The sequence below is a fragment of the Motacilla alba genome, chromosome 1, assembly GCF_015832195.1.
Source record: "Motacilla alba alba isolate MOTALB_02 chromosome 1, Motacilla_alba_V1.0_pri, whole genome shotgun sequence".
In the NCBI taxonomy this organism is placed as follows: domain Eukaryota; kingdom Metazoa; phylum Chordata; class Aves; order Passeriformes; family Motacillidae; genus Motacilla; species Motacilla alba.
The window spans coordinates 100497573-100569661 of record NC_052016.1 but is presented as its reverse complement, the minus strand read 5'-3'; the positions used below and the strand labels follow the sequence as shown (position 1 = coordinate 100569661).

At 41.6% G+C, this 72089-nt stretch overlaps 2 protein-coding genes across 2 annotated transcripts; one reads left to right on the top strand and one right to left on the bottom strand.

The window, feature by feature from the left end:
• Positions 1-48047: 48047 nt before the first annotated feature.
• IRS2 (insulin receptor substrate 2) lies at positions 48048-61693 on the bottom strand. Its single transcript, XM_038137928.1, is given in 4 exon segments — positions 48048-55817; positions 57806-59072; positions 59074-60018; positions 60020-61693. Coding segments are annotated over 4 exon segments (3630 nt in total). The 5' UTR covers positions 61316-61693; the 3' UTR covers positions 48048-55695.
• Positions 61694-63284: 1591 nt separating this feature from the next.
• Positions 63285-71671, top strand: LOC119703694. Its single transcript, XM_038143852.1, has 4 exons — positions 63285-63388; positions 66022-66076; positions 66892-67271; positions 71305-71671. The coding sequence occupies exons 1-4, from the start codon at positions 63285-63287 to the stop codon at positions 71567-71569; spliced, it is 804 nt and encodes a 267-aa protein (XP_037999780.1). The 3' UTR covers positions 71570-71671.
• The last annotated feature ends 418 nt before the right edge of the window (positions 71672-72089 follow it).

Genomic DNA, 72089 nt, shown 5'->3' with positions numbered 1-72089 from the left:
GGGAAAGACAAAACAACATAACTTTTGATGTAATTAAATGGAAAATCAGGAAATTTTGGGAAATCATGTTCTAATATACATATAGGAGAGAAATCCCTTTCCACTTCTTCTGCTTAGTCAAGATTTTTCTTCACGTAAGCGCAACATTTCTTAGCAAAAAAATCTATCAACAGGTCTTTATTGAAACTTATACTTCATCTCATATACTTGGGCACATGCAAAACATTTTTTTGTACTTTAAGTTACAATAACTTTGGGCTAAATCTCATTATTGTCCTGGTTGTGTCTGCATGACTTTTTCTGTGATGACATGGTGCTGCAGTTGCATCAGTAGCATATGGACAAAAGCTACCAGTAACAGTCCTGTATTTACATGGCTTTGAGGCATCCTTGTCCACAGGAAAAAAAAACCAAAAAAAAACCCCCAAAAAACAGCCAACCAACTAAATAAGAAAACCAAAAAGAAACCCCAAAGAAACAACAACAACAACAAAAACCCAGCATAAAAACCAGAATAGCAAACTTTCAAGGAATTTTTTAGTTATTTTTTTTAATCAAAAGAACACTAATATAGTGTTTGCAGTACATAAAGCCTTGCGACAGAAAGATGCATAATTCTAGCTATACACAAAACTGGAAAGCCAGTTCTTATTTCCCATCACAATCAAGTGATCTATTGTCATGGGAGTGGATGAAAATATTTTTGTTGTCTTTCCAGGAATAAAAATGTTATTTACTGTATTTTCATGTTTCTTACTATGAATGTTTTCCTTGATATTTTTTTTGGAATCACATCAATCTTATTTTATAAACTGCTCCATTAGTATGTAGGCCTTAAACTGACAGACTGCTATAACTGACAGAGACACCTCTCTATATGTTGTGATGTGTTTTATGGTAACCACTACAATCTGATCCGTGCAAAATCATTTCTCTCCTCCTCCCTCAAAGGCCCATCTTCTGCCTTTTAGTGGGTGTACCCCCACCTCTCGTCAGAATATGGCCACTGAGTCTGTGCTCAGTCACAGTCCACAAGAGACTGTGATAAATCAGCCAACTGAAAACATAGAAATGGTGCCTCAGTCCAGCCTCAGATCCCTGACACTTTTATCTGTTTTGCATTGCACAGGAGCAGTTTGTCTCAGATAGTGCACATACAGCCTGCAGTGAGTGCTGTTCCCATTCCAGCAAGTTTTAGCCTGTGTTAGACATATGCACAGTGGCAAACACCACACACCACAAGCTGAGGTTACAGGGGAACCTAGCCACAATTCTCCTGGGCATTAAATTTCTAGTTTAGCTTTTCATACTTCAGCAATGATTTGATCATTTCTGTATACGGTCTGTAAAGAAATAGAACAGGTTTTGGTTTTAGCAGAGTTATGTAAGAGCCAAACTGCTTCTGGCTGTAATCAAGCTAAAGACCTTGATTTCCAGCCATAATGTGGCTTTGGTAAATGAAATGTCATTCAGCAAAGGTAACTTAGATCGAATCACTCAAATGTTGCTCTGAGTGAGTGAGCAATCCTGGTGTCCCCCTGACTTACACTCTGTTCCCCACCCTGCAGTAGCCAGGCCTTCAGCCTTTGAACAGCGTGTCAGCCTGGAAAGTGGGAGACCCTGACCACATAATTTTATGCCTGTCCTCTGTCAGCCTCCCTGCGACTCTGCCTGGAGCTGCAGAGGAGCCTGTTTCTCTCGCCAGAGCTCCAGACTCAGCAAGGAGCTGCAGTTCTGCTCTGGCCATGAGCTACTGAGCCAGCTGAAGATTTCCAGAGAGCTCCAGCAAAGATCCATTCTTAAAATACCTCAGCTCTGACAGAAGAATCTGTCTGGACCCCACATGCAAAAACTTTACCTTCTACCCAATATCCACTGACCTTCACCTGCCTGAGAGCATCACACATTTGCTCTTTTTATAGCAATCAACTCTTTTTCCATACATTTCCTTGCTTGCATGATTTTTTTTTATGGATTGCAAGGCAGAGCTGTGCAGAAATTTTGTGTTTTAAACAGCAATCTCAAACAGGAAGCCAAATACATGATTATTTTTTCAAAGCATTTAATTCAGTGTAATCTTCAGGCAACACTAAAAGAAGATCCTTATTTCTCCCAGGCTAGGCAGCTACTTTCTGTTGAAAGATTTGTCTAGCCTGAATTTTGCACTTAAAGCAACATTTAATCAACACTTACAATGCTTAACATTGCACTGTGGATGTCTGATCATTTGACTGACTAATCCAATGTTCTCTTTCCCCGTGCAACACTGAAATGAGGGGTTTCTTATAGAATGGGGGACAGCTTGTCACCCGAAGGGCCAAGTTTAGGAGGAAAGGGCAGACTCTGAACAGACAAGACCAGTGGCCATATAAGTGACTCAGCTGGAGCTCTGCAGGGCAGTGCACGTGAAGAAGGCACAATGTCCCTGTGTCACAAGCAAGCACCTCCAGCAGCAGCACAGATGTGTTGTCTCTGTTCCTTAGCAGCCTACAAGCCTCTGCTGGTGGTTGGCAGGAAAGGAAGCAGGAGAGGTCTGTTACCCCTCTTCATTCATCCTCCAGAGATGCAAGCACACACTGTAGCAAAAGACCCTGTCACGGCTTGCATGACAGCCACATAAGAGAAGCTTCTGCCTTTTCCCTCTGCTCTCTCTACACTGTGACTTCCCTGCTGACCCGCTCTAATCTGCCCGCTTCTGCAGCCGTGTCTCAGCCATGCAGCCACGTGGTGCTTGTCTTTACCTGCTGTCACTGTAAACAGGACACTTCCTGCCCCCACAGAATGTCTGTGATATTCATTTAATGTCCGCAAATCATTTTGAGTTCATGGGGAGCAAGGTATGGCTCAAGCATAACAATACATCTACACAAAACTCTAACACTGCATATCAACTTATTTAGATGCTCCATTTAATGCTAGTGTTCATGTAATTTACAATTAAACTATTCAACTTGCCTGCCTGTAGATTTTTTTTTTTTTTACCCAGGCAATGAATCAGAGGAGGACTATGAAGTGTTTTGAAAAGCTGACAGACTCCCTCAGTCACACCTCTGTACAGGCACACAATTACAGAATCCCAGACGTAGGAAGGGATTTCTGCAGATCATCCAGTCCAAACCTCTGAGCTTTGAATATCTACAAGGGCAGATCACCAGTCACCAGGATCCTCCCCCAATTCCGTGATGTCTCAAAGCTGACAGAGAGGGACCTCACAATGACACCAAAGAGCTCCACAGCGCCCTTGGGTGCTCCCTGTCTGGTCCCATGGATTCATGTATGTCCAACTGGCTTAAAGGCTCTCTGGCTATATCTTGCTTTGTGTTTCACTCCTGCAGACTCTGCAAAGAAAGGAAACAAATGTTTCTTCGTTATTCCTTATGACATAAAATTGGGAGGACAGAGCTGTGAATGGGTTAAAAAAGTAATTAAATAAAGTCATGAAATAAAAATCCATCAGGATGCTGATAAGGACTGACTGATACCAGGCAGTCCTTATTCCAAAGATGGCCAGGCAATCAGATACCAAATACAGGAAACCTCACAATATGGTATCCACATTGCTTTCCTTTTCCTTGGGCATGGTGACTATTCTTGTTGGCTTACCCTGAAAAAAAAGAGATCTGACAGTCTTCCACTCTACTAGACAAGGTCCTGAACTAAATAAATTTTGGATCCACCCAGTAAATTCTTGCCCGGTATGCCTAATGTTTTTTCTCTACAATTTAAAATATGAGTTTTAAAGCTTCCACTCCTGGTGAGAGCAGTATTTTACAAGCACTCTGATGATACAGGTCTCAGTGTGAATGCCTGGTCATTCAAATGAGCAATTCTGTAAAAAAAAAAAAAGAGCTTTCATTGCTGTAGCTGTCCACCAGCACAAGCATCATGCTAACTGGAATACAGCAGCAGAGAGCTGAAAGCACTCTAAAAATAGGGTTTAAACAGCCAACATAAACTGCACTTTCAGCACTGACAAGCACTGAAGCTGTCTGGGGTTAGCTGTAGCCTCTGCTGATAATTTCTTCTACTCCAGCAAGGCTTCTCAAGTAGGTCTTATGAGCCATTTCATGCTAGGTAATTGCAGGGAGATCTTGAGTCTTTAAGGCAATTTGTTGATTCCTGACCTCGGCAAAACTACACAAGATTTAAATGTGTCGCCACTTTAAAATATTGTCATGCCCTCAAGCAACAAGTGGGGGACTCTGCTCATCTCAAAGCTAGTGTTTTCATGAGAATGGCAGAAAGCAAAATATGAGGTTGTGGTTCATACAGATGATTCTATGAAATCATAGTGACTTTTCTGTGCATCCTTAAGGGAAAGCAAAGATGCATAAAGGCATCAAATTTCATTAAATACTAATAGATCCTGTCACAAAGGGTACTGTTACTATTAAATAACTAATTCAGTCCACTTAGTTACTTTTATCTCTAAAATTCTGCCTTAGCAGTAATTTTCATACAAAAAAAAAAGACCTATTACTTCTGATTTTCAGGATTTTTTAATGTGTATGTTTAAAATCTCATTAATATTCTGAGGGCTTCACATGTGGAGGTCAGCAAGGGACTATGCTAGCACTGCCCTCTTTAATATGTATATTAGCTACTGGTGGTTGGGGAGATTGCTAAGTGTGCAGCATAAGCAATTTGCCAAAGCCACAACTCTGCTTCCCTGCCATTGAACATAGATGAAACAGGATTTTTCTTTACTCTGGAAAACAGATTCTCGTCAAGAGTGGAAGTCAATTCAGCTACAGGACAGGTATTAGAAAGATGCAAAGAAAATGAGAGTGAAATAAGTAAAATAAAAAAGAGAATCAATACTGGTGTTAGTTAGCTATATGTTATTTATTCTCTTCAGTATAGGTTTCATTGCAACATTGATGGAATACAAATTGACACAAAATTCATGTAAATTTATGTAAATGCATATATAAAAGAGTTGCAGCCCTCAGGGTCCTGGCAAGTTGCCACAGTGGCTCTGAGCAGAGCAGAGACTTTGCACCACTGTAGTACTCTGAGAGGTGTTATTGTGAATTGGAGTGTGGTTTTCTGAGAAACATTAGTAGTTTTATCAGTTTCAACATGGAGTTTGCCAGAGGCAAAAGAAATACCACTTTGTGAACTTTTGGCTTCCTATCTGAGTTAGTAATAGTACTGAGCCTACAAATAGCTCATGTGTGACCATTACAAACCCTTTCACCTTCTCAGCAGTTTATAGGCACTGTGAGACAGAAACACACAGCTCATGAACATGATAAACTTCACCGGCATTTCTCGGAGATCTGTAATAGCCATGAACTCAGAAATAGCTGGTTCATGACCATTATAAACTCCTTTGGCTTCTCAGTGGGGCCTTTCTAATAGCCATGAGCACAGAAATAGCTGGTTCACAACCATTAAGATCTTTGTCAACATGCCCATTGGGAATATAATGGTTGTAAGCCCAGGAACAGCTAGTTCACAGATTTTGTACTTTTTATTTTTTTACATCACCGTCCTGAAAGACAAGCCATGTAGCCAATATTTTGCCAGAAACAAATAATGCCATCATACAGGCTTACTCAGCTGTTCAGGGATAATGCAACAGAACAAAATATAATACATAAGGGTAAATGGCAGGACTGGATTTAGGTAGGTTTCCAAAGCCTGTGGCTTATAACTGATTAATTGCTATTTATCTGTCATGGTATTTAGCCCCTTAGGATTGGCATTCATAGAATCCAACCACATCTCCATTCACAAGGGCAAAGGACACCACACAGGAGATGTCAGAGAAAATGACCAGGAGCAAGGATGGGGTATCAGCCTGAAAGTGTGATGGGCTGTTCAGGGAAGCAGCTCTTCTTGTTTTCCCACATAAACATCTCAGGATGGATTGGACACCTCTGTGTCCTGTCTAGGTAGGAAGTCTGTCCTTTGCCCAGCTCACCATGAAAAGAACCGAGTGGGGGCAACAACGCATAAAGGTACTAGTGGCACAGGGGGAAGCATTTAAGCATTCATATGTTCTTCTCCCTAATGCTTTGGGGAATTTATTATTTCTTTTAATAAGGAGTGTTTGTGCAAATCAGCCCCTCAGGGACCTTGTAGTTGTAATCTTGGGACCCAGGTCTGTTCCCACTAAAGTCAGCGGCCAAATCTCTATTGACTTCAAATGAAGCAGCCCTAGGCTCTTCGGTGTTTTCTCCATATTTCCCAATAAGAAATTTTTCTCATTAAAGCTCTGACATCACATGATGCAACCCCCTGTAAAAATTGTGCTCTTGGTGTGTACAGATGTTCAGAAATAGAGAAGTGATTTTTCAGTGATAACTATTTCTCTGTGGCACAGCGATTGAGGGAGCTGAACACTGCAGGATAGAAAGCCTCTGGAGAAAGCATGTACTGACACATCAGGCTTCAGAGAAGAGATCATATTCCAGCAATTAAGCATAAGAGAAATCAACAGTTTAAAATAATTTTACCTTCATTTTCACTGTTTAAAATCCCTCAGCTTTGGAGGATTTGGTAAAAGGACAGATGAGGCTTTCAAGAAAGTTAAGGGATGAAATAAAAGATTGAATGGGCAAAGGAGAGGAAAACAATACGAGAAAGAGATGCTGAGGAGTGTTGTTATGGTGGTGCTGGGAAAGGACATTAGTCCCAAGAGAAGAGATGAGACGATCAAGGGCCTGATCCTACAAATCTTTATTTGCTTATGTGAATGATCTCACTGATCTTAGCTGGACTCTGAGCCTGGAAAACTATTTGTGGAATCAGATCACAGCGTGTTAGAAAGCAAATGCCACCTCATTCATTGCCTGCCTAACCTGCAAACATTTAGCTAGAGGGACAGATCAGGGGTTAGAGGGACATGAAAGAACAGGAGGAGCATGGCATGCCGGAGTAAGAAGTGACAGTAACACAGTTTCACTCTGGTGTTAGCAGAGTGATGCCATTGACGCCACCTTTTCACCCCTTGATCTAAAAGGAAGAAGAGATCCAGGTATTTGAAAGCCACATAGATGTGGCACCTGGGGACATGGTTCAGTGGTGGACTTGGCAATGCTGGCTTAATGCTGGCTTAATGCTTGGAGCTGATGATCTTAGGGGTCTTCTTGAGAGTTTACTTAAGAATGTATTTTAAAAATTAAATGCAGTTCCTGGATTGATGTTTACCTCTCCCAAGGCTTAGCCCAACACTTCTAAAAAAGAAGAAATACATGTGTCAAAGTAAAAATTTTGTGTTAAATATTCACTTCTTCCATGTCCTTTGTACCCCTTACAGTGCCTGTACAATCCCACATTTTAAAAATGTCTTTGAATGCCTGATTCCTTCTGCCTTCCTGCAACTAGTAGGAGTAAAGCACTTAAACGTCTGAGAGCCTAAGTCCTAGTTCACTAATATTATAAATGTAACAGTGCTCTACCTGTCTTCTCCTAATTATGTTTCATCTATTTTCTGATTGTTTATTTTGTTTCACAGCAGAGCTAGCACATTAACAATAGGCATTTATTTACAGAAGCGATCAAAAAATGTTTTTCATTAAAAAATATTTTCATTTCCAAAAGCTTTGCACTAAGTAATAAGTTTCACATATATTAGTTAGTGCAAAAAGTTGTATTTACAGCAGTTGTATTTTCCCTAAGACCACAAATCTATATTTGCTATTAGGTGCTAAGGCACTCCTGTCCTTGATGGCATAAAAGGTGACTTTACCAGCCCTCAGAGAAAAGGCAAAACACTAAATGTCTTTTATTCTATTGCATAACCTGCTGCTAATCACAGAGCAGTTTAATTGTCGCAGTGAGAAAGCTCTAACATTATAGACACTGGTGTTTTTCAGAAAAGCTTAAGAAAAGTATTTTAAAATTCTAAAACAAGAATAAAATTATACAGGAAAATTGCTTAATTTGACTATAAGTTCTACTGTGCAAAAATGTGTGAATGGTGAAACAATTGCAATAATTTGCTGACATGCAATCAGAAGAAAGGCAGGAAGAACAAAACTGTCATCAATTAACAATTTTGAGAAATAAAGACTATTTGGTTCTAATCCTTTTTGTGTTGTAGGTGGGTGGGAAGGTAGGAAAAAACCCAACATGAAAACACAAGGTGACATAGAAATTTCTTTTAAGGTTCTGAGCAGCATAGAATAAATACCTACGTTTTTTTCCCCTGCATGTAAGTTTGGTTTCAGAGAGAAATATCTCAATAATGACATCGTGCCAGACCAATCTGTCCTTTCACCACCTGAAGTATAGTTTAATCTGTCTGAGGCTGTAAGAATCAGATCTATTTTTAGTAAACATAATGCTAAAAAGCTTTCTTTGATTTAATTGAGCTCATTGAACTAATCACTAAAGATAGGAGATCAAGGCACAACTCCTTAAGAAGTATCACTGCAATAAATATTGACAATATTGGCAATCTTTTCTAAAATAGAAAAGTATAATATTATTGATTCTGATCTCTCCCTCAATTTGAATGAATATAAATGTAATTCTGTGGCCTCACTAAAGTTTCTCCACATTTACCCCAGGATCACTAAAATCATGAGCAGACTATTTATTCATCATTCTGAAGAAAATATCTAGCTTTTCACAATGGCAGATTTTTTTTTTTTTTTTATAACCAGAGATTTTATGACCAAACTTCTTTCATAAAATATTAAGGGTCATACCAGGAGGTGAAAAGTGAAACCCTAAGACCCACTAAGTGAGGACAACAGTGCTCACTAATATTTCACACCTAAAATCATATAAAAGGATAATATATAAAAATCCTATAATTTCCTCTTATGAATGTGAATAATAATAGGACTTCTTTTCTCTTTAAGGTTTTGACTCAAAATTGAGACTCAAAATTGACTAAATGCATGACGTCTGAAAAAAACCACGCGCCAAATTTTGACACCTTTATCAAAAACTCTTGTCATTACGTGTTTTTATACTCTTAAGGTTTTGTCCACCTCAGCAATGGATTCTCCCTTTACTCTTTTCAGTAGCATAAAGACTTTCCAAAGGGCACTTGCTCATGAGTCCTCCAATTTATCAAAGGGTGCCCACCACATAAAAAGAACAAGACAGACTTGCAAAAGATGCCCTGGGAGTAGTAAGGAGGAGTGGGTACACAGTAAAGGGAGGGTAAGGAATACAGTAGAGCCATGGCAACAGAGCAGCTTGCTGTTACATTTTATGGAGGCCTATCCTGGCATTCCAAGGGAGAGGTGGCTCTGGGAATCCTGGCTGTGGTCAGTATCAGCACCACGTTCAGCAGCACTTGGTGGCACAGAGCCAACCTCCACATTGCTGCCACCAGAAGTGGGCACACCAGAAGCACCCCTTTATTTTCAGGTGCATGAAAGGCAGGACACAAGATGACAAAACCAGCGAGTTATACAAAAGCAGAAGAGTTATACAAAAAGTTATTTAAAAGCAGAAGAGTTGCCCCTTGCCAGTTATATTATAGGAAATGTGAAGCATAAAATTGCAGATTTAGCAAAAAAAAACAATTAGGAACATTACATTTTAATGGTCAATATAGTGACACACCGTGCACTGAAGACAAGAGCTAGGAACATCCATATAAGCTGGTAACAGCTTATTCAGATGCTTGAAATGTTGTTGTCCCATATGTCTAGAGGGGCCACCAATGTGGTGATGACTGACACCTTCTCAAGGGCTGGAGATCATTTGACTAAGCACCAAAGTCTTCTGGGACAAAATCTGACCCCTGTCCACGTGTCTCTCTTTGACTCTTGAGAGGGAAAAAAAAAATATTTGTGTGATTTTTTTTTATTAGTCAGGGAGTTGGATAACAGCCTTGTGGCAGGAGATTTGGTGTTTTCAGATTCTGCCTAATCAATACTCTTGCTCATACCTATTAAAAGAAGCTTGTGATGAAATGACAGAGAAAAACTTGTGATCAGCAAGAGTCTCCATCTTAAATTAAAAGTATCTCATTCTCTCTGTGTGCTGTATAAATCTGGTGTGTATTTTGGAAATACCTAGTATGTGTCACTTCCAGTTGAAGCTCAAAATGTAAATAGGCATAAGAACATTTGGCAGATAACCCAAATTATAGCCTCGCCACTGCAATTTCATTATAAAGAAGATGTATTAGAAAACTAATCTACTAGGAGGTGTGGAACAAACTGACACTTGCCTTTAAGCTCTTACAATGCCTGAATTATAAAATTTATTCTTATTATTATCTTAAAGTATTTAAATTAAAGTCAATCAAGTATGTATCTGAACTCTAGAATGAATTATTATCACTGTGTCACTGAATTGAAATCTGTTAATTATCTAGGAAGGATCCATTTGCAGAATTGCTGCATAGATAGAGATGTACCATATGCCTGATCTGAAGGTGTTCACCTGTCATTTAAAATCAGATTAATCTCTTGTATTTCAATGCAGGAGTGCAGAATCATAAATCTGAATGAAAAAACTGCAAGGCAAACTCATAACAATTTAAATTCCAGTTTCTTTTTCTGAAGGGATCTACAAGTCCTTGGGACATTAGCCACCAGAGAAAGACAGGAAATCTTATACTTGACAATGGAATGTAAGACATTCAACAAGCTAAATAGATTCAGGGTAAAAGTTTGACTTCAGTCAAGTCAGCAGCAAAACTCCCTAAGATGTTTAAAGGCCAAGATTTTCCCTTATCTCATTATAATTGTCTTTAATCCCAGCTTTGTAAGATGGTGAATACCCAGAAGTGATGACTGCTCACAGTGACTGACAGAATTATGACTTAGTTTCAGTTCAGGCATATCTGAAATGTATCTTCTTACCCTATAGGAGAGGAAATGTTCTGTACATGTGGGAACAGGTCCTTCATAAACCAGCAGCACAGCCTGTCTTCCATGACAGAGTATTGTTTAGGGATGCAGAGAGTAGAACAAAGCTTCAAAGGAAGAAAATCCCCTGCACTCATTTCTTCCAACCATCCTCCTCCTACCCAGGAGTAATGAAAGAAGTCCTTTCTGCTACCTCCACAAAGAAATTTTCCTAAGAAGCTATATTTTGAATTTTCCTTACAACCTATATTTTGAATTCTCCTTTGACTAAGTAGAAAAGGAACCAACAAGACAATTTACAAGTTGGTTACTAGCCTCCCAATTAAAAATTAAATAAAAATAAAAATCACAGGACAGCAGCACAGTAAGGAACAAGGAAACAAAGCAGAAAGGAAAACAAGCAATAAAACTTTCCTATTGATTTCATCCAACAGTACGAATTGTTCTTGGAACCTGATTCAGGGTCAATTGTGAGTTATGGGAAAGGGAAAAAGGACAAAGTACTTGTAACAGATAGAAAACTGTTTCAAACATGCTCTTTAGACCTTGGGAGGGAAAAAACCTGATAGGATGCAAACTGAGAAATCATGCTTTTTGTTTAAAGAGGAAATACAATGTCTCAATTTTATTCATTGTTTATGTCCCTGCATTAAGACAGAAGGATTCTACAAACATTAGTTCAAAATCACACAGAACCCAATTTCAAATTCCGTAATTTCTTTTTCTGACTAGTTAAAAAATGAATTAGTAATATTGTAATTTCCTGCTAACTCTCTCCTGAAAAACTTCTTCAAGAAGATAGCTAAATAGACTACAATTTTTCTGCATTCCTACTCTCCCATCTACATCTGGTCTTATTTCCTGAATGTTCAGTCTTGTCTCTATTTGCTAAATCTTCTTATCCCTATCTCATCTGGGGATTTATATTGACAAACTCAAAAGCTTTCACCTTAACAAGGTGTCTAACATGGAATGTTTTAAAAACAGGAAGATGTCAGCTAGAACAAACCATAAAGCTGTAGTAGAACCTGTTTTGACCAGCCAATCCCCCAGCCACCAACAGCATTCTAGCACTTCCTCTTCTGCAAAATTACCTCCATTTTAGCAAGGTTACACACCTTGCTAAAATCCTGTAGTAAACTAGATATCACCCAAAGTAACTAGCAGTATATCCACATGGTTAGTCTTGCACTTGCCTTATAAAAAAATGTTGATTCTACTACATTTCTATTGCATTTCTGCACAGGACTGGCTAATGTGACCTGGTAGCTCTGTAGCAGAAACAAAACTCTCTGTCAGCGGCCACAGCTTTAGTGTTTTATGGCCTCCCCTTGTCAAAACAGAAGCATTAGGAAAATGAGCCTCCTGTGAATGCCACAGTTGCACCTGCATTTTTTCCTCCTTGCTTTTAAGTTTTGATAGCACATACTTTATACTTTTGTTAGCTTTTGGTGATGACTTGTACATTTTTTGAGGCTTGAAAAATAAGTCTTCAGAGCCCCGGAATGCCGACAACAGTTCAAAGTGGCAGATCATACACATCTTTGGAAACAGACAAAGAAATTCTTCCAAAAACATTTAAGACAGATAAAATAGCCACAAAGATAATGGGGTTTTTTCCTGAATTCTACCTGCATAACACTAACTCTAAGGCATTAGAGTATGCATCCTTCATCTATTTTAGCCTATATAATACCACTTCCGTGGTTCTATCTTTCATAAAAAACACAAACCTTATTATGATTCCTTGGAAGCTCTTGTTTTCTACAAGAAAGAGCTAGACAGATGCGTTCAAACAGAAAGAAACAGAATTCTAAACTCCACAGAAGCTTTCCAAAAGGATTTTGCTGAGGTTCAGATCAAAAATTTAATCTTGATGCTTATAATAGACCTTAGTATACTGAATAGTGTAAGATAGAATCACAGAATCAGAGCCTTAGAAAGAGTCTGAGATAACAACATTGGTACCAGCTTAGCAAGGCATGAGCAGCAGTTGTAAACAGCGTGTGCCCAGCTTAGCTTCAGTCATGGTAACAAGAAATAAGAAGCCTGGCAAGCATCAGTAGTGAGAACATTCATATTTTTAAAGCTGAATGAGATCTTTCAATGGCTGAAGGTCAGAAAGCAGCTCTGATTGTAAACAAAGGAGACTTCTATCCCTTCTGGCACTGAACCTGCATTCCTGATTAGAATCCCATCTGCACAGGCCCTAAAACCTTGAAACTCTAAGGTTCCTGAGGTTAAGTTAGGTAGAATGCATCCTAAATATCTTGCACCTGCAGCAATTTCTGCAACCACAGTCCTTCTTTTTTGTTTCTTATTCACACAATTACAGATCTGATATGTTCCATATCATTTAATATATGCTAATAACAGCTGGCCTGTGCTGTGCTGCTCTTTATTTGCTTATTTAATGCATTTGAGATTTTTCTTTTAATTATTTATTCTCCTACTATGAGAATATGGTTCATCTATGATCCAGTTCTTTGAAATATCTTTTTTTCCAGTTACATCTAAAGTTCAGCAAGAACACTCTTTTGTATCAATGAAAGACTTTGAAGTGCTGGTTAACACTACTTATTGAAAGAGATTTTATTTACGGTGGTGTTCTAGTTTTCAAATCATTTTATAAATTAGGGAAGGAACACTAACTTTTCAGTTCTTCGAAATATGTTCACAGAAAAGAAACAAATAATCCAGGATTTAAGGATCATCAAATCCATTAGAAAAAATTCTTTGGTGTTTTAGTTACCCTTGAATCAATTTCATCACAAGACAAACTAAAAAATAGGTACAGTAATAGATGCAGAAGTTTATAGATAGAGGCACACTTATTACTTGGTTTAAAATCAAATTTCAAGAAATAAAATAGGGAATAATGATTATATGTGTGTGTACTTTAAGACCACTCAAAGATATTTAATTTCTTTGTTTCAAATACTGCTAAAATGCTCCGATGCACACTCCTCTTAACATGAAATTATTGTCTTTTGCTCTCAGAAGAAAATATTGTTGAAAGTTGGCTACTATTTCAGCTTTCATTCAAGCTCAAACATTTACCCTATCATAGACACCTGTGATCTATAATTTAATCAGACTGATAATTGTGACACTGAGAGGTTATTTGCTCTCCCCATTTAACTCGGGGAGTCAATAAGGTCCCTTTCAGGTGAAGTTCTCTCCCCATAAACAGAAACTTGCCAAGGACTATGTCCTTAATATAAACAAGCTATCGACACCCTGAGGAGACAATGTTCCCTCATACCTGGTATTTAAAGAACTCAGCTCTCAGCGTATATATACTTTAAAACCAAAAATCTGTATCCCATGTAAACACATAAGATGACAATGGTATTTTGTGCCAGCCTATAAATTACAACATAAGGTGCTCATTATGTATTGTTGATTGAGGTTTGTCTAACACTAGACAAAGATCTATTAGGAAACAGGAGGTTTCCTTAACCTGGAGCTTGCAGAATATTATACTGTACTTCACATACTCCTATGCCAAGCAACCCCAGCCATGGTGATGATGAGCATTTCTTTCATTCCAAACCTAGAAAAATGTATATTTTTAAGTATGGGTCAGTCAGGTGTAACAAAAAAGGCCTATTAGCTCCCACAGCAAAATTGCTTCTTTGTTAAAGCTGGATCCCAGGAAAGGCTAAACTATTCCTAGCTGGCACCAGTTCTCTGTCAAGGTGACAGCTGTCACCTTGATGTCCTTAGCCTTTTGTTTTCACTGTAAAAATTTATACTTACATCAGTGGTTAGAAGTTCTGCTTCATCTGCTGCTGAACATTACCTGGTCATGTTCCCTGCAGCCTTTACTGGAAACAAAACTTAAATCCACGTAACGCAGACATTTGCTTTCTCTATTGGCAAAGCACTGTAAAATAGTTTCTTGCTTCCCTGTTCCTGGACATTTGGTTCACTTCTTTGCAAATCCACCTGGTTCACAGCTGCAGCTCAGTGCCCTTCCAGCTCTGCTGAATGAAAAGGCTGTGGGGCTGCCTTAGGCTCTTTGGGCTGCATTCTGATCACAGTCACCAGAAGGATCAGAGATGAGGTTTCTTTTTTTTAAAAAAAAAAACTACTTCTGAAAAGGATCTTGATAATTTCAGTTATCCAGCTTGCAACACATCTCTACAAATAGCTGTATCAGCACAGCTAAGAAACGAGCAGGAGAAACATTGCAGAGAGTGGGAACAGACAGAGGAATTGGAAAATCAGAACCTCTTAAAGTGATTTTGATAATAGGACAAATATTACTGGAGCATGTCACTGTGATGAAGTCTTTTTGGCTTTGTTCTGCAGGATAAGCCAAATATCTGTTTTGCTACAGGAAAAGAGAAAGCCTACACACCTTTGTCATGGTGCACTGGACACGTATGTCTGTCACTTGTGCCAGCTGTGCTGGTTGTCTGGCAGCACAGAGGGACAACCAAGAAGTTTAGTGAATTCCATTAATCAAAATGATATGAATACTCAGTGGAAACAGAAATGTGGGGTGGTAGGTCTGGGATTTTCTTCCCCAAATGGTGCAGCTAGCTTAAAGAGGAAGGGAAGGGAATTATGATTGTGAGTGGGAAAAGAAATGAGATGTGTGGAAGAATCAGGGCACAAAAAGAAAAGTGGAGAAGGACAAGGATGGAATTTGTTCCTTCAAGGGTAGTGATTATCAATTTGACTCAGCTGTGCCAGGAAAATTTGCTATTATTATTTTTTTTAAAAAGCAGCACTTAATAAGATAACCATTGCAACCAATAACAGTTATTCTATTGCAGTCAGGTTTCTTGTATATAAGACAGAAATGGATCATCATTAGTAAGCAAAATTCCTCAGTGAGATGTTATTGTCACAGATGTGTGTCTGTTCTATTGGAACTTCAACAGGTGGGGACAAGGGGCTGCACCCCAAGCTTGCCAGGCTGGGCTTCAGAGCAGGAAATGCAATGAAGCTGTAAACATGTCCATTGTCTGATACAAATTTTAAAACTGTCTGAGAGGGACTTTCAGGGACTAGTCTTCCTTCCAGAACCTCCAACACATACTGTGTACTTCCTTCAACTCCTCCTAAACTTTATTTAACCCAGCAGTACTTGCTGCATGTGGCTCCAAAGCAAGAAAAAATAGCAGGGTGTCACTGCCAAAAGTCACTGCAGTGCTGCTATTGAGGCAGGTTTTGTCTTCTTTGCAATACCTACATGATTTAAAATAAGGATAGACCAGCTTCTTTTCAAGAGTAACAGACTTATAAAGGCAAAAGGACTGAGAACCCTGAAATCAGCAACTCTGGTCACAAAGTGTTATCATTGATAAGTAACTAAAATCCCTGTATTACATATTTGAAAATACAGTTCTTTCTGATTTTTTGGTTTTCTGAGACTGGTTTTCAATGGTATGCTCAATTTTTGTACTCCATTGCAATGGAGTTAATGCTTGATGGAGCAAACTAAATTTACTGTGTGCAAATCAAGCACATAGTAAATTTAGCTTGGCATTAGGAAATCCAAAATAGATGACAGAATCCAGGTAGCCTAAAAAAAAAAACAAACCTGAGTTCTACTTTCACGAAGAAGCAAGGTAAACAGCAGCATTGCCAGGAAATTGCTTTAACATGACTATGCAAAAAATATTTACCTATTGGCAAAATTGTGCATGAGTCCAGAGTTCCTCGCCTACAGCTTATTAATGATAAATCAGGGAGTCATTCCCCAAAGCAGTGTCTCAGCCTGCCACTGGGGTGGATTCTGAGAGCATTACCTGATTTTCTACTGACCTCTTTGAACTTAGAGTGATCAGTAGTTTTCCAAAAAGGACCTAAAGCTGGAGAGCTTCAACAGTTTTGCTATAAACAAGTTTGCCTTTTGATTTATTATTATTAGTAGTAGTATCCTGCACCCTTTAAAAATTATCTTTTTCTCCCTGGAAAATGTAAATAAACCCCAATAATTTTCTCTGTTGGGAAGAATTTCTTCAGTCACTTTTGTCAGCACACACCTGACTGCTGCTGTGTCTGACACTGACAGCCTTTGCTCTGTTTACTTTGAAGAATGAAATACTGCTGTTTGATTTAGTTGGGGGTTTTTTTATTATTTTTAATGTGTAAGCACTCTCCTGATACTGCATTCCAGAGAAAAGGACCTGGAGTTGTTTAAGTTTCATGTGAGGTGCCTCTGAAGCCAGAGTTGTAGATGTAAATCCCCCTAGCAAATTTATGTAACTGAGATTTATAAGGGAAAAAGAAAAACAACAACAAAACATCACGTGGGCACCGAGTTGTCCTGGCAGCATTAACATGACCCGTGTACCTCAGCCCAGCCAGTCACTTTTTATTTAACTGTCAGGAAACTTGTATTAATGCTTCTAGCTGCATTGTACCAGTATAGCTTTTGATTCTAAAGGTCAGCGACCCACACCAAAGTTCAAATAGGCATTTAATGCAAACAAAAAATCAATTCAAAGGTGGCTTTCATCAGACCTGGTTTGAACTAGCTAGGCAAGATAAAGTACATTAACAGGCAGGTTCCAAATTTTAAAGCAACAAAAAAAATCTTGTGAGTGCCATATGAATTGCAAAATGAGTAAGCTATAAAGAGCTGTGTGCTTCCTTATGTTTGTATTTGTTTAAAGTACTAAAGCTTTCAGAGTTACCCAACGAGGGATTTGTATACGGAAGGAAAACAAACACTTAATAAGTGAAATAAGGACCCTGATGTTCTCTCAGGAAACTTGGTATAGTTGATTAGGGTCATCAGAAACTTGTTTGAAGTTACTGATTATGAGTCCCTAATCTCAGGTCCCTGATCTCAACGGCACTCTCCAAGTCATCCCATTGGAGATGCCTAATGAAACTGTGACAACCACTCAGCATTTAAAATCAAAAGAGTGATTGTCAGCCCAGAGCCCTGCTATTTGAGGCTGCCTTATATCACCCCTTCCCCTGTATCACCAAAAAAGCAGAAAATGAGCTGCAATGGCTAAGTTGTATGTCAATAAAGGTTGTCTCTACACAGCTCACACACACAAAGACAGAAGGAAAACAAATCACTTCCCCTTCTCTCTCCCTTCTTTTCTCAATTCTGGAAGGTGGCAGTAGAAGCACAACAGCACTTCCCAAAACCTGGTGGTCACACTTGGCAGGAGTATTCCTTCCCTGGCCAAATTGCCTGGGCCTTATGCTGACAGATGAACAAAGCTGTCAATATGTCCAAGAAGACTGGAAACACGGTAACAAATGTGAAATTAAATAGGAGCTTGTTTGGGGTTTGTACTGGACCAAACCACAGCAACAACTGCTCAAGATGTAAACATAGTCCTCTTTAACATGGAAACCACTTATACAGGTTGTTTGAATTGGCTGATCCTCAGCAAGGGGAAGATGATGTTTCTACAAATCCTACACTACATCCCAGATAACAACATAGCAACATCTTAATCCAAATGACATGGGGCCTGATCTTTCAGACTCATTGTGTGAAGACTTCCTGATTCATTCCCTGCATCACAAACAGGTTGTTCATCTATTTTCAAGTGCATTTGTCTGATGCAAGTAATTACAGTTCTTTATATGGCAGGTCCATTCCTTGGACATTTTATCAGATTTCAAGATACCGTAATATGCATGGTGATGTTGGAAACACTTCTAGGGATGTACAGCAATCCCTGACACATATCTGACTGTGCCAAGTAAAAAGCAATAGATATTTCAGGTGGGCTTGCCAGTACTTTTACACCTTACACAGTCATTTACAGCCGCAGAGAGCAGGGATTGCAAACTCCCCTTCCAAAGAAGAGAACAGTCTGAACAAACCTGAATGTCAAATTCAATCATGCTGAACATGGGGAAGTGGACTCTGACTCAGGATCATATCTAATCTTCAAAACTTGCAGGTTGGTTTATACACTCCAAAGCAGGAGAAACAAACAGAAAAACTCCACATATTTTTTTCTCTTCATTTTCATGTCATTTTTAAAATTCAGACCTAAGGTCAATGGTCTCAGCTTTTTTTCTTCCCCAGTAAAAAAAAAAAAAAAAAGAGATAAAATTTCTGTAATTTTTCATGTTTTGTGAGAATTTAAAAAAAAATAATTATTCCCATTGGAGGCTTGGCTTTGAGGAGTTTGTTATTTTTGTTCTTTTGAAAAGTCAAATGATTTTGCTATCAAAGGAAATGACATTGCTAAGTGAAAAAGCAACTTCGGGCGTAAAAATATCATCAGATCACCTTTAATGTGAATTGTCCAAATGTTTATACAAGAACTCAGTGCATTTCAAGGTACATTCATACTTCTTCACCTCCTTCAATGAGGCTATGCAGAGGCTTAACTTTAAGGGTTTGTTCAAATGTTTTGCTGCAGAGGAGCCCCTGAGCCCTTGATGCAGAAGGCATCGTTGTGGTGATTTCAGACCTCCAGGCAGGAAGGAAATTGCACATGTGGCATCTTGCAAAGGACAGAAAATAACACCGGCTTTCTTGGAAAATGTAAAAGTGTGTTTTTCCTTAGATTCTAAGTGGACAAATTAGTGGTCATTGGCAAAAGCAAGGAGAGAAGAAAAATTATAGAGAAAATGAACAGCAGAAGAATAGATGTTCTTCTCCTTACAGACTTTACTGAAATGCTTTCAAACAAATGCCTTTGGATCAAGAATTCCTGAATTATCTTGCAAAACAAAGTAGAACTACAAATGAAAGCAATACTGACAATAAAGGAGATGTTTCCTGACACAAATATAGTAAAACAAAAGGTTGGGGGAGCAGAGGTGAAGCCAGAAGGAAGGAAGAAATGCATTACCCTATAAAAGAAAACAAATAGAAAGAGGTTTATAAATGGGTGGGAAAGGCTGTAAAGATGGAAAGCACTTTTATTTCCTGATGTTTTACTGGTACGTATATATTCTCAGCATTTCACAACCACAATATTGACCAGTGTGTTTGATAAAAGAACTTGTATTTTTATCCTACTATGCCACTATTTTTGCATATCAATAGAAGTGTTTTCCTCCAACCTCAGATATCCATATGTTGGTCTTATTTAACAAGGATAGAGGACAAAAAACAGTCTCTCATATACAGTCCACCTAGAGCTATCTACAGATTCCCAAGATCATTAGCCTTCTAACATATCTCCTCCTGAGATGACTATGCTTCAGCTGAGCTGCATCTCTTACCCATCACTCAGCCTGGTTTTGTTGGGGGCTGTGTGCCACCTACCCTTGGCACTCTTGTCAATGGAGACCCCCTTTGCTACTTTCTGAAGCCCTTACGCAGACCACAAAATGTATAGTCACTCCCTAAATCTAGGGTATCTGGATTGATTTTCTTGAAATTGGGATTTCTGAATGAGACATTGTGCAATGTTTGGAAGACTGCAATTTTTGTGCTGAACTGCACATATTTTCACTGAGGACTGCTGGTCATGCTGGACCTTGCTTCATACGTGGTTACCTCACTCAGACACATTGTGCAAACAGCTATAGTCTAAGTGTGGGGCAAAAGCTGTGCTTGCACACATAAATGCCACTGGTAAAGGCAGCGAGTGTCTCAGACACCCCCACACAAGTACCTGGAAAAACGTCTTTTATTGCAGACTGTTACATTGACCCCATCTGCCTTTTGGATCGGAAGACTCCGGGAGGAAGCAGCAGCCAGATCGCCTTTCTGAAGGGCAGTCGTCATTCCTACCACTCTCTGGTTGTCTCCTGCTACTACACACATGCAAAGACACCACAGTGTAGGCTTCATGCCTGGAAGCACTCAAGACCCCATCAGTGACTGCTGAAGGGCACTGTTGTCATAGAGACAATGAAGGCCCCCCACAAGAGTGCAAAACTGTGTCAGTCCCTTATATGTCAGTTTGGAGTGCAAGCAAAGGGAGAACCTAACTCAAACTGGAAAAGACTTGCTGCAGTCAAGCATTAATATACAAAGTTACACAAAAAACCCAGTAAAAATAAATAGATTTATTGTCTGTATTCCAGGAGCCTGATGGAATGGATGCTGCTTGCTGTTGACCAGAGAAAATTCTCAGCCAGAATAAAAATTTATTCATTGTTTAACCACTCAGAGGCTTTAATTTCACTAACACTTTGTTCCAACATTGAGGCCAAAAGAAGCAATCCCATTATTTTTCTGATTCAACATTGCCCTCTCCCTTTTTCTGGCATTCAAAAGGTGCATGTTGCTGCAGTGGACCAGAGTGGGGACCAGACCCACATTTAAACTATCCAAGCTCCTTTGCCTGACACAGCTTTCTCATGGGTGGGTTTTCCTGCCTAGCATGCTGTGCAGCTGCATGAAACCTCAGGTGGCACCAGGAATTGCATAAGTTCAAGGGAGAAACCCATGGCAGGGTGTTGGAACAAGATGATCTTTAATGTTCCTTTCAATCCAGACCACTCAATGATTCTCAATATGTGCAGGGGCAAAGAGAATGCAGGTCTGCCTATTCCAGTGGCAGTGCTGTCTGCTAGTTCAACTTGGCTAGGAATGACTGTGGTACCAGAGTCATTCCTTCTTGCTGTAGCCTCCAAATTCTCTGACCTGTTTTGGAAGTGCTTCCTCCACAGTGACGTGCTGTAAAAGTGTTAAGAGGCTGTTACTTACACAGGATATTTATAAAAGTGAAGGCATAAAGCTTTCACAAAGAAAATATACAGAACATGCAGCATACAGATATTACACAGGTGTATGTGAATATTACACAGGTTTTTATGTGAATGCTCAGTATCCATTACATATCCATTAGAACTCAAAAGGATGCATTTTATAAACACTGGATAACAACACATGATCCAAAATGGGAAAGGGACCTAGGTTAGGACACTCACAATCTCTGGCTGAAAAAGACCTAGGGAAAAATAAATGCCAAAATAATTAATCTGGTTTTAACAAACAGTTTAAATAAATAATATGTGTTTTTCTCAGCTGAGTTCTGAATAGTTTTTAATAAAGGGAAAAAAACCCAATACCTTTCTGGGACCAAAAAGCAGCAGTCTGCTGGCAAGACTGCCTGTAGAGTACATGGAAGAAGAGTGAGGAATTAGGCTGTGCTATTTTAAAAGGCTGCTTTCATTGACTGGAACTATTATTGGGCTGCAGCACTTTAACACTAGGAGGCTATTTTACTTTTTTTTTCTTACAACTTTCATATTTCCTAGTACCAGTCAGACTGAATATTAACTATTTCCTATGTGATGCTGATCATTCTTCTGTGCTTCTTTCTTTCCCCAGAATGGTTTAATCTATTGACAAGCAACTACCTGGATTGGACTGCTTGGATTTACACATTGCCATTTGAATCACCTTCCTCAACCCACTGGCCATGCTGCTTTGGGTGCAGCCCAGGACACATTTGGCTTTCTGGGCTCTGAGAGCACATTTTGGGTTCATTGTCAGCTTTTCCTCTATGTGAACCCCCAAGTTCTTCTTTCACAAGGCTGTTTTCAATGACTTCTCCCAGTCTGTGCTCATGTCTGTGATTGCCCAAACCCAGGTGCAGCGCCTTGCACTAAATATTTAACACCTCTGGTTTCCAGACAATGGGGCTTTCCCAGCAGACCACTCTGGAGTAGACACAAAGAAAGCAGCACCTTCTCTTCTTCTTGTCTCCTGCTCTTTTATCCTTAGAATTCTCTTTTTTTTCTCTCATCCCACGGCTTACTGAACTCCTCCCTGCCAACCTGCCTTTCTGCTTTTCTCCTTTTTGTGGAAACATGGTTTACCTTATCCCCACCAGTCCCTGCATCCCCAAATCCTGGTCCTTTTCCAAACTCATGCCCCCACAACACCCTCCTGGAATATGGATCAGTGACATGGCTGGGGACAAGCACAAGCCCTCACTTCCCCATCACGTATCTGTACCCTGCAGGCAGAGGACTGTGCAGGCTGCATCTTACAGATCAAGGGTGTAAAATCAGAGGGGATAAGGGTGGGGGAAGAGGCATAGAAGGTGGCTAGCACAGCACAGGACAGCAAACTGGTGTTGCAAAAGCTACACATGCATCAGCACCCAATAATTTTGGTGCTACTAGATACCATGTGTGTTTCGAATTGCAGCAAGCTGCCTAACAGTGATGTAAATAGGGTATGGGGGGAGAATTGTTACTCTTGCTTGGAATTTTTCCTGTATTCTTAATGGTTGTTATCTTCCCTTGTAATGAGCAAGTTGAGTCGTTACTGTACAACATAAGGCTGACTATTAACTGACAAGTAGGCACACTAAATCTGCTTCTTGTCCCCTCAGGCAGTGGTCCCTAATTCTTGGCTCAGAGACTACATGCTGAACACCAGATTCCTCAGTGTTACTTGCTGACATCAGGGAAAGTGGAGCACAGCATCAGACATCACTTTTGGTGTGCTATTTCTTCAGCAAATTAGCTGAGGCTTGCAGAAATTGGGGTTCTCCGCTTGTGATTAGACATTGGGCAAAAGACATCAGGAAGAGAAAATACCAAAAGATGGAAAAGAGTTGGATGATCACAAAAATAACCTTTCCTGGTGCCTGAAAGCTCCCTCAAATGAAAATGCAGACCCTCAAATAAAAAAAAAAACAACTGGGCAGTTCTTTACTTTCAGTGCCTTCCACAAACTTCTTCTTCCTCAGGTTCATGAGAAGAGAGACACCATCTCTGCACTAATTATGGGCTCCTTATGCCATACTATATTTCATGAAGGTAATTGGGAAAGCCACAGTTTGACACAAAAAGAAGAAAAAACTCAAACAACAAACTGAAAAAAAGTTTGGAAACATAATAAAGTAATTGAAATCAAATAGAGCTGTTCACCTGGCTTGGGATGATTCTTTTCATCAATAAAAAGAATTATCTAAAACAATCTGAAGTTCAGACTGGCCTCACATATCTATTTATGTTTCAAGTTTGATAAGAAAATAAATTATCCATTAAATACTAGTTAGGTTGCAATACACTGCTGAACCATAGCCACTGACAGACTGGATATATTTCTCTGCTATATTCAAGTATAATAATGATGATGGAAAGAGAGTACCTGTACTTCTGGTATAAAGGGCAGCAGCATTAACAGCTATTCAGCAGAAATGAAGAGCTGTCCAGGCAAAGAAGACAGATACACAAGTTAGTCTCACAGATAAAGTAATCTTGAGCCAATCTTGAAGTGAAACATGCATTTATGGACATTATTGCAAACATGTGTGTGCCTGACACTCCAGATTTGGATTATAAATTTTAGACACAGATTAGTTAATTCACTCACTGCACAACCCAACTGGGGCTAAGAGAGAGATGACCTTAAGGCATGGTTGAGTCTACTCCACATTCAGAAACACTCCCCAGGCAGGGCTAACACTCTCATACAGGTCTCCTACACAGAAGAGGAGGAGAAATACCTTTACTGGGCTCCTGCAGCTACCTCTGCTGGGTCATTGGCTCTGTCCTTAAGTGTAATGGGCTACCTCAGGTTCATCTTAGCACACTAACAATGTGCTCCCCTTCCTACTGAGTAACTTTTTAATGCCCTGCCATCTCCATGCGTCTCTTACTTGTGCTGTGAACTGAGTACCTGCAAGAGCACAGCTTGCCTTGCAAGTTGCCAAGGCTAGCCTGGAAACTCTTCCCTCCTTTTCTCTGCTCCTGTATCCTTTCCTTGGTACGCAAATGTCAGCAGTTGTAACCCACTGTAGGGAGGCATCTGGCAGTGATGGCTGCCACAAAGGAGGAGGCTCTTACTGAAGGTGCTCTGCCAGCAGCGTTATGCAGACTCCTCTTCTCAATTCACATTTCTTGGCACCTACACCCCTGTCTGACTGACTTTTAAATGGGCAAAGAGTCAATCCAACAGATGGGCTAAATGGCAGGCGACCAAGATGCTATGAATGTACATTGTCTGGGTGTGGGGAGTCATATTGCCAGTCAGGGATATCCAAGTTAATGCCCATCACACAGCTATGTGACGACAGCACAGAGATATGCCCCGAATAGCCAAGTTTAAAATGTAACAGCAGCATTCATAGACAGAAAAAATACAATAAATGGGTGTCACAGCTGACCATGCTTGAAAGGAATCCAGGGAGGAATTGTGATGGAGAAGCAAGTCCAGAGAGGAGTGACTTTAACAAAGTCACTGTTGCCATCCTCCATCATGATACCTTCCGGCATCATAGGAGAAGATTTTGCACCGCACAAGGCAAGCAGCAGAGAAAGTTTTTCTTTTGTCTCAGGAATTCTTTAAAATGAGTACAAAATTCTAATGCATTACATGCTTTTGCTAAATGGCTCAATAAGCTTTTTATGGTATGTGATGGCCTCTGCATGCATGGTACGAGCAGACCAGCCTAACAAGTCTAGTTACCAAGGAAACAGGTTTTTAAACTTGAAACATAGGTATTCATGATGACAGAGATCTTACAGTTTTTTGGAACATGTCTCTCTTTTGAGGAGTGAATGTGGAAGCTGGCTTTCAAAATCCTCCTTGCTGTGGTCATGAGGCCAGTGGAAAATGTTGCATTGCTGACCCTGACTCGCTGGTCTAGCAGAATTGGAAACAGAATATGGAACAAAAGATCATTACACATCATCACTTAATGCTTTACCTTAAAAAAAAATAGCAAATGGGGGTGTTAATTAGACAAGGACTTCCTTTATTCGAGGGAGCCAATCAATCACATTTTTTCCATCCTGAAAGGAGGAGATTTTTTTTTAACATAAATCTTTTAAGCCTCAGTGCTATGTCTTTATAGGAAGAGGAAATTGATCTCAGCTATTCCCTGACAGAGTGGCACTGAAAGAAAGTGTCTTTCTTTCAGAATGTATTCATTAGTTCCTTCTCTCAATCTGACCTTGAATTCATTTGATTAAATGATTAAAATAATTTCATCCCAAAATGACAGTTTGTAGGACAAACTTAATTAAGCTCCAGGACAGAGGAATGGAAAAGCTTGTGCTACGAATCTTGCTTTGTATGAACTCCTATGCTTAAATAATCACATGAGTACCATTGTAAACCCCTGCAATATGTTGGACATCTGGCCTCCCTGATTCCCCTCTACCTGGAGGGCTCTCAGAGCCCAGGCAGCCACAGGTTACTGCTCCCTACCTGTCTCACTGTCCCAGGCACCGTTCCCTTCCCTAAAAGCAGAGTGGAGGGAGCAGAGTGCACTGTGAGCAGAGTCACTCTTTAGCATCTTCTCATTTCACAGCCCATCAAGAATACACAAAGTCACCCCAGAAACCTTGAAAAATCATTTGATGCATGTAACAAGATGGGAAGGGACTCTGCTAATTTCATTGTTGTCTCATCATTTAAAAGTTAAAAAAAAAAAGCTACACTCTCTGTAGAATACACACTGTGCAGTGAAAGTTGTGAAATTACTGCTTTCTCACCACTTTGATGTGCTTGTCTACACCATCAAAAAAACCTGAATCTGATTTCTCTGCTAAAATAGTATCACCTCTTTTGGCAGTAGTGTAATAATAATGCAGATCAATATCTTGAGCATTGCTTCTTTAAATTTGTCAGGTTATCTTATCCTGGCAGTTTAGAACTATGGGGCTTCACTTGCTAACATTCAGATTGCATCTGGTCCTTCTGCAGGGCCACTGGTGCTGGCGATCCTGGATACGTCACATAAATACACCCTTTATACAAGGCTTGAGAGAAAACTACAGCAGGCTGAGTATGATGCTCAGCTCTAACTAAGGAATTGTATTGACTTCAGTGGGGCTGCATAAAAAAACCTGCCAGCCAAACTTGGTTCAGAAATTTAAAAAATTAAATTAAAAAAGCAAACAAACAAAAAAACAAACAAAAAACCAAAACAAAATAGAAAGCCCCCTTTAACCACAAATGGTATGTGGTTCATTTGGCAAACAATTACTTAGCTCACCAATATATTAATGATAAAAACAAACCTCCCATATTCCCCAGCCAACAGAAAATATAAACAGTACTAGAAAAGCAAAATTGTCTATGCAGGGTAAACGACACGCAAATAAATTTGAACAGGAAAAACACATTAATGAATCTTCTTTTAAGAGGTAAACAAAACGCTGGCTTCTCGCCAAGGAGGCACGCATGGAAATCAGGCAGGGGATCCCTGAGAGCGCAGCACAGCAGCTGACAAAGGCTCCGCAGCGCTGCCGGCGAGGCAGACACAGTGCGGGCCATAGCCGCGCCGCGCACAGCACAGAGCGGCCGGGACGCGCCGAGTGCGGCCAGCCGGGCCGGCTGCCCGGGCCACCTCCCTTTGAGGAAGGTGCTAAAATACCTGGAGGGTCCCACTCCTGCCCTCTCCCAGGGGAGAGCACGGCGGCGAGGCTGAGTTTGCTGTTTTGTGGCATTCGCAGGCGCTGTGCGCTGGAGCGGGAGCAGCCCGAGCGGAGCGGGCAGATGATGCGCCCATGCCATAGCGCACCCGGGGAGGCTGCATTCAGTACCAACTCTGCTTCTGTACCATAAAGGTTTCCCGTTTAATGATGCACACAGCTCTGTACTTAGCTGGCGGGGTTATTTCTTCCCTTGTAAGGCTCCTGAAAAACCTGAAATGCTAAAAGAGGTACAAAAAGTCCCACTTTTCTTTTGCTCGAGTCAGACATCTTCCAGAGCCTCCTTGCAGATTAATACAGTGAGACAGGAGTTCAAAAAGAGCTTTGCAGAGCTCTTGTCTTGGCTACACCTCAGTCCCACAGATCAATGTGATGATTTACAGACACACTAAGAGAGGGGCACAGCCCGTGTTTCAGGCTCTGAGGCAGGAAGATGAAGTCTGGTGGCTGACAAAAGTTGCAGGGTCATTTGAATTACCATTCAGGGAACATTCTGAGATATCACCCTGCAGATCTCCTGTGCTTGAGGACAAGTAAAATAGTCACCCACTCATTAGCAAAACAGGACAAACAACCAACCAACATCCTCCAAATAGACTGACATATGACAAATGATATTTGAACACACAGAAAGCATGAGATTTCTTGAGCAGTAACAAGTATAATCAGGCCTTTGTCAAGAGTATCTGTTGATCCATCTTGTGCTGCTGCTGCCTAAGAGGAGAACCAAAGCATTTTTCTGAACAGTGTGGGAGAACTTCACACACAGAGTGATGATGCACCTGAAACTGAGATGGTATATCACTGCTCTATACATCAAATTGAGGACAATCACAGTGTAGAACAACAGAATTTCTGGAACATATAATTTGTCACAGGACAGGGACAAATGGCTGGAAAGCGTAAAGGTAAATCCAAGCATCAATGAGGTTCTTCTGTCCATGGCCCCTGGATGTTTCCCCTAATCTGCATGCCTGTAAATGAAGAGCAAAGATCATAGAAACAACCTGGGAATGGTGTACTCCAGATACAACACGTAAGTGTGATTGTCCAAAAACAAATGATCAAGTTTTCAAAATGAAAATTGTGCTGTCTTGAATTTTTTTGTGGTGCCTCTTCTCTGGTTTTGAAGACAACAGACTACAGCTGCCAAATTAGAAATTTCCTTTGGTTTTTATTCCCTTAGAACAGAAAAATCCTGGGGTCTGTTACCATCTGAGAAATACAGGCATAGTCAGTAAAAAAATGAAATGTTTATACAGTGAAGGTCTTTCCTGTGAAATAGTAAAACCATTATTTGATTAAAATAATATAGAATCCAGCACTAGGATACTAAACATGATGCATCACAGGTAAAGAAGGAAAATATTATTCCTCTTCTGTCAAGTCTGTTACTAAGAAAAGACTCTACTCAAAGTAGAAACACTTTAATATTTGCTCTTAGATAAATAAGATTAAAATTTAACCTTTACTCTTATGAAACTTTTAGAGAAACATTCATTTATCTGCAGGTAAATAAATACTGGATTGCTTTATTGATTCATTGGCTAAAGGTATAGGCTAGTCGTGAAAATTCCACTCTGCTTCCATTGACACATTGAACCAGAATTAAAAAAAAAAAAAAAAAAGTCACTTAAAAGCAGTTTAGCCTTGAGAAAATGGGCAGTCATTGTGAAGTCTGGCTTTCTAGAAAAGAAAATACCCTTCATGTATCCCACTTGAGAACCAAGATATTTATATGGAACAGCTTGATAGACATGATAAACAACTGACTATAATTACACTTCTTGAAGTACTGCTCAAAGAGAATCTTATACACAATGCAGAACAGCTTTTAGAGGACATAAGGTTTCAAAAAAAGGTATCAGAAATACATAACCAACCTCCTAAATGACTCTGAATCAGAGCTGCAGCTATAGTAAATCATCATGAATGCAATGGTGGCATATTCCTAATCAGTGGCCACTGGGACCAGGGCTCCAGAGTTATCTTTGTGCAACAGCTTGTGATATTTAAACTACAAACTGGCTCCAGTAAAAGGGCAGATGGTGGTCACGTTGTAGCTGACCAGTGTGAACTTACTCCCCAGTGTCTGTGTTGTCACAACATCAAGTGTAAGATAATTTAAGGCAATCACTACTCCATAGGGAAGGAGTAAATACCTCATAGTTACCTCGGGATTGGATTAAGTAAAATAATAGATATGGCAACATTGTTGTCTTGTATTCCTTACTTCTCATTTATCCAGGTAGCTTGTTTAAGTCTATACTCATGTACATGAACCATGACACCTTCACCTGTGTTTATCACACAGCTCCAGTAAAGGCATAACACATCCCCTATCCCTGCACTTTCTTGGCCTTTTGCAGGACAGTCCTCTCTCTTCAACATCTGCATCTAAATCAGCTAGATTTCCAGTAAAGGGCCAGTGATACAGAAATTATTTTTCCCCTCAGGAGTAACTGCTCTGTCAAATACAGTTGTAATATATTGTAGCATCAGATAATTAGACTATGCCTCTGAGACCTTATAGGGGGTTCCAGAACACCTTTTCACAGTCATTTAGTGTACTTGTTCAAAAAGCCATTATGCCTTGGCGAAAGGAATCTTTTAAAAGTAATTAGGAGCATAAGAGCATATATTAACTCTACGCTTTTAAGGTCAGACTTTTACACAATAATATTCTAGTGGAGACATAGTTCATCCCTCATAAGTTTCATCAATTGATCTTATATTTTGAATTACACACACACTTCACTTTCTGTGGGGAGAAATCTAAGTCATATTACAAGGTCTGGACCCTTTTGCTTGAGCAAAATTTCCACGTTGAAGTATGTCTGAGGTAGAATGGTAGGTCTGGATGTTCAGGTCTGCAACATAGCTTATTCACACCAATGAATAAATTCTTCGGTACACCCACGTTTTCAGACAGGATCGTTATTTAATGAGAGGGAAAACTACTTTAATGAGCAGAAGTAGAAGTTTTATAGGCTGAGGCAGAATAATATACTAATGCTTAACAGCAGTCAAATGTGGGAGTTAAATTGAACTGGTCCATCTGCAGAAAGCATGTTTCCAACTAAGGGAATCCCGTTCCTTTATCTAGTCCTTCCTTGTATTCATGTCAATGGATGCTTCAAGGCATGTCTAATTCTACCTTTTCCCTCCCCCATGTGAGACATGTAAACACAGCCTGATGTTTACATCCTCTTCTTACGTAAGAGCTTGTATTTTAGCAGCAGTGCTCCTCACCTTCTAGAGGCACCTTCTACATTCACTTTCGCACTTACTGATGCATTTTTACAATTTTGCAATCGTATTTATTACTCACTTTTAGCAAAGGGGAAAAGAGAACATGAAAAGAGAAAACACAAGGAGGCCCTTTAAAGAAATACTGAAGATCAAGTGGACTTTTCAAAAACTTTTGGCAGCCATGCATTCAACACATGACACTGTTGCCTAATAAAATGCAAAAAAAAATAAGGCCATAGCTCATGTGAAGCAATGTTATGTGCCATAACTATCTCACATGCCATGGTTTCCCCATCCCTACACTGAACATTATAAAACATATGTTTAGTCTGATAAATAAATAGGACACATCACAATGATAAATTAAAAAAAAATGAAAAAAAAGCCCAACTGGGATCTATCTTTTCAAAAATGAATGATTACATTTTCTATCCCTATTATTTTTTTAATCTCTGCAAGAGCTGGCTGAAGCTGAAATTTCTCAAGGCGGAAAAGCCACCTGGGAAAGACTGAAGCTGTAGTAATATACAAAAAGATGTGGTTAGTGACTTGCCTCCCACAGAACCCTAAGGCTTGCACCTCCGGCCAAATTTGTTCCCTTTATGCTATTCAACAATGGCTCTCCCAAAAGCAAACCCCAGAACACTCACAGATTACTTTAGAATGAGTGCAGCAAGGACCTAAACTCTTTTGTATTCCCATGGTGTTTGAGAATGGAAAGCAAGCTGTGATGACACCTGGATTGTATCAAGCCTTGTCTGAACCATGTACCCCAAAGAGTAAATGCAGGTTATCAAGGAGGCTGGAAGCCACGGACCCCTTATCCTTGAGAAGTACAGTCACAAGAAAATGACCAAAGAGCACCACCTCCAAGTCAGTGCAAATGTTGCTCTGTTTCAAAGCATCCTACATCACATTAAACTGAGGGAAACAAATATCCAAAGGTTTATTTTCTGCTCATCAAAAATTTTACCTTCCAGAGAATCTGATACGGGATTTCCAGATGTCTTATCAAAGACATTGTTCTTCTATAGTATTGTAAGGTACCACTCTCATACCCTGTTGACAGCAAAAAAATGAGGAAGTTCTTTTGGATAGCTGTATTTCTCCAGAGCAATTTCAAAGACTGAAACAATTGCTTTTTCTTGCCAAGGATGTAGGCACCATGAAACTTGAGAGTGTCCCATTTTCTCTCCCATGGAAAAGCCTACAGACAAGAAGGTCAGGACAGATGAGAGAAGGAACTGAATGTTCTCTCGTGGGGAGCATTTACATTTATTTCTGCACTTTGTGGCTTATAGGGACACTCCAGCAGCCAAAGGATGATCCTACTGTTGCAAGAAAGAGAACTGCTCTTTTCCATTCAAGCAACTTTCAGAGGAAGAACTCACCACAGTGAGCCAGGTTTTGGCCTTTAAAGGCTAAGGTGTACAAGTATGGTCCCTGAACCATCCCCAAAACATCAGGCAACCATGAAAGTACAAGGCCCTTAATGGCAGATGTGGCCAGAAGAATATAACATACAAACATAACATAATACAGCATACATAGCCCAAGGCAGGACTTCACCTCAAATGAGTTTAAACACAAAACACAGTGAGATCCTTGCACCAGCAGGCCTTGCATCTGATCAAAGATGTGTCGCTCAGACACTCTTGAACTTAAGCAAAGGAGTTCTTACCAAGACTGCTGCAAAACATACATCAAGCTTTTTATGAAGCTGCTGTTGGTGTCCCCTGCCCTTCACTGCCACATTCCCTGTCAGGAGCCTGACCCACACCCATCACTTTCCTGGGTACAAGAAACACTGAAAAAGGGTCTAATGCCAGGTGTAAGAGACATTCCTACTGACCAAATCAGGCTACAGTGACCCCGAGGTGTCTCAGACTGCAGCCCAGGTTCCCTACATGCAAACCAGCAGCAGGAGATACCTACAAACAGCATTAGGTTCCCACTTTCATTGTACCAGCAGAAGTGACTACACAGCTTCCATAGGGCAAGCCTATGTTCTCACTACAAAGGCTGCCAGAAGGACTCCCACAATCTTTCACTCACTTTTAAAACTGGAATTAAAAATTAAGATGATTTCTGCTCCTAGTTATTTCCTCAAATATACAAACTTCACTTTTATAAAACCAATTGTTTTATACTTAAACAAGATTTAAAATGATTTTATGATATTTTAGGAATTAAAAGCAAAGCAAGTATGTGCAGTGCAGTAAGATTTATTCACAGAAAGCATGTTTCCATTCAAAAGAGAGAAAAAACTGATTTTATGTAAACAACCAGAAAAAGCCACTTCACCCCTAGAAAAAATAGGCACGCAAATACTTTACTCCTTTCATAAATAATGTATTTTATTGCATATGGCTATTAAGGAGAGCATCCATGAACAATACAGACTAAATACAATACACTACTCTAGTTCCATTTATTCTGGTCTCCAGCAGCATCACATTTATCCTTATTTACAGCGTGTACATTGGAAGACACAGCAAGATAAGTTAAGTCTCTTGTCATATCACAATAGCAAGAAATATATTTAACATCTTGATATCCAGAAACAATACGTACCCAAAAAGAAAACACTGCTTAATAACTGTTAAGGTTATATAGCAAAAAATATTTTAAATTTAAGGTAAGTCAGGCAAAATGTACAAAGACCCAATATACATTGTGAAGTTTTAGCAAACATAACATTTATACATTTTGGTTCCATTCTGTAAACTAAATTAAGAATGTAAGTATTGCATATGCCTTTGTGAAATTTACAGGATAGAGAATATTTTATTATTTTCTCAAGTTGTTTGTTATTTTTTTTTTAAGTTGCTGTATGCAGTTTAGCCATTTGTTTTAGTGGTATGATTTCTTAATTGATACAGAGGGACATCTGAAAATAGAGGCGTTCAAAACACTGAATTCAGCAGGTACCACACTCAGTGCTGGTGGGGGGCAGAGAGGGGTCAGACAGAAAATGTCAAAGGTATGCAGGATTTTTCAACTCCAGACTTGAACAAGCAGCATTTTAGAATGTCTTAGAACCATTTAGAGCATTAGTATTAGAGAAAAAATCAGATCAGATATTTAAATTGATTTTAGATCTAATATTGTATTAACCTATGCACTGCTGTGATTTAAGACCCCAAAAATTACACTGAAAAATAAAGTGTGCCATGGAGTAGGGAAGGAATTAGTTTACATTCATCTTTGTCTTGTAATACAATCCTCAGTTCTAAAAATTCAGTATGTAAGCAGGAAGACTGCATTGCCGTTCATTGTATTTGTAAGACATTGACTCTTGTCTTCCTCAGAAAAAAAATCCCAAAAGAAGATAATGCATTGTCAAAAGTGAAGTACAGGTTCCACCAAGCACAATGATTAAAGAAAAAAAAAATGAAAGAGCCTCACATAACTCATAACTTAGTAATACTTAGATGTCTATCAGAACAGGCACTGGTGGGGTACCCTTAAAATGTACACAAACACTTCAAGCAAAGGAGAAACAAGGTGGCATGACATTCTGCTAGTCTGGTGCAACAGTTGTATGTGACTTTTGTGACAGTTGCTGCCACACCACTCAGATTTCCAGGCCACTGGAAATGTGATGCACAGTTAGCCTTGAAAAGAACTCAGGATAAGTGACTGCAATGGTTCTTCTTCCCTGTAGTAGTGACTGCAGCTACAATGGTGCTTTCTTGGTAAAAGGCAAATATCAGGACTCTATAGATGGCCAGATAATACTGTGTTAACATTAGCTCTTGAATCTGCCTGATACCCATTATCATCCCTGCATTCCTAGCATGCTTATGTGGATTTTTGGTTACAAGAAATGCAGCTAAGAACAGTTAGCTGACAAAAGTGAGCTTGTAAATAGAAGAAAAGGCTTTTGCAATCTGAAGTACCTACATAAACACCTACATAGAGAGGATTAAACAAGTGTGTCAAAGGTACAGAGATACCCCTAATACAGGTTGATGTTTTTAACTATGTTGCTTCAGTTAGACATTTTATAGTTTTTAACTAATCTGAATCCTCTGTCCAAGTCTGATTCACAGAGTTTCATCCCATTTTAGACTTTTCAGTGCCCTGTTTAGGCTTTGTCTGAGAAGTAAACCCTGCAGCTAGTGATTCAAAACCCAGCAGCAGCAGCAGTTGTACAAGTTGCAAGTTCAGTAAGGCTGGCGACCGTTCTTGAGAAACTCAGCACAGAGATAAAGGAGTTCCTGTCGTACACCAACACTGCAAATCCGGCTTTACTTTGAACTGAGGTAGTACTGTCGGAGGCTTGAAATTATGCCAGTAAATACCAGGTCTTGCTGCTTCAGCAGGTGTTACAGAATCCCCTAATATGCCAGAGAAGAAATAGAGTTTGTCTTTGAAGAAAATGAAGGCATTGGCCATTAGTTAAAGAGGCCGGCAGAAAAGTTCCTATGATTTAAAGAGCATCTCCAACTTCTGTCGAAACAGCAGCAAAATGAAAACATAGATGCCATGGACAGGTAATGAGTTAGGCAGGTTGCCTTCCCTTCCTCCCAGATTTGTTGTACGGTTTAGCCCACAACAGTCATGCAACTGTTAGGACCAACACTAACAACATAAAAAGTAAACGTTAAGCAGCTTCAGTTCCCAAAAACAAAAACCAAAAAAACAAACAAAAAGGTATATGCCGAGCAGCTTCTTTGAATGTTGTACTCTGTTTTTTGAGGTCATGATGAGAAAACTAATTCCTTCACTCTGAAAAGAAAAATGAAATAAAGTCAATCAAAATGCAGAATTTCTTCATATATATGATACAGACAACACAAAAAATACCACAGAGAGATGATTCAGAATGGGTTTTCATGTTGAAAAAAAAAAAGCAGCAGTTCAGTAATTGCTTTCATATTTGTATACACCATAAGAGACTGAAAAGGCAATAAAGGGAGAGTATTCCCCAATCCAACACCGCTCCCTTTTTTTCAGAACCTTTCAGCTAAGGGTCTTCAGGTCAGCAAACTACAGGACACAGAATGGATTGGAAAACCTGACATAAAATCCCTCCTACTCAAGTTGTGACCATCACAGTTTTTTACATCAGTAGAAAGGAAAAGGGGTTGGAGAAAATAGGTACAAGCTTAACTCTTTCTTTTTTTTGTCAGCTGGATATTACAAAAAGCTTCCCATATCCAGACATTAAAAACAAGTTTGAGAAAAAACAAGTTACCTTGTCTTTAGGGAAGAAGTCTACTAAAAACATAAGCAAAGTATAGAAAGAACCTTCTTTTAATATAGTTATTTGATTTAGTAAACAACTGTTACTCCAGAAGTAAAAAAATGAATAGGTATGCAAAAGGAAAGAGGCTTCTCCCAGTTACTGACTACAAAGGTGCTTTAAACAGTCAAGGTGAATTATGCAGTAAAACAGAAACTGATTACAATGAGACCCATTCTCTTTTAAAGAACGCAGTTGACTCTTGTAGTGTTCCTTCACTGCAAAGAATTAATGGATAGCATGTGCCTACCCCACAAAGGAACATTATTATTTAATAACTCACAGCATTAAAATGATTTGATAACATGGCCATTAAAAATCAAAATTTAATAGTTATAGACATTTTCTTTGTTGTATGTTGTCTCCAAGTTTACAAGTCAAATGAAAATTTTAGTTAGATGATGTGTTACATGAGTTTTTCTAAAAACAATTTATTTGAAACATTTTAGGAACAAACACTGTTACTTAGAAAAGTCTATAGTTTTGACTGTATTGATACAGGAAGTCAGTATTCCTATATGTTTTAATTCCTTTGGGACCAAAGAACCAAAATAAATTAGATACAAAACATAGATGTCAAATTAATTCCAGCATTTATCAGTGCAAGTTTCAATCCATTTAAGGCTCTGATAAACCAATACAAAGCCTTTTCCCTCAAGTTTGCACGACAACAAAGGCTGATGTATCTTGGTATACATGTAAAACTTGCTAAATTGCTTTGAATCTCTGACAGCAAAGGCTTACTCAAGGCATTAGTCCTGCTGGAGTCAACTGGAGCCACTATATGATCAAATACTTAGGATTTTACTTGGGATTTTATTTCATGCCACATCTTGAGATGAATTAATAGCTTGCCAAGACCGAAAGGAAAGTGCCTCATTGTCCCCACCCACTGCCACCTACTTGATGCCACTTTTCTGATCAGGAACTAAGTCAAATCTATCCATTCAACCATCAGTAAACGAGCTATCATTGTTTGTTCTTGACGGGTGTTTCAAGAACTGGCTTATGATGCCTCCTGGGGGGAGCTCCAAATCTGCCAACACCATCCCAAAGGGCTGCATGGGTGAACATGGGGCAAGGATGGACAGCTCTCAGGTGGGAGCAGCAATTCCTCATTTGAGGAAGAAATGCTTAGCAAACCACTTTGTTCCCATTTTTGTTCAGGGAAGTACCACAGATGCAGCATGTAGGCAAACAAATGAGTGTTCAAAGATACCTGCTAACTCTGTGTTATTGCTTTCCTCCTTCAAATGGAAACCAACACAGCAACTGAATTTACATTCTCCAAAGTGAGAATGAGAGTGAAAGCCAAATAAAATATTTTTTAAAAAATTAAAAATCCTCATCTTCAGATAGATAAATTGGTGGAAAATGCAAAGGATACAAACAAGGATGGTTACAGAAGTATGCCAGCCTAGGGCAGACACGAGGGAAGAGTATTAGCAACTGAGTATATCTGTTATTGTTCTTACATTACAGCAGGTACTGTCCAGTCAGAATTAAACTGGAGGAGGTGAAGTGGCTGATGCTTCAAAGCACTTCCATACTTAGTTGGCACGGTTTTGTAGGCAGATGATAGGACTGTGGGCACAAGCCTAAGACCTTATGATGCAATAAACACATCATCCAGTGAGTCTATAATGATGAGCTATAACTCAAAGAAACACCCCAAACAGAGTCTTCAATAATAAATTTATTTCCTCTGACTTCAATAAGCTTTGAATCATGTTTTGAATAAGCTTTGAATCAATAAAGGAAAAATAATTACTGTTACCACTTGACCAATGTAATACCAATGTCAGCTTCAGAGGCAGTCTACTTGGAAAAAAAATTTGCAAGTTCCATAACAAAGTAAAAAAAAAAAACTAACTAAAAAAAATCACTATCATGTTTATTTTTACCACAGTGATTAGTATATTTTATTTATTTCAAGCCTCAGATCAACCTTTCACTCACACAGCAAGTCACAGCAGTACATACTGTCTTTATACAGGAATTCAAAATTCCTACAGCACACAAACATATTCTTTGGTAGCTTCATTCCCCATGGGCATGCACTAATCAAACTACTAAGTCCAGCACTGTGTCAATACCGAGGCTTCCTCTTGGTTTTGAGCTTTATTAAGAAAAGCATCCATGATCACTGCCGAGTTTCCAAAACTACTTAAGTAATTTGATTCTACCAGTGCTTCACAGAGAATAAATCAGAGAATAAACACACACACAAACTGCTATGAAACTACCAAATACTCATAGACTTGCTAAATACACTGTGAAGAGAATACAATGGTTAGTCAATTAAAGAAGATCTACTCTGTTTATTAATTTTCAAAGTCAGTAAGCAGCAAATATAATTTTTTTTAATTTCTAAAAATAATTCTCATCTGCTAAAAAGTACGCAGGCAGAAACAGTTATTCGTGTGGCTTGTGGCAAAACACGTTGCTGGTTCTTCATAATCAGTAAATTTATTCCACTGGCAGTGTGACTGCCAGAGCACATCAGGCATTGGACACAGAACCCCCAGCTCTGTTGCAGGCTTCTGCCCTGACTCCAGGCGAATCACTCAGTGGCTTTATCCCTTTGTTTCTCCTCCCCATGTCGTCTGCCAAATCGATTAAGGCTGGGATTCTGCTAACTAACTTTTCCTGGAAGAGCAATCCTACTGATACAACCAAACTGGAGGTTAACAACACGTACATTTGCGGGCATCAGGCCAGGCCATTGCACAGCACAACCCAAGGAACTGAATCCCACTCACAGAGACGTCTCCTTGGTACACCACACACCTGAGAGAAGATGTATGACCCTGGGCAAAGCTGCTGGCCACCCAGAAAGGGCCAGTGTAGCCTCTATCAGCAGGTTACACTCCCCTCCCAGCGCTGGAGCGTTCTCCAGCACCAGGCACTGTGCGGCTGGGCTCCCAGCAGGAGATGGGTCAAAGGCACCCACACAGGTTGGAGCCTCGAGCCTTGGCAGCACTGTCCCCATGCCCACAGCAGCCTGTGTCTGCAGGGAAGTGCAGCAGAGAGGGGGGCTGAGGGTGGGAAGGAACAGCGCAGGCCTGATGGTAATAAACCCCTGCTGACCAGGCACTGACAGAAACCAGACAGAGTCTGAACCACAGCCTCCAAGGGCTTCCTTACTGAGGCATCACAGGAGGAACACACATCATAAGGTCACAAACTTGGCCAAGCACCCAAATGACTGCTGCCCAGGATACTACTGGGAAGTGCACAGTGGGAAATCCTGAGCTGGCTCCAACTCTCATGAAGCAATGCAATGAATACTGTACTTAACATCATAGGTAACCCTGCTAAAGATAACAATACAACTCATGTGCTGAGCTGTGGCTCTCAGATTAATTCCAGAGAACCTGTGCTCCACTTAGCAGGACTACTCTTACCAAATAAAGCTGAGCACAGACACTTTCAGAGGAACAGGTTTCAATCAGAGCTCAAAACACTCACTTTAGCAGCACTTTGAAGGAAAGCATGAAGTAGTATGCTCTAAAAGTTTACAAGGCTCACGAATAATATCCATCCCAAGTAAAATGTTTCCATATTTGATGAGAAAAACAAGTTAAACCATGAAATGAAAAAGCCACGTTATTTTTATTTTTTAAACAAGTCATGGTTGATCATAATTGGAAACACGCTGCACCAAGTAACCAGGCTCTTTTGATATGTTATTCCACTAAGAAACAGTACATGATGTTGTTCAGATATGTCTCTTGTTTTATGAATTTAAAAAAGTGAGCATCTGGTTAACACATTCTTCATGACAAATAATAAAAAAAAAAAAATCACTAAGTTTCTTTAGAGCAGTAAAGTAGGGATTCTGCATCCACAGTAACCTATATTAAAATGAGCTTGAAAGTACTTTTAACTCTTGTGTCAAATGGTTAGACTAGTATCACTTTGAACTGCATAAATATAACCATGGGGAAAGATTAGCTTTTAAAGTGGGAGACAAACTGCTGGATTGTCTGGAAAAAGATGCTGCATGTCAGTACCTGCAAATACCTTTTGGGTTTGTATGCCCGGGGATACTGTCAAGAGGTCAAAATGCTCATCTGCTGTCATGGACAAAACCCCCAGATTTTCTAATGAGCATCAACTTTTCACCAAAGGTACTTAAAACCAGAATTATTTGTATTTCATGCCATATATTTACATGATAAATACTTATTTTACCTATGATCTTGCATTGGAGTTTAAGCAGTTGAGTCTATAGTAGAAGTATAAACGAGAATGTGGGCTATGCTTAGTTGACTTCAGAATTTGATATAATTTGTGTTTCATATAATTTTGTCAAGGTTCTTACAGATTTTGTAGTACTAATAACTAAATATTAAAATGTAATTATGTGGAAAATAAAAGGATTAAACTTACAAATGTAATTGTAATGAATTTCTAGTGCTGGTCCAGAAATACATTTTCCATATAAATTATAATAAATATAAGCACTTCTAATTTAAAATTAAGAAACTAGACATGCTCATTTTTCCCAGGATTAATTTAATACAGCTGTGATTATATCTCTTCATTTCAGAGCCAAAGCCAATGCCTACTTTTAAACAAGTTTGTATAGATGGGATTTAATCCCATGCTTAGGGATAAAATAAATTAGACAGAAACCCCTCAACATAGTACTATCTGCAGCATGTTCAATTATCCTCTCCCTTGCAAGTTGTGTACACAACCATTCAAAAGCATTACATGAAATGAAACAAAATCAAGCAGCTTTCTCTGAGTAAATAAAATGCTAGAAAATAAAAATGTTTAGTCCTTCTGCCCTTCCACTGGGAGCTTGTAAGAAGGACAGAAACACATACACAGCAGCAGATGTGGAAGATACACAGAAAATTTGCCACTGGAGGGATTTGCCTGTGGCAGCCAGTCAAAGAGCCACTCCACAGTAGACACACAGTGTTTGACCACTGTGGAACAAGAAGTCATGCTCTTGGTTGATGACCATTATCATACATGTGAAATTGCCTCCCACCTTACAACCATCACACTATTCCCACATCAGTGCAGATTCAACATCCAACACCACAAGTGTGGCCTCAGCGGGGCTGCTGGCTTGAATTCACAGCTCCATTCTCCACACCAAGGAGAAAGCACAGCTTTTCCCAGGTGCAGCCTGCCAGCTATGTGGGAACTCCAGCAATGCCGCTTTGCACACAAAGTGTGGCTGGAAGTTTCTTAAGAGACAGAATTTTTGCAAAACAACATGTTCACCTTCCAAGTGATGAAGAGCAAGGCTGGAAGGGATCAGTGACTAACACACTGAACTACCTACCAACCCCTTCTCTGGAGACACAACAGCAACTGAATCAGCATGCCTGCCCCAAAAGCATATACTAAGCAATATTCAGCTAAATTCTACCAAACTCTGCGTGTACCTCTGCACTTTGGACCTACTCACCCTAGGAGGAGCCAGCCATTCCAACTCCTTAGAGTCAAGGGAAAGAAACAGTAATTTTTAAGCAACAATTTTTCTGCCCTATTTTATATTGGGCTCTAAGGGATGAGAGTTCTGAAAGGTCTCATACTCCGTGAGGTATACAACTTGGTACACCTTTTAGGAACAGAGATGATATCCTTTTACACACCTTTACAATTGCTGGGAAGTTTGCTCAGCTGGGATGTCAAAGGCATATTTGTGCCTGTTCTAATTTATATCAGTAGTCATGAACAAGGTCAACAAGTTTTGACAAGGAAGAAGAGCTCTTGTGAAGCAGATCTTGATATTCTCACACAACTGCCAACTGAAATGCCATCAAACTTAGTAATCCTATTTCCAACAGGTAACAGTGAGGTGGAAAAAAACCCCAAAACAGTACAATCAGACTTCTGGTTCAAATCCACAAGTGAGGGCTTGACTGCCATTCTAGGTAACACTGGACAAATACCAAAGTTCAAGAGCTGCTCCTGAGCCACTAGGCTGAAAACACATGCCTGAAACATGAGAACATTAGAGTGTTCTCAAAGAGCTTAAAAGTATGCTTTTTCCCTCTCCCATTTGGGATAAAAAGTAATCTTTTCCATTGGCTAAATTGAAGAAACATTCACATTAAAAATTTAAATATTCATAGGAACCAGGATAAGGACTCACGTAAGTTGTGAGAAGTCATGTTCAGTCTCCCTTTCCATTACAGTGGATATCTAATTATTCCATGAAAACAGCTGCAGTAAGAAAGAACAAGATCACTCTACCAAACAACATATGGTTAAGACATGCTTAAGGTGGTCGGGGGAAAAGAGGACTGAGATCTTTTTTCAGCCAGAAAGGTATAGGACACTGGTCAGTCCCAGGTAAATGCTCTTGCCTCATAAATATTGTGGAGAGGGGAACAGAAATACTACATCCAGGCACTCTTTCAAAGACTAATCCCTGCCTCCATCACTGCCAAATGGGCTTAGGCTCCTAGTATCAAAAGAGGCTTCAGATTTACAAGAGAATCCTAGAGGAAGACATTTATCTTCCAGAGAGCAGCATGTTTTGAAACACAGGGATCTCCAACTTTAACAGTCAACCACCCTCCTGTTTTGTAAACTGACCTTCAAACAGCTTACCAAGGAGACAAACACCCTTAGCAGGACATACATTCACTTAGGCATCTCACCTGCCACCTAAACGCACTGGATGGTCACACACTAAATATTAGCTGGCTACTGCAGCTTTTGGACTTTCAAGTTAGGAGATATGTCCAGAGAAATGCATCTTCTTGCAGAAGAGATATACAGGGAGAGAAAAGGAAAGCAGGGAAAGCATAAGAGGAACAACCTGGCATTCACAGGAAGGCAACCTCTTCCCACAGCTTTCTCTTCTTGCCACATCCCCACTTGAAAGTCTTGAGCAACCTGAAGTAGGATAAACATTTTAGAGAATTTTTTTCCAATTTTATCAATACTTTTCTAGAGATCTTTTATGGCCTCACCCTTGTCAATGTGAATCTGTCAGTAACAGAGAAGTGAGGAAAAGATTAAGCTAGGCAAGAAGTTTCACCATGTTCCATTATGAAAATACATCACCACTCCCTGAAACCATTTAGTGAAGTGAGCAATACAACACAAAAAAGCTGCATTGAAGCAGGTTATACTCTCCCCTAATCCAGTTTCCTCTCTCTGACAGTGGGTCAAAAGCAGCTGCATACAAAATCCAAGATATGGAGATACTACCCAAAGTTCTCTTTACTTTCTAATGATTTACCTATAGGGACAAGCCAGATTGTTAAAGACCATGAGCCAAGCTCTTCTTAACTTCCTTGGTACTGTAGACTAGCAGCCCTTGGCACAGTGCTTACTTTCTGAAAGCCAGAATCACAAATTTAGCAGGGTGCCCCAACCCTGTTGATTTCAACACCTTCACATTTTTCAGCCTTAATACTTATCACTCTACAGAAGCCCACTAAGTCTTCTCAAAAACAGCCACTCTAACACAATCCCCCAGCAGACATTCCCCACTATTCCTTCAACAAACAGTCCCAGTAATCAAACCAAAATGAAGTCTCAAAGAATGATACTTGGATTTGTTATTTACATTTTTTTTCTATTCTCCTTTGCATGAAATACTCTGCTAAGAAATGATAGAAAAAATTTAAAATATATTTATGTTTCATTTTTAAAACAAATATGGGCATCTGTAACTTCTTACTCTGACTTTAATCTAGAGATGAATTAGAGTTTCTTTCCGTAGTTGATATGAATTTTATAACGAAGTTATAAGAATAAAGAAGTTGGTATTATATTAAGACATGAAAGGAAAAGATGCATTTTTGTCACACAGACATGATAAATATCATCTACATATTATTCCCAGAGGCTAACTAATACTCTGCTGGAAAGTAGAGGCAAAGAGCTTAGTGAGCTGTTTAGAAAAGTAATTTAGGTGGTTAAATCTTCTGAGAACACTAGTTTTGAAATTGGACGCTGGTCAGAAAATAATTTGTGAAAGCAAAAAGCAGATAATTATGTCCTCTTTCTTGCCCATATTTTACTTTCTCAAGCAAGAAACACAGATTACACTGAATGAATGCAATCGTTGCCAGCTCCACTGGATGCACCTTGAATCCTCCCCATCTAATAGTTTTAAAAAAAGTGAAGCAAGCTCAGAATGATTTGCTCTGCAAAATCAAGCAGATACTAAAGCTCTGCATTTTTAAGAAAGGTAAGGTGAATGCAAACCACCAAGTTTACCCGCCCTCAGGAACAAAAATATATGAGACATGCAACCAAGCTCAGTTTAGAAAACAGCACTTATTTCATTGTTTTTTTCATCCATGAGACAGAAAATAATATTTTTTACATGCAGTAGAAAATATTACCTCCCTCAAGAAGAAACAAGCAAAAAAACCCTAAAAAACCCCAACCTGTTAAAGTATGAAAAATCATATGCTCTCAGAGCACAGTGTGCTTTCACAGCACTTTTCTCAAAGCTTCAAAGGGATTTCTTTAAAAAGATCAAAAAAATTAGTGTCAATTACTTGCAACATTACTAGCTCCAGTGCAAGATACACTTTCTTCTGTAATTTTAAGAGCTCTCAGAAATTTACAGAAACAGAGGTGTACTCTACTGTTTCACCAGTTTTTTTTTCTCCTCTCCCACATGCTCTTACACAGGTGTCTTTTATTTGTTTTATGGCTCCCCACATTTGCTGCCAGCAAATATATTTATAAGCAATCAATTACACTCAAGTTTCTAAGAAAGGCTCACCAGTACCAATACAGCATTTTTTAAAATATATTTTACTTACAGCAATGTGTCTGACCACACAACTATACAACTGACACTCACATCTTTTTGAAATTTTATTATGCTGCCAGGACTGTTTCTATGAAACAGATTAAAACCCATCTTTGTCATTTAAGATAGAATACTTTAGAGATTGGCTCTAGTCCCACGATGATTAGCAGAGAATTCCCCTAAATTTCAGGAAGGCTTTCCAACACATCAAGACCTGCATGCATTTTCTCCTACTGCCAACATCCCAGCTCTTTAAAGCTGCTTAGGACATCTCTAATAGGTGTGATAAACACCCCAGGATATCATATTAAGGAGCTATGACTTACAATACAATGCAGTAGCTGAGACTTTATAAAGCTGTGATGCTGCTCTAAAACAACAGAAAGATGGCAGGCACTGCTATGAAGAAATGCTTTGCAGAACACCAGTACTTCCCCCAAGGCATCTGCACCTTTAAAGCCCAAGCTTGCTTGCAAGTGCCAAAGCCCTGATACTGCTGCACAAGTCACATATTGTGATTGACCAGGAAATATACTGAAAAGTGTTCAGTCAACAGTGCAGAAGCTGCACAGCTAGAGAGAACACAAATCCCTTTTAATTTCACATTTACTGAACAAGTACAATATATCATCAACTAACTAAAGTACAGTCCAGGTCAAGCAAGAATACATAACTCTGTCAGCTGATCCACATACAAATATCAGTCTTATTTCAAGTCTTTCTGCTTAAAATAAGACACTGCACAGCAAGGTTGATCTCACAAGCTGCAGATCTCTGGAAGTTAGATGTTCCATTTATGCCAAGCATATAGGCACCCTGTATGATCAAGGGAGGTGGTTTTGTGCCCATCTCCAATCTCGAGAGGCTTTGTCCAGCCTCTTCCATACTGAAAAGGCACCTGTATCCTTTTAGTGACTACTTATGGAAGACGGATCCTTCTCTGAAGAGGAGTCTTTTGGTAGGCTCCTAAGGTGCAAATGTAGGCATTACACAGTTACTACTACAGTTCTGCATAAAGTGCAACAGCATTGGCTAGATTAGAAACAAGCACCATATACCTGGAAATCTAAACCAGGAACATGGACCCTTAGGACATACTGGAGACATTTGAGCTGCAATCTGCAACACAGAAGACATGAAGCAGCTTCATTTATGACACATACATGAAGGTCCCTTAAGAGTCTCATGTCCTGTGGTTAACCTATAGCCTCTCCCTTTTTAATTGGAGTCATGTCCATCAGACCAAAACAGGATCCCAGCACAGCTGAATTTCACAGAACCTATTACGAAAAACACAGATAAATTGCCTCCTCTGGAATATCCTCCCTCAGCTTGCAAATAATCCCATCCCGTCTGGGCTAAACAATCCTACCAAAACATTCCTACAGCAAACACAAGCTGCTTGTTTACAACGAGGAAAAAAAAAATCAAGCAACCAAGCAACCTGAGGCACTAACTAAAGATACAGCAATTCTGAGTGTCTTTCACTTTGATGCCTCAGCCTCTTCAACAATCACCATCAAAAAAAAAAAAAAATCAGATTCAATCTACATTTGAGACAAGAGACCACACATACACTTTTCTATGGAGCAGAAATAAGTCCTGGACAAAATCATATAGGAAATATACCTATAGGAAATAAACCCAGCATGAACAGGCTTCTCTATATCAAAGCTTTTCAAATTACAGTACAAAATACTCTGTGGACTGTATTAGAAGTCCTTATTTCCAGTAGCTATTTTTAGCTAAAATACCTTGAAAAATTAATTGAAGCAATTAATTATTACTATACCAGAAAGATATTATGTGGTTACAAATGGCCAAAAATATGACCTAAGACAAAGAGGAGAAATGGTTCTGAGCTTCCCTATTAATATCTCATCACAGCTACAAAAAATCTTGGAAATCTCTGTCAAACTAAAAGTTACCACATTCCAGAAGCAGGGAAGTTAAAGAATATTGTCACCATATACACCAAGAAAAACACACCTATGAGGAAAAAACCTCCATGATTCAATGAAGAAACAGAATTTCAAACTTAAAAGACAGATGGTAAGGCTGTTCATTCCAACCATTACAGTCATAGCCACTGTATACTATCTCCTGTACCACGTATTTTCAATGTTTTTCCTAAACTGAATCAGATTTTACACAAGTCCCTCTTGCTCCTGAATTAATTCAAAATTACCAAATATGAGACAACAGATTTTTATGTATCAAGTACAAACAAGGGTAATTCTTACCTGGAGTAAGAAAATAATGTGTATCTAATGCAAATAATGAGTTAATGTATTTTATGACATCCTAAAATGTTTGGCTACAGAATCAAAACTAAGATCTTACTCAGGTACACACACACACACACAACACAGCTATACTAATGAATAAGATAGAGCCACTTCACAGCCCAATAAAACAATGGGTTTACATGGTAAAAAAATTAAATTAGGATTGCAAAAAAATTTAGCATATAGATTCAATAAAAAACTTCTTTGTCCACACCTTCAGCAGAACTTAATAAAACTTTGTCTTCAGAGTAGAATGAAGTGTCAGCTACTCAAATAACCCATAGAAAAGAAATTGGAAAACCCCTCAAGAAGACAGGCAAAAAATGAGTGCCTGATGAAGGGGTTAAGACACCTGACTAAAGACAGGACATACAAACTTTATTCCAGTAGGGGTGTAGAGTTTAAAGTTGTCTCCTATGCATCACTTCTCAAAATAACTCACTATTTCCTGTGAACATGTTCTGAAGTCCCAGCACCTTTTCTTTTTAATTGTTATAAGCCCTTCACATTTTGTTTCTCCTGTGCCTCATTAAGGATGCAGCATAAGCTGCAGTAATTCAACACTATTTCTCAGCAAAGTAGAGTAGAATACTTTAGCAAAGTAAGTGGAATACCATCCCAAATCTACTTGACACAAAACATCATGGAAATAACTCCCAGTATGTGTTTTTAAAACAGTAAGGCTAAAATGCTGTCACCTTGTAAAAGTGACCACAGCCAATCTATGAGAACACAGAAAATTGAAAAGATCCACTTTTCAAGGAGACGAGGAGAGGAACAGAAAATACTGCAGCATTTTCTGTTAATATGACAACATACCATCCACATGGCCAGTATGGCAAGTTAAAGCTTGCCATGTCCATGACTGATGAAGCAGACTCAAGACTTAAGGAGTAATTTCAGACTCTGAAGACTCTCTAAACGACCCCTCACAATGACTCCATCAAAACTGCAGCCTGGCATCCAAACATCCCACACAGCTCATTCACAGCACAGCCCTGCTCTCTCTGCATTCAGGCACACCAGTTCCATGGTGCTCACTCAAGCTGCAAAATCTCAGCTGTTGTTTCGACTTCCTCACTGAGTCAAGTGTACATGTACCAAAATAAATGTCCATCAATTTACTTCCTGAGGGCTGAATCTGACTTCCACTAAAAATCAATAATATTTCACTACTATCAAGTTCTGATCTTGTTTTTTCGGGTTTTTTTTGTTTGTTTTTTTTTTAGTAATAGATACACTATCTCATGTTACCGGATCTTCAGTTTATTGTCCCTTGAATATCCACACCAACAGCAGGGAAGGAGTAGTATCAGGGAAGAGAGGACCTAAACTAGAAATCACTTACAGTGCTGAAGTACATCAGTGCATTTGTAGCTGGAAATCATCCTATTGGCTAACATTCAACATCAAACTATCATAAATTTATTTATTTATTTAGAGCCCACACAATCTATCATTTCTATGAAAATACCTCATTCAAGGTTAAAGTTAAAAGCTCATTTTTACTGAATTTTCATTTGACATTTGAAGATTAAAACAGTACCATATAATAAGTCACCTTTCTGTAGATATCCAAAGAAAACATTGTCCTAGCACTCATTAGAGCATGTTAAGAGTTTCTCTGGTATTTGTGAGAGTAACTGCTAGACTATTAGGACTGTAAAACAGTAAGTACTAACAGTTTTAGGTTTATGGCAAATAATTTCAAGTATTCTATGCATCAGGGTAATACACACACACATATATATATATATGTTTATTTTTAGTGCTTTTCCATATAGTTAATTTTCTATAACTATTGTTAAAGTCATGAGCACTAATTCTGTAACTTCAACATTCATAAAATTATGTAACTTTGTATTGTTAAACAAGACTGACTCCAAATCCAAACATAAATGTTTGAAGTTTTATGATAGATTAAAACTAATTAGTTGTAAACAAATTTTAACTAAATGACTTTTAATAGTTCACAAACAACTTTCATGGCAATCACCAAGACAAATCTTTATAATTTATGTACAGGATTGTTACAATGGAAGTGTAATTTTTCCTTTTTTATGTTAAAGAGATGGTATAATTATAGTTCTACTTCATTAATTTTGGCAGAACTATTTGCTCAGGAATGAAAGCTGTTGTAGAAGATGCAAGTCCAGCCTCCTATAAACTTTACCAATTGTTTATGATGTAAAAATGAATGATGTTACAACACAACTGAGTGCAACTGACTTTCAGGAGAACTCTATCTCCACCTTCCAGTTCCAAATCTCATTATTCCATCACAAGAAGTCTTTTTTAGGTGTAAGTGAAAATTTTTGGTTAGACACATCACCTGATTTTGGTTTGTCTTTCCAAGTAAACTAAAAACAATTTACTGGAATTTATTAAAAAAATCACTACCAGAGGAACTAGCAAAAAAACTACATAAGAAATTCACTCCATAGCTTCTCAGTAATTCTAAGTATGGGAGAGACCACCCCTATTTGAAGCTGTCAATTTGATGATGTAAAAGTTTTGCATTAACTAGAAAACTGGTGAGGTTTGCATCCATTTATCAATTCTACTCTTATTCTTTTAAATAATGCTAAAATTCAACATTACCAGTTATTGCCAGTAAGTTTCTATAGCCTAAATTATCTCTGTCAGAGAAGGCAGACTAAACAAAAAACATTATTGTTTTCTTGTTCTTGAGCAACTATTCAACACCACTGACTTCTACTTAAGAGTTAAGCTTAACCTGGCCCCAAAAGACTGTCTATCTCTTGTTCAATCAATATCATGACTTCTGGTGAGAAAAAGCCTAGATTCAAATCAAAACTAAACCAACCAAAAAAATCACAAACAAGCAAACAAACAAAAAACCCCCCAAAAAAACCCCCACCAACAAACGAACCCAACCCAAAATAGAAAAAAAAGTGTTCATAATTCTGATTCCCTACCTTAACTTGACAATGTCACTCAATTTAATGAGGTAGACATGACTGTCATAAACACTTTTTAAAATAATATACTGCCTCAGTGGATACAATGTGAGAGACTAATCAAAGCCAACCTAGATCTTATTTCATTGACATGATTTTCCCACTGTTACTGGAATGATTTATTGATTTGTCTTTGACTGAAGAGAATCAAAGTCCTCTGCCTCAAGTTGCACTTACAGTGGCGTTCTTAGTCTACTCTAAAGTACCTCCGAAACAGATTTGGAAATTGAAACTCAATAGAACAGTGAGTTTTGTATCACAGCACATATCAAACAAATTTTACTAAAGCATCACTTGGAGAACACTTGGAAAATTCTGCAAAGTGCCCTACTCTTTCTAACAAACTTCTGCTGTTCGTGATTATCAGCAAATTTGCTATTTTTGCATCACCCTAGAGCCCCAGTGCCTCCATTTCTGACCCCTTCAAACAAAAACAAGCTGCTCAACAATGTCTAATCCGTGCGTCATGTAATCCTGCTTAATACCCTACAAACTCTGGGTAATATTTGGGTAGTTTTTAAATTTAGCAAAGAACATCCTGGCCTAGTTCAAAGATACCCTTGCCTTGGGTAGTGTCCCCTAGAAACATCGCCCACACTAGTTCCAAAGAAGAAAAGCAAATGCACACATAGGCATAAGAGAAATGAACAAAAAATTAAAGAAGAGACTGTGGTCTAATGTCATAATGAAAACACAAAACATCACAAATCAAATTATTGAAATAGGAGTGCATTATGCAAACACCAAACACGCCACTCAAACAAAGAGACCTTCTGGCTTTCTAAGAGCGCTCATGGCCCCACGTACCAAGTGTGCCCAGCTCCCTGCCCGCAGCGAGGGCAGCCAGCGCCGCAGAGGACGGCGCGTAGCCCGCGCAACCACACCAGCCTTCTCCCACCAACACCGAGCCACTAACACACGTCACAGCGCTCTGCCAGAGAAACAGAAAATCCCTTCTTTGAGACACCGCTTGCTTTTTGAAGCATGATTATGTTACAAGTGTCTCGGGCTACAAACGCTACCAAAGAGATCTAAACTAAGTTCCACTGTAATTCTTCAGCATACTGTCCTGCCTGTCCTATCTAAGATCTCTCAGACCCTCACTGAAGGACGAATATGTTCCTATTTTGTTTAGGCTGTCAGGCAGACAGTCTCCAATCATTAGCCTCTTGTCAACAGCGATGCTGGGGTAGATTACTTCTGTGTAGTGCTTGTAATGGCAGGTGCATGGCCCTGGGGCTGCCATCTGCCAGGAAGGAAGTGTTCTCCTCTAGGATGCTGAAGAGATTGACAAATAATGTAAACAAAACACTGAATCACTCCTAATCTATGCAATAAAGCTATTACATTACTCTTCTGCAGTGTAGATGTCACCATCAGAGGTGGGGGCTTAGGTTTGCAGCTTGAATTGTTTTTTCCTTATTATTTTTGTGATTGATGTAGTGAGATAAAAAACATAGTCTGTAATAACTTTTATTTAACTGAGATGGCAATTCTGGATTTGAAAATAAACACAAAAACCACCCTAGCATCAAATATATTTATTTTGGAAAGTATCTCCCCACTGTTCATTTGTAGCAAGCCTCTTTCCAGAGAGTATTTGCCTGCACTGTGAGCAAGAACTTGATTTTTTAAAATTACTGTTGTTGATACAGCTATACACTAACTGGGGTCATCATCACTGATAAAAACAATTAAGAATGTTTTGAAGTATTTTTAAAAGCAAAAATAATAATAGAACTCCAAGTATTGTCCTTGGTCTTTTAAATTAATTTCTAAAGGGATTTCTCATAATCAGATTGAAAATCTTTCCTAAACATTCCCAGTTTAGTATCCAGTTTGTCACCTGAGCTACCAAGCAATAGCATAACTCCATGGAAATAAGCAGGCACTCACCTATTCTTCAGGAAAGTTACTCATTACTGTTTAACTGGCTCCACAGAGATTACGACCTACTGGCTGTCTTTGAGCCAGCCTCAAACATAACTAGATGTGTTAGCACTTTAGCACGCCAAGAAATACTTTCAAGTCACCCTCTGTAAAGATGTAAGCAATCTTTGCATCGATTTTTCTGTGGTTTGCATCAGGGTTGTAATACCCAAGTTTTAAAAGCTTGTGTTAACTACAGACACAACCCCACAACTAAGGGATTCATTCTGTATACATGTATTAGTGTGGAAACTGCAAATACAATCTAAACCAGTAATCCTGGCTTCCTCCAAAGCTGACAGAGATGAAGGGGGAAATGCATGCTACTTTATAGCTTGCATTTAAAAGACCATGGGAGTCACCTTTGCTGGTTCTGTTTACTGCTGCTGGTCCTCCAGAGCCCTGACAGACTGACTAATTCAAGAAGCACCATGCTAGATAGCTAAAGGCTGTTGACACAAACACAAGTGTAAAAATAAATAAAAACCACCAAAACAACAACAAAACAAACAAACAAACAAGTTTTCCTTTGAAAACTCTGCTGCAGGAAAGCCAGCATTTTCAACAACCAGCAACAACGGGACTATTGAGCTGAACTTGGCTTCTGAAAGCTGTCACTCTTGACCCCCTACATACATACACACAAAACTTTAAAAACAACTACATGCCAGACAACAGACACAAAGAAAACATATCTGAACTTTGGAGGTCACTACACCATCTTCTGAAAACTCAAGGGATAATACTGATTTCCATGAATACACAGATCACTTCAAAGCAAACATTGTAAGAAACTACAAAAAAACTGAGCGTTGTGAAACTTCAAAATTACACATCCTAATTTAACATATACACTTTAAATTGCTATTACACACTGTGTATCAACTTAATGTTAAAAATTCCACAAAATTTGCTGTATCACGACTAACACAATGAACATAGACACAAAGAACAAAAACATATGGGCAACCAGTATAAAAAGTATACTATATTTCAACAAATTCAGAAGAAAAAAGCCACAGATACAACCGTTTTTTAGATGTTTATTACTTTAAAAAGAAACATATTAATGGTGCTTTTAGAGAAAAACTTACAGACAGAAAATACCTGGATGTAATTATGCTGCCATTTAACTGCTGAATAGGGAGGGAAGTTAGATTCCATACAGTAACTGGCTAAATTTTTCAGTGCTTGCTGTGTTTCAGCTTATAAACCACTTCAGGATTCCAGTGTAATTAACACTATTTAAAAGTAAGAGTAAAGCCAAGTGTAAAGAAACCCATGTTGGTATCTCTTAAAAAAACCCCAAAAAAACCCAACAAAACAAAAACAAACCAACCCCACCATATAAAACATGCCCTAATACTCTTTCTGCTAAAACACTCCTTTATTCTTCCTACTTACAAACGAACATTAGTCTCTGTAGCTATCTTGAAAGAAATCACGTAATCAGAAGCAAACATCAACCTAAGCATTTCCTCTGCCTTGAGCAATGACTGCACTGGTTCATTTTAGAACAAACCCACCATTCAATTTGGTCTATAACAATTTATCTTAAATGACTGAAAGTAACCATAAGCAGTATAGCTAAGCATAATTTAAAGTATAAAGCAAAAAAAAAGTCTAATAGATGTCTTGATATTCTATCCACTTGTAACAAGCTGACACCCATATCATCAACATAATTTGAAGTATTAAAAGCTTCATTTAATCCTAGATAATTTCAGTTTACATTTTGTCTTTCATGAATGGCACTGCTAGGTTCAGACCAAACCATTTTGGTTTGATCACCTGCAAAGTGTCATCTGAAAGACAGTAAGTGAATTTCAAGATGTTTAAAAGAAAACTTCCTATTTTTAATTCTAAGTGTGGGTTAAAAACTCAAGCTATGTAAGTAATTAAAAGCAGTTCAGTTCTTTCTGCTGTTAGTTTGATGTTCTTACAGAACTTAGCAGTAGGAGAAACTACTACAACAGATTTATTCAAAAAAGACTAGAAGATGTCGAGATTTCTAACATAGCATATAGTTCTTTTACCACTTTCAAGAAGTCATTTTCAAATGAGCATTAATTTTGTTAAAGAGAAACATTCTCATGTCACTCTGAGAACCAAAACTTTTTGGCACCTGGCACAGGAAGAGGAGTTCAACAACTTAATAACACAATTCATTGTGTAAAGTAATCCCACAGAAAAAGGAAACAAAGTTTGTCTTCCACAATCTAAAATGCCATTAGAAAGACAGAGAAGGAGATTTCTTATGATAGACTTTTTTATTGTTTAGGTGCAAGCATAAAGCCCTTACAAAACTTAAAGCTAATTGACAAGGCAAGTGCAAGGGGAGGATCATTATTATCAAAAATCACCTTATTACAATTTTAAGCAGATGCATTACAGATGATGACTTCTTCAAACAAATCAAGGCAAAAGAAACTGACAGAGGAGGGAAAGAACCCTCAAGGTTTTTTGCATTATTACATATAGTATCATTTCAATTTTAGAAAACCAGGCCAACTACTAGAAACATGTACAAGTTGAAACTACAGAGCACTCTGTGAATGGAAAAGAAAACAAAATTAAAGATAACCCACTCTGGTGATTTAGATTAAGGAAAATTCCCTATTATACATCCACTAAATTTAATGGTAATCTTAACTAAGAATTCCAGAATTACACACAAAGGGTAAAATCTTAACCCTACTGAGACAGAAACAAAAGTCCTATCTGACTTCAACTTTGACTTCAGAGCTAAGATCCACCATAAAAAGTCACATCATTGTTGACTGTAACCTGTCATAAATAAATTGGAATAAATAATTCACACTTTATGAGAAAAATCAATGTAAACATCTCCAAAAATAATGAAAGCCATTCACAGTCCATGTCTCTAAACAAAAAAAAAGTCATAGTTTAAGAACAAAGGCTAGTTATTAGCAATTAGTAAGTTTTAACCCACCAATAACAGTATTATTTTATTTACATATCAGATGAAGGCAATTGTTTCTCCAACTCCTAAATATTTGCACATTTTTAGAACACAGTAGAACTAAATGAAGCAATAATTTCAAGTAACATTTTAACTGCTCTGTTTTGACAGCAGCTGCGGATGCACTCCTTGCTCTTGTCATGACAGGATAATATGGACAGAGACTTGCAAAAGCAAAGCACTCCCTACAGCAGAGGCAAGTTACCGAGAGCAGAGAAATACACTACACATAGAAGTCAGCCACCTTAAAATTATACAAATAATTTTCCTTAAAGCATTTATCCACATGAAAATGTAACTACTGCTACAGACCTCAAGGAAGAAGTCAAACTGATTTTTAACATGTATTTTGCACAAATCAAAATCCTTAAAGATTAGCTCAATGCATGATTTTTACATGTATTTTGCACAAATCAAAATATTAATTTTCTGAGAAGGTAATTACAAGGAGCTTGTTTGTATACTTTGTATATCTCAAGAGTCTCCTGTTCTAAATATTAAACAGAAATGGATTCTCCATCATTTCAAAATGACTGCACTCTTGAAGTAAAACTTTTCACTTTTCTAATGTAGTTAAAAACAAAGTTTGAAAAAAGTGCAAACTAAACAAACAATGCTGATTATATAAGCTCTCTCTTGTGCAAATCAATAATTTTTACAGAATTATGTTTTCTCAAATCCACCAAAATTACTACTGTTGAAGTAACCTTTTCTAGGCACAAAATACAGTTCTCTTTAAACAGAATATGTTTCTCAGTAAAACAAAATTCTTAGTAGTGTCCCAAATCACAATGTTTGAAACTCAAATCCATCAGCAAAATTCTGGGTGACCTTTTTAAGCACTGGCAGAAGATCTTGCATAAACAAACTTTAGTGTGAAATCCCAATGAAAACCAAAAGGGGAAACTAGGAAATTTGCAGAAGTTTATTATTTGATTAAACTTACACCAATTAAGTCCTTTATGATGTATTTCTCCTTCCCCACGCTGTGACTTTCCCAGATTGGCTGCCACAAGTGCAATTAACCTGATGCCCCGTTTTTGGTACCCAACCCACTGTCGGCTGAGGATGCTGGCTGGTGGTGTGAGGTTCTTCCTTACTACCTTGACCTGACTCTGGTTCCATCCATCCATCCCTGCATCCCGTACCTCTGAGTGGACCCTACAGGCTGGCACCCTTCTCAGGGAAGCGAGGTGCTGGAGAAGACAGCCCACCTCCTACAGATAGGGTCAATCCCAACGAGCCTCCCCGCACCACTCCTCCATGTGATCTGCGTTTAGAAGCTTACGGGAAAGAGGAAAAACAAATACACATGCAGATTAAATATTAAAGCAAAGACAAGCCTATAACCGTCCTTGGACAAACACACGCAGCAGCAGCACTGAGCCCTCTCCGCCGTAAGCCGCGTACCACATTAACACGGTTGCGTTCTCTGCATTATCCTTTTGTTTACAGGATGGGAAGGACAGCGGTCGTTTCCCTCTCCTTATCTGACCGCGCGCCGCTCCCATTCCCGCGTGCCGCCTGCCGCGCTCCCATTCCCGCGCCGGGTTTTCCCGGTAACCGCTGCCCGCCCCCCGCCCCCCTCAGGGTCAGCAGCTCGGGGAATGCTGTGGAAATAGCTCTTTCCCAACACCGGGCTTCATCTGCAATCGGGGCTGTAGGTGGCTCAAGACAAGCTCCTCGTTTCTGCGAAAAATCCGTTTGCAAAGCAAAGCAAAGGGGCGTGATCGTCTGCTGGCGCCCGGGACCGCCATCCCAAGCCGGCAAGGAGAGCGGGGCTGCAGCATCCGCACCGGGCTCGGGCAAGCCGCAAGGATCCTGAAAGCGACCCCAGCAAAACTAAACGCAAGAGAGAAATAAGGCTCGGCCCTCAACCCTTGCAGTCATTCAGAATAAGCCTTCATCTTTTCAAACTCTGACATTGCATTCAACAATCCTCTCGTCTTAATTAGGTTCAAAGCTTGCTCTGCAAACGGTGGGATCTCTCATCTTTTCCATCTTCCTGTACTTCCTATCAAAAGAGAAAATATTTTCTTCTTCAAAATCAACTAGCTACTAAGGAAACACAAGGAAAAAAAAACCCTGCAAGTGGCTCTTACAAGCTTTTGCTGCTCACTTGTTATCAATGCCTCTATCAGCACCGTGAACAGAGAAGCAATACCTACTCTCCTCCAAGCAGCTACTACATGGCTTGTCATTTCACCCAGCTATACCCATAAACACATATTACAGCTACCTATGCATAAGGGTTTGACTACCGTGTCCTGCATAAATCCAAGAGCCAAGAGAATCCTTACAAGTGTCTCATTATTAACTTTTCCTCCTTGATAGACTGGCTGCTCTGCACCCTCCTCAACCAGCTCCCAGTTCTGTACAAACCCTCACTCACTGAGAGAGGGTGGAGTACTATTTCAGGGAAGAAGGAAGGGTATTTGTTTCTTTCCTTTTTTTCCTCAGCATAACCAGCACCTAATTAAAGGAACAGTTACATACTGAAAATCTAATTTCTCTCTCCCCCTAAGTTTCAGATTTCTTCAGTTTGACACCCAACATTTGCAATCCACAAGCCATCAACTGGAACATTGCTACACACCAACACAGGCTGGGCCCTCAAGTGAAATATGCGATACAGCATGCAACAGCTCAAGCATATAGTGACTTCTGGAAAGAATTACCATTTTTAAAATTCACATTCCATGCTCACTATGATTTACTGTTAAACTTTTGCAAGAGATGAGGTATTTCAAAACCATTATATTAAATTTATCCTTCTCAATTTGATATTTCAGACCTTCTCAGCTACAGAGCCAAGGATTGTTTCTGTAATCTTACATCCTCAGTCCAACAATGCTGGTTTTAACTCAGTCATTTTACATTTTTAAGCAGTATTTAGAAGTTGCATTAACATAAACTCTTTAGGTCACATTTTCCAAACACTTTCCAAAAACTTACTTAAGAAAACTCTGAATGCAGCCCAAACATAGAAACTACGTAAACAGCAGCTTCTCGTGGGGTACCCAGAAGTATAAACACAAAATAACGGCAAAGTAGAATTGAAACACGAATAATTATTCCAAAACTACACCTTTTTCCTTATACAAAGAGCCATCAAGTTCCTCCAAGACTGCTTATTGCAGGACATGTAAAAAAGGATAAAGGTGATTTTTAAGTAAGCGAAGAGGGACAGTGCACAACAACTTGCAACCTTGTGATGGTAAACACAAAGCACAAACACACACAGCAGGCACTGTCAGAGGTAGCTACTCACCTTTCACAGCACTGGCTTCTTTCAGGTTGTGAGACAGAAAGTCTATGCTGGCATAGGTGCTCATCTCTACTCCATTGAGGCCCCCATTCAGGAGGTGCCTAGCTTTCAACCTGGATTTGTCACAGTTTGCCAAGGACCCATCCACCACATCAATGGCGATGTAGTTGAGGCCATTCTGGAAGCCAGCCGAGGTCTCCCGGCACATGGGACTGCTACCCTGCTCCTCCTCCAGGCCTTCGCTTTTCCTGAGGGACACATTCTCCACCGAGGCTGAGTTGTGCCGTTTGGGGTTGTGTGCGAAGGAGGGGGACACTGGGGTCACAGTGGTGGTAGAGGAGAAAGTTTCTGAGCTGTGCCTCCTCCGCCCCTGGGGATCTGCCCGGATTACTTTGGCCCCCCGATTCGGGTCTGGGGGAGGGCTGGAGAGAATGAAAGCCTCCACCCCAGAGAGGGTGAGCCTCTTCATGCCAGATGTGGGGCTGGTGACCCGGGCACTTTCTGGTTTTTGAACAATGGGTTGAGGTGGGGTAGTGGCCATGCCAAAGGTCATCTCGGTGTAATCACCGCCATCCGATGGGCTGGACGAACAAGCCATCCCCACAGCCGCCTTCAGGTAGCGCCCATTGGGCTGGCTGGTGCTGGAGGAAGAACCTGGAGAGAGAGCTTCCAAGGAGCCCACTGAGACCGTGCCCGACTGGGAGGGTGACTGTGACCCAAAGTCAATGTTCATGTAGTCAGAGAGAGGGGACCGCCTCTGCCCTGTGCCTGAGCCCAGGGAGGAGGCTGGGCTGTCAGCAGGCAGCGAGGGGGGAGAATAGACGGCAGCATCCCCGAAGTCAATGTTGATGTATTCACCAGGGCTCTTGGGCTCAGGCGGCAGAGGGTGCTCATTCATGCTGGGCAGCATCGTCCGCAAGGTCTCCAAAGAGAGGCGGCTGGGCCGGGCCACCCGCGGGCACCGCTGGCTAAGAAAGCTCTCGGTCCGGCTGTGCCGCAGGGGGGAAGGCACCGTGTGGCTGGAGGGGGCGAAGGTGCCCGCAGGCAACTGGCTCGCTCCACACACCGCCTCCTCCGGGATCATCCTCCCGGGGGAGTTCATGAAGACATACTGGTCGCTGTCCTTTGCCAAGCCCTGGCTCTTGTAGGAGCGGGGTAAGGAGCTGTATGAATAGCAGCTGGGCTTTGGGGGCTCACTGGACCCACGCCCTGAAGGGGCAAAAAAGAAGTCCGGGGGGGGTGAGGGAGGGAGCTTGGGGCCCATTCTGGGGGTCCCGAGGGGACATACTGATATAGTCGCCGTTACTCAGCCTTCCATCTGAGCTCTCCACGGACAACTTGGAGCCGCACCACATCCGCATGTACCCGCTATCGTCAGGGGAGCTCTCCCCAGGCGAGCTGGTCTTGTAGCTGCTCCCGTTCCCCGGGGACCCGCTACCCACCCCTGCCCGGGGCTGCAGGATCTGCTTGGGGGCAGACACGCTGGTGGGGCTCATGGGCATGTAATCATCGCTTCCCCGGCTTCCCTGCCCTAAGGCTGCGGCCACACCGGGGGTCATGGGCATGTAGCCGTCATCATCTCCCCCTCCTCCCCCCACTGCCGGCGGGCCCAGATTGGTGCTGCTGCTGCCGGAGCTGCGGTGAGAACCGATCTCGATGTCCCCGTAGTCCTCCGGGTAGGGGGTGTAGGTCACTTTGGGGGAAGCCCCGGCTGGGCAGGAGGAGAAGAGGCGGCCGGCGCTGCCAGCGAAGGTGGCGCGCATCAGCGTGTACTCGTCGAGGGAGGCGGAGGAAACCTGCGGCGCGGCGGGTCGCTGCCGGCACGGCGTGGTCAGGGAGTAGGTCCGCTTCCGATGGCACCTGTCGCTGGCAGCGTCGGGGCAGGGCCGGTAGCAGAGGCGGCCGCTCGGGGGCCGCTCCATCGCCATGTAGCCGTAGAGGTCGGTGCCGCCCCCCGGGTCCCGCACTGGGGGGGTCTCGGCCACCGACTCGGGGGTGTTGCTGCGGTTGCTGGCAGTGGAGGAGGAGGAGAAAGGCCGGAGGTCGCCGCCTGGGCTGGAGCCGTACTCGTCGAAGGACATAAAGCCGGCGTCGCTGGGGGAGCCGGACACGGAGGCGCTGCCGCTGGACGGGCGCTGCGGGTGATGCGGGTGGGCAGGCTCGGAGCCGAGGCCGCTACTGGAGGACAGGCTGATGGGGCTGGTGGCGGAGGGGGGGCGAGTGGGAGGCGGGCATGGACATGGAACGGCTGCTCTGCAGCCCGCCGCCGCCGGCCAGCACCGGGAGCAGCTTCCCTGCCTGTCGCCCTCCGCCGCCGCCGCTGAGCGTGTGCGAGCGGCTCAGGGGGGTCCGCACAGGGCCCGGGCTCATGGGGCTGCCGGCCGCAGAGCCCACCCGGCAGCCGTCGCCCTCGCTGGCAGTTCTCACCCGGCACGGCGTGCACTTGGTGCTGGCGCCGGCGGCGAGGCTGTCGGTGCGGGAACGGCGGAGGAGGCCGGTCTGGCTGGGAGGCAGGTTGACCAGGTGGTGGTGCCGGCGACCGGGCACGGTGATGGGATGGGTGGCGGAGACGCCGCTGCCGCCGGGCCCGCCGGCCCCCCCGGAGGAAGAGGAGGAGGAGGACTGGCTCTTGCTACGGGGCCGGAACTCGGACAGCTCCTTCAGCGCCTTCATGGCCTCCAGGATGGTCTCGTGGATGTTCTGGGCCACCACCGAGTCGTCCGCTTGCATCCAGAGCTCGCCGGGGCCGGTGGCGGCCGAGCGCCCCACCTCGATGAAGAAGAAGCTGTCGGAGTGGCCGCAGCGGCGGATGTTCATCAGCTGCAGCGTGACCGAGGGCAGCTCGCAGTTGAGGCGCACGAACCCAATGGTGCGGGCCGAGAGGCAGAGCCGGTGGACGCCGGTGAGGTTTTTACTCTGACCCAAGCCCTTGGGCTTCAGCGTCACCTGCCAGACCTCTCGGTAGGCAGCGGTGGCCGGCGCGATCAGCCCGTAGTTAAGGTCTTCGCCGGCCGCGGCCAGGGAGGCGGCGGCCGCGCCGCAGGAGGCGGAGAAGGGGGAGGCGAGGTGGCGGTAGGGGGACCCCTGGCAGGCCGCCTTGCCCTCGTTGAGCAGGTCGGTGAGAGCCCTGTACCAGCCCTCCTGCTCCTGCTCGTTCTCGGCCGCGACAGCGAAGTACTCGTCCTTGGTGTAGAGGGCGATGAGGTACTTGTGCTTGGCGTCCGCTCGCTTGTTGATGTTGAGGCAGGAGTCCAGGGCGATCACCCGCTTGGGCGCCCCAGACTTGTTCCTCCATTTCTTCTCGCTCTCGTAGTACTCCAGCCGGGCACCCCCCGCCTCCTCCCCACCGCCGCCGGGGCCGCGCAGCACGAAGAAGCGCTTGTGGCCGTGCTTCTGCTTGCGCAGGTACCCGCACTTCCTGACGCCCTGGTTGTTGTTGTTGTTGTTGTTCAGGTTGGGGCCGGGCGGGGAGCTCAGGGGGGGCAGCAGCCCCAGCACAGCCGGGCTCGCCATCCCCAGCCCCGCGGCGGGAGCGCCGCCCGGCTCCTCTCGCTGCTGTCGCCGGCGCTGAGCGGATCCGGAGCCCGAGCGCCGCGGCGAAAAAAAAATTTAAAAAAAGAAAGAAAAAAAGGAAGGACGGAGGGAAGCAGGCAAAATAAAGTTATTCCTTCGTAGAAGAGCGCAGTGCTCGGAGCCGCAGCGGGATCCTCCGCTGTCAACCTCTAGGCAGCGGGTGCTGCTGGCGGCCGCCCGGCGTCCTCCCTGGCTCGAGTACCGGCGACGCCGCTAAGGCTCCCCGACCGCCGCTGCTGCTGCTGGTGCCGCTGGTGCTGCCAGCGCCGGCGGGAGTTTCGCCGTAAGTAACACATCGCGCACCGAGTGCCCCAACTAAAGAGCAAAACAACACGTGACCGCCGCCTCACCGAGGCTCACACACCGAGACGGGGCGGGGCGCCGCCGCCGCCGGCACCGCCCCGCATTGGCCGCCGGGCAGCGCGAAGGACGGCTGCGGCCCTCAATGGGGCGGCGGGGCGGGCTCTCGGCAGCGAGGCGGCGCGACGCCGTTGGACGGCGGGAGCCTCGCCCCCCGCCCCCTTCCCGCCCCTCCGCGTTCCGCCCACAGCCTCCGGCCCCCCTCGGGCGCACTGCAACCCGTCGCTGTCGCCGCTGCCCTCGGCGTACACAGCGCGGAACGTGCCGGGGACGCGGGCGCGGCGGGGAGACCCGGCACATCCGGCGAGCCCCGGTGCCGGCCCTCGCCATCTCTCGGGACACGGCGGGGCGCCGGCGGAGCTCGCCGAGGCCATATCAGGTGCTGCGGACCCGCCGGGCGGAGCTTCCGGCCGTGCGTGAGCGCCGGGCGCCCCCCGCACGCCCCCGCACACACGCGCGTGTGCGTCAGCCCGGCCCGCACGCGCGCGGCGGCTCCGCGCGCCCCTGCGCCCGGTGTGTCACAGCGCCCACGCCGCGCGCGGCCGCCCCCGCGCCCCGCCCGCAGCGCCCGCTCCCCGCGCGCCGGGGAAACGCCACCCAGGGAGGGCCGGGGGGCAGCGGCTGCCGCTGTTAGTCCTGTTCATTAAACGGCGCTCCTTTATCCGGGCGCTTCGCTTTAGTGGAGAATAAGGGCAGCGTCCGCATTTCCTCTGAAAACGATCCCGGCCCCGTTGGGGGATCGCGGCGCGGCGATTACGGAACAAGCGGCGGCGGGGGCAAAGCGGCCCCAGCGCCCCCCGCCTCTCCGGGGCTCCCCGCTCCCCCCGCCGCCGCCGCTCCCGCTCCCTCGCCGGGCGCGCGGGGCTCCGCGGGGCGGGGAACGACGGGGGCGGGGGGGGGAGCGAGGTGCCGCGCTTGTTTACAGGGGAGCCGCACGCTCGTCACCGGGCGGGCCGCGCCCGCGGATCAATGAGCGCCTTTCTCTCCCTCCACCGGAGGGAGGTGAACGGCGAGGCGGGGCGGAGGGGCCCCGGCCGGGGTGGGCGGCAGGAGGGGCGGGGGTCTGTCCAGCCCGCATTTCCCTGTGTGAGGCGGGAGCGGGGGAAGGAAGGGGGAACGCAGGGGCCCAGGAGGGGGCTGCAGGGCGGGCATGCCGGGCTCTCGCCCCCCGATGAGGGCGGTCGCGGCGCGTCACCAAGCGCGCAGAGTAGTGCGGGGAGGACAGCGATAGTAGAAGTCGAGGGATGAAGGGAATAAGCTGTACTGACACCGTCCAGCCTGTTCCTAACCGCAGCCGCATCTCCGCCGCCCGGGAGCGGCTGGGGAAGCCTCCCTTTGCACATGCCCGGGAAGAAAAGTGAGGCTGGGGTCACGCAAACATCCATCCGTGTTTTCCCGTCTCTCCCTGGAGTGCCTTCGGACGCGCTTTAATTTGTCGGCCTGCGCCGAAGCTGAAACAGCCAAGTTTGCGAGTAAAGACGAGGGGGGGAAACCCCCACAAAAACAACACCACAAACAAACAAGCGAGGGAAAAAAACAGAGGAAAGTGATGCGGCGCTTCCAGCTGCCGCCGTGCGGGGCCGTGGCCGAGCTCTCCCCGTGCTCCCGACGGGAAGGCGGCGGGGCCGTCCGCAGCCCGCATATACCGCTGTTGTAGCTCAGCTCCCTCCTGCACGAAATTCTCCGCGGTTTGGGTCATGATAACTCATTTAGAAATTAATGGCTGTAACAGAGGGGAGAGAAGTGTGATTGGAAAGGATTTCACTGTAAATACCAGTATGCTGCAGCAAAGCATCTTATGAAGGAAGACCTGTCCCATTTTACGGGAAAATAATAACATTAACATTAACTAGTACTTACCGGGGTTTATTACATTTAGGGGGGGTTCAACGGAGTTAGAGGAGTAATTTGAGATCAGAGGCACGAACCTCTCTGCAGAAGCAAGAAAAGAGTGTAAACCTTACGCAAGGTACCTGAGACCTCTGTGTACCTGTGTGATTCTTCACAGAAAATAATGCTGACAATCTCTACTGTCCTGGCAATGTGCTTTGATTTCTCTAGCTGGAAAAATGCATAGAATTGGTAATTGTAAACTTAGATTATTCTAATGATTTTATAACAAATCTCAGTGAGGACAGCTTCATATGAAAACTCAGGAATAGCTGATTTTCTAGCTATGACTGTAGCAGGCCAAACTATCTCCTACATCCACACTACCAAAGGCATAAGGAAGTTAGTTAACTAGCTAAAAGTTTCTTGCCACTGGATGGGTGATCTGGGCCTATAAACTCAAACTTTTTTTCTGCAAACCCCTTGGGAATTTGAAAATATTTTCCCCAGACATTTATGAAATATATTGGTGACCTTGAGCAAGCATTCTTAGGTCTGAAATGTCAAAAAGATAAATATTATTTCATCTGCTCAACACTGTCATATATGTTATTCTTGACCATGTGGGTAATACAGATTAAATATAGTGGCTATAGCAGCACAGCTTTGTTTGCAAACAATTTCTGTGACAAAGATGTTAGGATAGACTAGAATCCAGTTTATAGTTTTTATTTCTATTGGCATTGATATATATTTAGCAGCTTATTTTTAGCAGTGGTTGATTCATAACAAGCATTATTTTTCCATAGTTATGTTTGGGGTTTTGTTTGGTTTTTTTTACTGCATAACAGGTACCGAACACAAAAAGTGGGACCCAGGCATTTGTAGAATTCAGGTTTAAAAGTAAATTATTTCATGACCAACACTCTGGAGTGAATGGTCTTAGTTTACATAGAGGATCTGACTTATTCAAAGTTTTCTCTGAACTCCTCTGAATTGTTTTTCAACACTGTATCCCTTCTGAAAAAATTTCACAGTCATTTCAACATAATTACAGGACATTTAATTACATTAAATGCACTAATACCACTTGTCCATCCCACCTTTCAGCTAAAATTCAGTGGTCCTACAGGCTGGCATGTCTTATGATTTAGCTATTCCTGTGCTTTGTGTAGGAATGTTTGCTTTAATTTCTGAAATAACTGGGGTTTCAGAGATACAGAGGGCCATGAATGGGATGGTTAAGCACAACACATGCACCCTTTTTCCACCAAACAACTTCAGGCACAACATAGGGGTGACAGAATGTAATGCAACAGATTTGTCAGAGGATGTTTGCATAAGTCATCTCTATAGAACAATTTCATAATGAAAGAAAAAATGATCCTGTTTTGCCCTCCCATTCATTTTCTTCTGTCATATTACTCTACCCCAACTCTATTTCACCACATCACCTTTCAGTCTGAGATCTTGACTGGGAATGCTTTGCTAATATTAAAGTACACCAACCAAATAGTTCTAATATTAGCATCTTTCCTGCCTGCTAAACTATGCTTTTGCCAGCATACCAGGCTTCAGCCAGGTCCTTTTTCCTCCAAGAAAAATAAACTGTGTTGGGTAATGGTCAGATTTATGAAAATATACTATCTGTGTGAGGGGCATTTGCCATCAGTTATGTCAGTCATAAAATGTTACCTCTGTCCATCCTAAAATGGCAGAGACATGCCTAGAAAATTACAGACCTTGCTTTTGGCAATGAAATTTAGATACAGCAAATACAGTTTTGTCAGCACAGAGCCCTACTGATGCACATTTCCATGCTTCAAGTACTTGGGGTTCCTTAGCTGTATTGAAAAAAAAAAAAAAAAAAAAAAAGTTGTGATCATTTAATTTATGTGTAAGTGTGTTTAAACTTCATGTTTTCATTACTGAGCTATATGGATGGATGCTAAACTGCTAAACACTGGCCAACAGCACTGTTTTGCAAGCAATGAACTTCTAAGCAATCAATGAATTTTGCTTGGGAAGGCTGTTTGTCTGAATAAAGTTAAATGATTGAATTTATTACTTCTAGGGGCATGCAACTGCTTTTAGTTACATCTGGAAGCTTGATTCTACAAACCCAGCACATACAGGGTCCAGTTGGGGTTTTTTGTTTGTTCCCTGCCCCTCCGCCCTCCACCTCCATTAGTGGGATTAAAGCATGAGGCCCTGTAAATATGTAGCTATATTTAAATACTACCCAAAGTCACAGTTACTCAAAAGACACTTTCTGAAAGACTGGATGCATGAGTAGGTTGAATTTCAAAATTTGTGACATCCTTTAAAATAAGTTTTTCCTTTGCTCTTATTCTAAATGTAATTTTGAAATATCTTTCAATGTCAGGCTAAAGAGTAACAGTTGAAAGGGATGTGTTTGATGTTTGGCTTGGCTGTTGCCTTCTACCTGTTGCCAGGTTCACAGAGCTGATGGTAGTGAAGCCATGGGAAAAAGAGAAAGAGAAAGATTATGTGCGTCAGCAACATTTTCTTATACTATTAAGAGTACAGTTATCTGTTCCAACAAAACAGAGTGATTTATATTTTGATGTCCTTGAACTTCTACATAAACAGGTGAAGTGAGTTTATTCCCTGGTACATTTATTTGCATATTCCTGATACAGTGTCATTCTGGTTATACATTTCATAACCTGAGTGTAAGAGGACATGAACTCCAATGAACTTGTTTCTCTCTAACCTTTCTCAACTCCTTAGAGCGCTAATGTACCATGACTGTACTACTGACTGAGAAGTCTGTGTTATTTGGGAGGAAGGACAGGTCATCTTTCCAGATAGTTTTACAAAAGACTTTGTTGATACTACTAATTTAGTAACTCCTAACAGCAGGTTTTATTCCTTTATATCAAGACTAATGCTAAATGATGCAGTTGTCCTTACCCTTAAATAGGGGCTGTCAATTTTTTTTTTGACCCCTGGTCCTGTGTAAACAGCTATGGGTGGTTTTGTACAAAAGGGAAAGATACTCAAAAATCACAGACCCTAAAAATACTTTTCTAAAGTAAAGGTTATTTGCTTCAGTGAATATAGCACCCACAGTTTTCCAGATAATTCCAGGTTAAATAAATAAGGGTTACAGTTATGCAGCTTTGTGCATATTCAGTAATTCTTGAAGCAAATAGTACTTAATTATTTGAAATATACACAGAAATAATGTTGCTATCACTACCTTGTACATTCTTATATGGAGGGGGGATTAAGCTGAGGAGCATGCCTTATTTGCAGGGGTTTTTGTTTGTTTGTTTGTTTGTTTGTTTTCTTTTTACTAGGACTTGGGTATTTTTATCCATTTGGATCATTTCTTCCTCAAATTTATATCTCAAGTGGCAGATTCAGAGCCCCGGCGTCCCCAGGCAGGCGGATTCGCTGCTGGTGTTTGTGGTGTTTGGGCAAAGCCCTGCGCAAGCTCCCGGGGTCTGAACAAGCAGACAGCTCTTCTTCCTGTGACAGGTGAACCCGCAAAAGGCCGGTTCGGGACCAGGTCTTGCTGCAGCAGCGTGTCCCCGGGTCGGGCGGCGCTCGGGCTGCCAGCCGGGGCCCGGCGGGGGCTCCTCGGGCCGGCCCCGGCCCCTCCCGCCCGGCTCCGCCGGTCCCGCCGCCGGTGCGGGGGCTGCGCGTCCGGCTCCTCCCGCGGAAATCGCCGCTTTTGGTAAAGCTCCCGCGGCGAGCCGGGGGAAGGGCTGGGGGCGTGCGGGGGGTGTGGATCAGCTCCTGCCCCGCTCCCGCCCCTCCGCTGCCGGTGCGAAAATTACGCACTGGGGGCTGATATGCGTCAGCGCTTCGCAATCACCAGGATTTTCTTCCTGGAACATCTATTTTTGTTGGTTGCGGGTTTTATTTTGGTTCGGGTTTGGTTTGCGTTTTTTGTGGGTTTTTTTATTTTTTTTTCCCTTGATGTGTGTGCGTGGTGGGCGGCGATGGAGGAGCCGCAGGGCCGCGGAGCAGCCTCGGGCCGCCCCCGCCCGGCGCTGGGGCTGCCCCCCCTGGCGGCACCGCGGGGGCACCGCGGGCGCTCCGGAGCAGCGACGCGCGGGCAGCCAGACGCGTTCGGTTGCTGTTGTTGATGGTGTGTTGGTTTCTGTTCGTTCGGATATCCCCCACACCCCCGGGAGAAGTGCTTTCATTCCTACTGGATTGATCACTGATTTAAAAAATATTGTTATTTAAAAAAAATGCCTGATAGGATATAACCAGTTCTCTCCTAGGGGAAAAAACAAAGTGTTCATGAAGGAACAGAGACAAATATTTATTAAGCAGTAATTGAAGTCAATACCCCTCTTGCCTCTGAGAACATCGAGCCCTTTTTGCTGGTTTGTTTTTTTTTTTTTTTTTTTTTTAGAGATTTTGTAATGTACTTTTCTGACCTGTATAGATAGTCAAGATCTACGGTCCTTTAGGGTGTTTTTCTCTCCAAGATGAGAATGGATGATAGAATTCAATATTTCTTTGATGCAATATTTACTGAAAATTTGCAAAGCCTCGTTTGCCCAAAAACCACAGGACTTGAACAGAAGAGGGCTTGTTTGTTTTCTGCTTTTTCAATTCTGTTTCTTACTAGTAGTATTCTGTTTGAAAATCTATTTGTTTACTTTTTTTCCCTAGGCAGGTTACTCTAGCCACATTTTTTGTTCTTTTCTGAATGCTCTTGAAGGCTGTTCCCCAGCAAAATCATTCCAGTCATTCAGCTTTCCCCTCTGCCTTACAATTCACTTGGCTGTTTGCATCTGGCCTTTGCATCTGCTTTAGGTAGTAGCTTTTTTTCCTCCAGCCTTTAAAAAAAAAAAAACAAACTTCTGAAGGTAGCCTAACTTCCTCCATCATTCATCTTGACATTAGGATAATTTTCCTAACAGCAGGGGTAATGCAATTCTGGAGTAGACTGTCAAGGGATTTTTATAGAGTCCCTATCACTAGAGCATTTTAAGCTGCTCAAATATTGCTCAGGAATGACACAAGTACAGTTGTCCTGACTCAGGGCAGTGTGATAGTCTAGATGATCTCATGTTTACTTCCAGTCCTATTTTGTTGGATTTCTGTGATATTTATACCTATAAATAGCTCCAGGATTACTACTGTTGAAAGAGAAAAGAACAATCTTCACTTTCTTTCTCTCTCTCTCTCTCTTGTTTTATTTTCTTTTTCTATCTGATAATTTAACTGTGCAAAATAAAGAGTGTAAAACTGTGATTATGAATCATCTCTTAGTGTTGGGGATATACTTTTGGTGCAATTCTTAGTTGTGCAGGACATTAGCTGATCTCATTTGTGCATGCACGAGACCACCGGGAATATGGAGAGACATTTGGGGAAATAGAGACACTGCAGAGGAAAATCTTGCCTGCTTTTCTGAGTGTACCCCTTCAGTGGAAGTTTTATGTGAATAAGGTGAGGAAGGCTTGCCCTCAGAGTAGGCTGACTGCTTTCAAGGAAAATTACCATCTATCTGCTTTATTTAGGCAGCGTCTGGGAAACTCACAGGAGCCTCAGGCTTCCATTGTGTTAGGCACTGTGTAGATGGGTAATTAATGGTGGGCCTCTTTCTGTTTTGTTTAATGTACATATTGTACATATGCAGTGACTTGAGGAATATTGCCAGTGTGGGGAGGCAAATGCAATTCTGCAGTCCTGTGAACGCTGTTCCTGACTGACAAGCGGCAGCTCCCGCTCCCCCATTTCCTAACAAATGGACACTGCAGGCACGCTCGGCATGTAAAGAACTGAAAAGTGTTAGCCTTCCATATTTTGATGGGCTTATATGCATGGGGGAAGTACATAGGCCACACATGTCCTGAGGGAAGAGGTGGAGGATCTTTTACAAATTAATTTTTGGAAACACATCTTTTCAGGTATGGAGATTAAGTGCAACTATTAATTTCAGGAAAGTTAAGCATCACAACAAGATGAGTACAAAACTCTTGGCACCAGGAATACATGCACTTTCATGAGCCTGTAAGAGAGGTTGCCCTCCTCCCAGTTCTTGGGCATAAGGGCTCAAACACCCCACCCATGCTAGAGACTCTCTCATGGATTGTGGGGCAAAAGAAGGAGGAGGCGGCATGTCCAAGATACTTGTTGTATCAAGCATTACCATGGTTGGAGGCAATCTGCATGTCTGATTATAATAACTTGATTAAAAAATTGCTGTCAAGTAAATTCCACAAAAAGGAAAAAAGAAAAGATTCTTGCCTGTTCTGCTGAGTGCTCATGGATGCAAAATGAAATGGTCACTTAATGTTTTTTAAATTTCAAATTCATGTAAATGTGACATGTTCACTACTAAAGTGTGAGACCACAAAATTAAATACAAGTGAAGAGTGTGCTTCCAGTTAAACTGCTGATTAAGCAAAGGAACAGCATATGTAACAAAAGAGAATGAGGTAATCATGGCACATGAACATGTTTTTAATTTCATCTCTTGCATTTAATCATACAATAAGGGAATGCTTCTGGGTGCCTTGCTTCATTCCTACACACTTCTTTTTTGAGAGACTCTTCAACTTGTAAAAACTCTCGAGGTTACAGAAGTAGATTTTTTAAAGATGAATGACATCCAAATTAGATGATGAATAGATAGAAAGATCAATGTCCAAAGGTGGACATGGCAAGAGCTGCTGTCGCCTCTTGAATGCAGCTGGTATGGAAGTGGATCAGTGAGCTGAGATTCAGTTCACTGCCTTGCAGTGACCAAACCAAAGCAAGCCCTTTCTTCAGCTGTGGCGTTGTGTAAGGACCTGAAAGATACCTTAGAAATGAAGCTTCCTAGGGGTATCTTTTTCTTATACCTTTTAGGGAGCTGAAGGACCTTGCATTTCTGGTACAAAGTGTTCTGAGTTTGTTTGCTAACAAAAACCTCTGTCCCAACTAAATTCAACCTTGTGAGAGATCCCTGGGCTGCGCTGCAGTTTGGCCTTTGGGTTACCCTTGCCAGCATTTATTTACAGAAGTCTCCTCTGCAACTATTTCCTGAGAAGGTGTCCTTCTTTGTAATAAAATAACATTTTTGCTTTGTTTAGGAATGGATAAACACAACCACTGTTCTAAAAATGTAACTATCACACTGGTATAAGTTAAACAGATAAAATTTATAGCTTGTGGAAATATAAGATGGTTTTAAAGTCAGTAGTTGGCTGTAAAGTTGTTAATTGAACTTTTGCTGAAAATGCCTGTGGGGAAGTGATCTTGTTATTCTTGCAGAAGAATCCAGTTTAAAACGAACAATTGTTTATATTTAAAGAAATACTTACAAGGTAAAATTCACAGCCCCCAAAACATTCACACTTTGAGACATCCTTACATTATCAATCTTTTAGGCAGGTAATACTGAAATAATCTTACTACACCATTTAATGACTTGTTGATTTAGTTTTTTGTTTGTTTTTTTTTTTTTTTTTAATTTCAGATTGAAAAAAAAATTGCAGGTTTTTGTGTTTCTGACTTTTGAAGGCTCTCTTTAGTAAATTAATTTTTATTGTCTTTTTCCAAGTGCAGGTTCAACTTTGTAACCACACTGCACACACAAATCAAATTGATACACTACTGTAAACATTGCCTCCACTTGGATTTTAATATTCGGAAAAATGTGAAAATCTTACAAACCAGTCACTGACTCACAGAATCACAATGTGAGTAAGGTTGGAAGGGATCACTTGAAGTTACCTACACCAATCTACCCGTTCAAACAGGGTACCCTGGAGGATGCTGCTCAAGATTGTGTCCAGATGTCTCATGAATATCTGCTGGAAAGGAGACTCCACAATCTCTCTCGGCAACCTGTTCCAGTACTTTGTGATCTGCACAGTAAAGAAGTTCTTGCCTATCTTCATGTGGAACTTCCTGTGTTTCAGGATTCCTGTGTTCCAGTTCCCTCTGAATTGTTTCAGCAAGACTGAGGAGCGCACATCAATTGACCAGGCTCCCTTCTATTTGAAAATGACCTCACCGAACTGACAATATTTTGTCTCAAGTTCATTAGTTTCATTAAATTAATTCCTGTCCCTCATTTTAAACTTTAAGTGCTGAATGGATGTCCTAGTTTTTCTTGCAGGTGCTGGTAAAGGGGCAGAGCTAGGCTGCTGTTCTATACCATGTGCATCCTCTCTGCACATGGTATAGAACCATGGAGAGTGGCTTTCAGGGGAAGAAAAGGGGAGCACACTCTGGAAGTGGGGCCATTTTGTTCCCTTTCTTCCTGGGGAAGTTGCCAGGACCAGCCCTGCAGACTTTGTCCCTCTCTTGTTGCCGCCCATCCCTTCCTATCCCTCAGGAAGAATGCAACTCCAGGTGGCAAACACAGCTGAGCCCAGCAGAGCACACAGGCTGTGGTGCTGGTGTGGGAAGCAGCCACAGGAACAGAGCAGTGGACGTGAGCCATGCCTGAGCTGAGCCTGGGCTGAGCCTGAGCTGAGCCCAAGCCCAGCCGATCCCAAGCCGAGTGGTGAGGAGCCGAGCTGAAGACTGCCAAACACAA

What these genes read in the sequence shown, in the direction of transcription:
- LOC119703694 (XM_038143852.1), top strand. Translation starts at nt 63,285, where the DNA reads ATGCGGCGCTTCCAGCTGCCGCCGTGCGGGGCCGTGGCCGAGCTCTCC. An exon ending in AGCCCGCATATACCGCTGTT is followed by an intron (nt 63,389 to 66,021) that starts GTAGCTCAGCTC and finishes ACCTGTTGCCAG; the next exon opens with GTTCACAGAGCTGATGGTAG. An exon ending in AAGAGAAAGAGAAAGATTAT is followed by an intron (nt 66,077 to 66,891) that starts GTGCGTCAGCAA and finishes TCTTTTTACTAG; the next exon opens with GACTTGGGTATTTTTATCCA.